The 69,415-nt window shown below is 54.4% G+C and overlaps 2 protein-coding genes across 3 annotated transcripts; both read right to left on the minus strand.

Annotated features, from left to right (window-relative positions):
* Positions 1-15,047: 15,047 nt before the first annotated feature.
* ARRDC2 (arrestin domain containing 2) lies at positions 15,048-23,347 on the minus strand. 2 transcript variants are annotated; one of them, XM_065917448.1, is made up of 8 exons: positions 22,825-23,347; positions 19,057-19,123; positions 18,671-18,818; positions 18,065-18,167; positions 17,720-17,976; positions 17,192-17,354; positions 16,756-16,913; positions 15,048-16,206 (listed from the first exon to the last, which is right to left on the minus strand). In XM_065917448.1, the coding sequence occupies exons 1-8, from the start codon at positions 23,081-23,083 to the stop codon at positions 16,153-16,155; spliced, it is 1,209 nt and encodes a 402-aa protein (XP_065773520.1). In that variant the 5' UTR covers positions 23,084-23,347; the 3' UTR covers positions 15,048-16,152. The 2 variants fall into 2 exon arrangements, with proteins under 2 accessions (XP_065773520.1, XP_065773519.1); XM_065917447.1 differs by lacking the exon at positions 22,825-23,347 and adding an exon at positions 19,217-19,632.
* A 1,497-nt stretch (positions 23,348-24,844) lies between these two features.
* On the minus strand, positions 24,845-53,320 carry KCNN1 (potassium calcium-activated channel subfamily N member 1). The gene is made up of 9 exons (XM_065931575.1): positions 53,125-53,320; positions 46,639-47,121; positions 45,865-45,960; positions 42,379-42,797; positions 39,307-39,448; positions 33,986-34,096; positions 33,034-33,161; positions 28,589-28,658; positions 24,845-25,378 (listed from the first exon to the last, which is right to left on the minus strand). Exons 1-9 carry the CDS (start codon positions 53,296-53,298, stop codon positions 25,124-25,126), a joined length of 1,878 nt encoding a protein of 625 aa, XP_065787647.1. The 5' UTR covers positions 53,299-53,320; the 3' UTR covers positions 24,845-25,123.
* Between the last annotated feature and the right edge of the window lie 16,095 nt (positions 53,321-69,415).

A 69,415-nucleotide genomic window follows, 5' to 3' on the forward strand; every position in this document is an offset into this window, starting at 1 on the left:
AAAGAGAATATTTGCTTGCTTGTGATTCTTACTATAGTAAGAAGTGGAGTACAAATTCAGGATACTGGAAACGCATTTGAAATAAAGAGACCAGAAGTTTAAAACAATCATGGAAACATAGAGACTGCTGTATCACAACCTCATGGTAACCACAAATGAAAAAATCTAGAATAGATATACACACAGAAAAGAAAAAGGAATCCAAGCATAACATGGAAGATAGTCATCAAATCACAAGAGAAAAGAACAAAAGAGGAAAGGAAGAAAAAAGACCTACAGAAACAAATCCAAAATGATTAACAAAATGACAATAAGAACATACACATCAATAATTACCTTAAATGTACAGCAGATTAAATGTGCCAATCAAAAGACACAGACTGTCAGAAGAGATACAAAAACGAGACCCATATGTATGCTGTCTGTTAGAGAGCCTCTTCAGATCTAGAGACACATACAGATTGAAAGTGAGAGAATGGAAAAGGTATTCCATGCAAATGGAAATCAAAAGAAAGTTGAAGTAGCAATACTCATGTCAGACAAAAGAGACTTTAAAATAAAGATTGTTAGGAAATTCCCTGGTGGTCCAGCTCTTGGGACTCCAGTCTTTCACTGCTGAGGGTGCAGGTAACTAGGGACCTGCAAGCCACTCAGTGTGGTCCATAAATAAAATAAAATAAAATAAAAATACTGTTACAAGAGATATAGTAAGATATCACTTTTCTTCCTTACACAGACTTCCAAAACAGGGGACTTTGTATAATGCATTTAGATTTTTGTTCTTATGTTGCCTTATCCCCCCAACCCTGTCCCCCATCCCCAAAGTCTCAAAATAAAATATATACCTATTTTTTAAAATTCTATTAATTCTTGGCCGTGTTGGGCCTTCGTTGCCACATTGGGTTTTTTCCTAGCTGTGGCAAGCAGGGGCTCTTCTTTGTTGCAATGCCTCTCTTGTGGCTCCCGGCTCTAGGGCACAGGCTCAGGAGTCATGGTGCAGGGCTTAGCTGCTCTGCGGCCTGTGGGATCTTCTCAGATCAGGGATCGAACCTGTGTCTCCTGCCTTGGCAGGTGGATTCTTTACCACTGAGCTACCAGGGAAGCCCATCATATACCTACTTTTAAGGTCTGCTTTGTTAGGTTATAATTCACATACCGGAGAGTACAGTTAGATGAGTTTCGACAAATGCATAGTCTTGGAACTGTCGATCTGGATATATTTCCACAACCCCAAAAGTTCCAGTGGGCCCTTTTTATAACCAACTCCTCCCTGACTGCAGGTATACAATAAGTGATGAGTCCTGAGTGAGCTCATTCATCTTTTCCCACTGGATACAGAGAGTCAGAGCTAAAGATTCAACTGCAGGGAGATGGGGACTTCTCATGCCACAATCCCCCTTGGCTAAGCCCAGAGTGAGTCCAGGGCCTGGGGTGAGGGGTCTGCCTGCAGACAGCCACAGTTGGCCAAAGTCCCATTTTACAGCCAGTACTACTGAGGCTAGAGACAACTGCCTCAGTGTGTCCTGTGGCCTCAGTTCTGGCCCTGGATGTTGGGTTTTCATCTCCTCATCTCAAAAGTGAAAATTAAGAGACTTCCTTCGTGGTCCAGGGGTTAAGACACCTTGCTTCCATTGAAGGAGTTACAGGCTTGATCCCTGGACAGGGAACTAAGATCTTGCATGCTGTGTGATGTGACCAAAAGGAAAAAAAGATGATTAAAGGGAAAGGTGGAGGGACTTCTCTGCTGGCCCAGTGGCTAAGACTCCAGGCTCCCAATGCAGGGGGCCTGGGTTCCATCCCAGGTCACGGGACTAAGACCCCAGTGTTGCTACTAAGACCTGGTGCAGCCAAATAAGTTCATAAAAATAAAATTTAAAATAATTTTTAAAAAAGGAAAAGTCGGTGTTGCTATACACTGAATGTTTATATCCCACATACACGTGTGTTAGCCGCTCAGTCATGTCTGACTCTTTGCGACCCCATGAACTGTACCCCACCAAGTTCCTCTGTCCATGGAATTCTCCAGGCAAGAATATTGGAGTCGGTTGTCATTCCCTTCTCCAGGGGATCTTTCCAACCCAGGGATTGAATGCAGGTCTCCCACATTGCAGGCAGATTCTTGACTGCCTGAGCCACCAGGGATATATGCCCCCCAAATCCATAAACTGAAGTCCTGATCCCCAGAGTGTTGCTATAAGGACATGAGCCTCTGGGAGGTAATCGGGCCCTGAGGGTGCAACTCCCACTGATGGGATCAGTGCCCTTCTGAGACCTGAGCGAGCCTGTTTTGTCTGGGCTTTCTGCCATGTGAGGATGCAACAAGAAGGCAGTGGGTTTTCACCAGACTCCAGATCTGCTGGTACCTCGATCTTGGAGTCCCCAGCCTCTCAGACTGAGAAATAAATGTCTATTGTTTAAGCTCCCCAACCTGTGGCATTTTTGTCATAGCAACCCAAACTAAAATCTGCTGCATCCTGGGGTCAACTAGAAGTCCTCAATCAGCTGTTTCTTCCTCTGGATCCTGTTTCCAGCTGATGGGGCTTTTTTAAAAGGTATAGTTGATTTACAATAACGTGTTAGTTTCAGGTGTACCACAAAGTGATGCAGTTATATATGTATATTTCAGACTGTTTTCCATTATATGTTATTAGAAGACATTGAATATACTTCCTTGTGCATGCATGCTCAAGTCATTTGCAGACTCTGTGGCCCCATGGACTGTAGCCCACAAGGCTCCTCTGTCCATGGAATTTTCCTGGCAAGAATACTGGATCAGTTTTCCATCTCCTCCTCCAGGGGATCTTCCCAACCCAGGGATAGAACCCACATCTCCTGCATTGGCAGGTGGATTTTTTCTACTAGCTCCACCTGGGAAGCCCTATAGTTTTTTATACTATACAGTAAATCCTTATTGCTTACCTATTATAGCTTATCTATTTATATCATAAAGTCCTATACTTCTCATATATCACTCCCACCCTCCCTTTCCCTTTTGGTAACTATAAATTTGTTTTCTATGTCTGTGAGTATGTTTCTGATTTGTATGTAGACTCATTTGTATTATTTTTTATATTCTGCATATAAGTGATACCATATAATATTTGCCTTTCTTTGTCTGACTTACTTTACTGAGCACAATATTATCCAGGCCCATCCTTGTTGCTGCAAATGGCAATATTTCATTCTTTTTTATGGTTGAGTCCACTGTGTGTGTATCTTCTTACACCAGTCGTTTCTGGACAGTCACTTGGGATGTTTCCATGTCTTGGCTGTTGTTAACAGCGCTGCTGAGAACATTAGGGTGCATGTGTGTTTTCAAGTTAGCTTTCATCTTTTCCAAATACGTACTCAGGAGTGGGGTTACTGGGTCATATGGTGTGTGAGCGCGCTTGCTAAGTCGCTTCAGTCATGTCTGATTCAGACTCTATGGACTGTACCCCACCAGGCAAGAACACTGGAGTGGGTTTCCACGCCCTCCTCCAGGAGATCTTCTCAACCCAGGGTTCAAATCCGCATCTCTTACCTCTCCTGCATTGGCAGGCGGGTTCTTTACCACTAGCACCACCTGGGAAGCCCGGGCCATATGGTAGCTCTGTGATTTGGGGTTTTTTTTTTGTTTGTTTGTTTTTAAGGAAGCTTCATACTGTTCTCTATGTGGCTACATCAATTTATATTCCTAATCCTGGTGGTTTTGGGGTGGCTGTTGGCACTCACAGGTGCCAACAGCTACTGTTACTGTTATAGGGGTTGCTATTGTCGCCCCCCAGCCCTGGTTCTTGTCTCCGAGACCTCCCAGCTGGACACCCTGAAGCTCTTCTCTCTCCCTCCTGACCCCACTTAGCAGCCTGTGTCCCCATCCCATCCCTCCTGCGTCTTCTGAGGTGGCCAGGACATCACGGGAGAGCAGAGTATGCCCGGAAGGCAGACGACTCTGGAAATCCCAGGGCAGAGGCAGCGCAGGGTGCTTTGGTCTTGGCCTCGCCAGGGCTGAGTTTGTTCTGGGGCTTTCACCCTTTTCCATGTGGGCGATTCAGGACACAATGTCCTGCCCAACTTGCCTCTCAACCTTGGTGATCCTAAAGCTAGCCTTACTGACTCTCTGTGGGAGTCTGCAAATTGTCAAAAGGAACAGCGGGTGGCATGAAAAGAACCCTTGAAATCATCACGTTCCCGCCCACTCCGGGACCTTTGCACACGCTGTGCGCTCTGCCTCCAACTCTTTTCCCTCTGTTTATACCTATATATCTCCCTTTCCAGGTCTCTGTCAGGCCCTCCCGGAAGCCCTTCTGGAGTCTGTGCTGGTGGTCCTAGCACTTGGGGGGGGGGGGTGGTGTATTCCCTTGGCAGTTCCGGTCCAAGTTGTAATTTTGCACTTATCCATCTCTTTGTTTATGAGGAGTCCTGGGCAGGCAAGGATTGGGGTACTTGGCAAATAGTAAGTATCCAATAAAGAGTGATGGGATCAATCATTGAATTTGATAACTACTTATTGAATCCCATCTTCCATTCATTCAGTAACTCTTTCCTGAGCCCTGCAAGGCACCAGGCCAGACTCTGGCTTCTGGGGGACATGGTGAATGAAGAAATTTGGGCTCTGGGAGATGGCGAGGGACAGGGAGGTCTGGCGTGCTGCGGTTCATGCAGCCGCAAAGATTCGGACACAACTTGGACCCCCAACCCTCCTGTGGACGCCTGTGGTCCAGAGCCTCTTGCAGATAATTCTAGTGAGACTCCTGAATAATGGAGCTATTCTTGTCACCCAGGCTCTGGTCCTCAGAGACAGATGATGTATTTATTAGTCAATCATCAAAACAGATCCATTCCCCGAGTGCCTCGCAGAGACAAGGATGGTGAACCATCAGTGGTACTACTTTCCCTGTTTCTGGCCTGGCATCCCCTCAGGATGTTCACAAACTCCAGTGGTTTAGGCTTCATCAAAGGGAGGTCAGGGAGCCCAGCAGTTGGGACTCGGGACTTTCACCGCTGGGTCCCTGGTTCAGTCCCTGGTTGGGCAACTAAGATCCCGCCAGTCACATGGCAAGGCTGAAAAAGGGAGTTAGGGGTCAGATTTAGCAAATAAACATCTAGGCACTCAGTTAACTTCAAATTTCAGATAAACAACTGACACTTTTTTTTTTAAAGTATAACCCCAAATATTGCATTGTCTATATTTATATCAAAATTGATGTTTTTGAACTCTGGTGCTAGAGAAGACTCTTGAGAGCCCCTTGGACACCAAGGAGATCAAATCAGTCAATCTGAAAGGAAATCAACCCTGAATACTCATTGGAAGGACTGATACTGAAGCTGAAGCTCTAATACTTTGGCTACTTGATGCAAACAGCTGACTCATTGGACAACACCCTGATGCTGGGAAAGATTGAAGGCAGGAGGAGAAGGGGACAACAGAGGGTGAGATTGTTGGATGGTATCACTGATTCAATGACATGAACTTGGGCAAACTCCAGGATATGGTGAGGGACAGGGAGGCCAGTGTGTTGCAGTCTGGGGTCACAAAGATTCAGACAAGACTTGGAGACTGAACAACAACAATACTAAAATTAAAAAAAAAATTTATCTGAAATTTAAAGTTAACTGGGTATCTTGTACCTTGATGGAACCCTGATCCATCATTGTGCCCATTTTACAGATAAGTAAATGGAGGTCCAGAGAGGTTAATTGATGGCACAGCCAAGGATGGGCAGAAGGAGAATTCAAGTGGGACAATGAGACCAGTGCCTTAGTACTCACTCAATTCTTCCCTCCAAAGAGCCTAGCCTGAGGACAGGGGCGGGAGTGGGGGAGGAGGTGGGGAGAGGGTGTTTGAATGAGCCAAAGCCCCACCTTGCCTGGGTTGGAGGCACTTTTCTCACTCTGGCTCCTGGCACAGGAGAGGTGTCCCTAGACCAGGACTCTCTGCAAACAGGAGGAGCCTCTCCCACCATCTGGATTCCTGTATCCGGAAGCAGGGCGGCTGGTCTCCTGTAAACAGCCGGTCTCATGTCACTGTAAACAGCTGGTGTCTAGCATTGTTGTCACAGTGCCCGGGTCTCAGTGTGATTGCCCCGTGACTCGATACCCTGCGGCCAGCCCCTGTCACTGGATATTTGGTAAACAGTATTCTGAGAATGGGCAGCAGCGCTCCATCTGGCCAGCACTCCATCAGTACCAAGGCTGGTGGCTGGGTCCAACTTAAAGGCAGATCCTGACGCCTCATTAGCCATCCTTGCTCATTTTGTACTGATACTTTGTAAACATGAAGTCCTGATACCTGTTACTTGTAGATGATCAGACACTGTTAGTCATCAGCCTGCCCTAATGTTTCTTAGCTGGAGACCTGGAAGCACTTTAAACAGAGCTCTGATACTCTGTAAACAATGAATTTTGATACTTCGTTACCCATCTAGGGACACCTCTCCTGTACCTCATCCAGGGGCGGGCAAACTGCAGCACTGACCAGACCTAGAAAGGGCTTCAACACTTTTCCATGATTGAAAACATACCAAAAGAAGACACGTGACCCATGAAAATTACGCGAGGGGACTTCTCTGGTGGTCCAGTGGCTAAGACTCTGAGCTCCCAATGCAGGCGGCCTGGGTTCAATCCCTGGTCAGGGGACTGGATCCCACATGGGCCAGAGCTAAGACCCAGTGCAGCCAAATAAAAAACCAACCAAACAAAAAAAAACTACATGGAATTCAAATTTTAATTTGCATAAATAAAGTTTTACAATCACATTCACTCATTTGAGTGTTGTTTGTGGCTGATTTCAAGAGAGCTGAATTGACTAGTTGCAAGAGATGCTGTATGACTGGCAGAACTGAGAAAATTTATAATCTGGCCATTAATAGAAAAAGCTTGTCAACTTTTGATCTAAGCTCCCAAGCAGTTGCAGTTCCCTATACTATCCTGTTAGGGGTCAGCAGTATATGACGTTCATATACTGAGCCAACAATGAGCTCAACAGTTTCTGATGTTCATATATTGTGCAAAATACAAGTGCAGTGGTCTGTAATGTTCATATACCATTGCAAGTATGAGTAGAATTCAGCCTGATGTGCTGACATGCTGGGTGCAGTGAATATTTGGCCTCTGACATTAGTCAGTGTATCCCGAGACTGTGTGAACAGTCAGTACTGACACGTGGGACTTCTCTGGTGGTCCAGCGTTTAAGAATCTGCCTACCAACCATCCCTGATCTGGGAAGATTTCACATGCCTCTTGGCAACTAAGCCCATGCCCCACAACTACGGAAGCCCCCACGTTCTAGAGACAGTGCTCTGCAGCAAGAGAAGCCACTGCAACGATAAACCCACATGCGCAACTAGAGAGCAGCCTCCTCTTGTTGCAGCTAGAGAAATCTTGTGCAGAGCAATGAAGACCCAGTGCAGCCAAAAATAGATAAAGAAAAATTAAAAAGAAAACACTGGGAAATGCAACCAAGAGGAGATCTAAAGGGTGACTGAGAAATAGGAAGAGGAAAAACAAAGGATCTTGGCACACTCAGGCAGGACCTTGAACCCTGAGCTGAAGAGCTGGATTCCTCTGGAGGGGGATAGGGAGCTATGGCTAGAGTGTGAGTGAGGAGAGGAGGGGCCTGCTCAGCCTCGATGCCGGACCTCTGCTGACCTTGGATTTCCCACTCATGCTATGAGCTGAGGAAGCCAAAATATGGACCTTTCTGGGCCTGGAGTCTGGAAGGAAAGGGGGCTCTGGATCATAATGGGGAGGGTTTTTTAAGAGGCCAGTGTGAGTGACTGCTCCCCCCACCTCCCCTCCCCCCCCCAAACACCAAGCAAGCTCTGGGAGAGGGAGGCAGCAGGGATGTAGAGGCTAGGGGGGAGACTCTCCCTTAAGCAGACATCCTCTGGGTTCTTGCATTCTCCTTTGTTACCGCATGTTCACTGGACACTTGCCGCATAATACAGCCCTGCCCTCTCAGAGGTCCCAGTACAGAGGGAGGTGGAGGACAACCACGAACCCTCAAATACACTGTAATTGTGAATTGTCAGAAGCACAAAAGAAGGGCTAACAGAGAGAAAGAGGCAGGGCAGGTTTGATCGGGGAGGCCAGGGCTTCTGCGGAAGGGATGTTTGAACTTAGACCTCAAGGAGAAAGGGAAGGTCTTGTGAGGAGTGAGGGAAGGGCTATCCAGGCAGGAGGAACAGCAAGTGCAAAGGCCCTGAGGTGGGACTAACTAAGTCTGTTGTGATGGAGGTTGTGGGGACGGGGCCACCCTGGACCTCAGGGGCTTTGGGGAAGGTGCATAGGGCATGCTACCTGAGCCTTGCTTCTTAGCTCCCAAGGCTGCCCCGGGGACACCACATTGCCTGTGTCTTGGACTGTCTTGGGTTCATCTCTCAAATGAATCAGCCTGGCAGGGAGCGGATGTGAACCAAGGCCAGAGGGGCTAGAGGCCTCTTCCAGGCATCTTCTGGAAGGGGAATTTCCAGAACACAGAGACCTCTTGGTGGAATGGAAAAGTTTTGCCTGCTCTTCTAAACTATTGAGTTTGGCAGGTCCTGAGGGTGATAAGCCAGCAGGAGGCCGGGGAGTCAGGCATGGCTTGGGGACCTGAGCCAGCTCCAGGAAGTCGGCATGCGAGAAACATGGTCCTGCATACCTGTCTGGGTGATGCTCACCTCCTGAGAGGCCTCAGCCCTGACCTGTCTGGGGGGATAGACATGGTCAGAGACAAATGCCCTTAGTCCATGAGGTCAGAACTAGGTCAGAGCCAAGGGATATTGGAGATGGGGTTTTAAAGGATGAGTAGAAGTTTGTCAGCAAGAAAAAGACATCCCAGGAATATGACCCACGGAAGGCCCCAGTTTGGCCCCACTTGGCCCCTGTGAGTGAGTGACCTAGACTGTCCCCAACCCTCAGCTGTTTTTCTCACTTAATATGGGCAAGGACAAAGCCTCTGGGATCTGGCCAGTCCAAATTTGAATCCAGGCTTCTTCACTTTCTCAATGAGTGAGTGAGGCCACACCAAGATGGCCCCAAGTTACAGGAGAATAAACTGAGGTTTACAGAGGGAGGCCACTCATCCTAGGATGCAGAGGGAAGTGGTCAAAGTGGGGAATTGGGGGAGGAGAGGGAGATAGTTGAGAATCAGGAGAGGGGGAGTCTTGCCCAAGGCCAGTGTCCTGACATTGGAAAGAAGGGGAGGCAGGGAAGGAAGTAGCTGGCATTAGCATGTGCAAAGGCCCTGAGGCAGCAACATATTTGGTAGCCTATAGGAACAGCAAGGAGGCAGGTAGGCCAGGAGCTGATGTGTGAGTGGGAGATAGAAGGAAAGGAGAGTGAAGGCATCACACGGGCTATGCCGGGCCTTGAGTTTGGAGCAGGGAAGAGATGGTATCTAGGGAGACCACTGACAGCTGAATCAGGACTTGCCTGGGGACTCAGAGGCCTGGACTAAATAGGCTCCTATCTGCCTGGCTATATTGACACAAGCCTGCACAAGCCAGTACCCTCCAGTACAAATTAGCGCTTTCCAGGGCACACCAGTACCCACTGCTGATAGACACCCACGCCTGACACCTGGACCCAGACTCACAAATGCAGCCATCAGCCCACATCTGCTTCCCACATTGGCTGAGGTGCAGATCGCATTCGAGTACACACAGCTTGGCACACGTGTGGGACACGCCTCCGAGCGATGCCACAGACGAGACAGGCACACAAGCACACGCACCTGCTGCACACGCTGTGGCTCCACCCATCTCCCCGCCGCCTGTGTACACACATGTGCGTGTGCACACCCCCAGCCTGCGTCACTAGGAGGCTCAGGAAACACTGCTGGGGGCTCCCTTGAGAGCTGGCTTCCTGTTTTCAAAGTGGCTGGGAACTGCTGATGGAATGTTCTGGACAGGCCCAGCCCCTCCCCCACTGCTTCAGCAACCCTCCCCCATCCAGCCCCGCAGATCCTGCACCCGCTCTGTACCCCAGTACTGACCCTGACCTCCAGTGAGATCAGACGCCAGGTGAGGAAACAGGTTCAGAGAGGTGCTGTCACTAGCCCAGGGTCACACAGGAAGGAAGAGAGTGCCTGCAGCCCAGACCCAGAGCTCTAACCTGCCGCCCACTAGAGCACCATCCCTGGAGGTCCAGGATTCACAGACAGGGAATTGCCCCTTCCTGTCTGGAGCCTCCTGGCTTCTAGGGCCACCCCCACGCAATCCCAGGCTCTCCTGCCCCATGAATCCAATCCTCCCATTCACCACTCACTCTCCCCATCCCATCCCTCTGTGCCCCCCAAGGAGTGCCCTCCCCATCACAAACATTAATGAGGCTTCAGCAGCTGATAAAGCAGACCTGGTCTCACCTTCTGGGGGTTGGGGAAAGACCCAGCCCAGGAGCAAATAAACAAATACAACTACAGCTGTCCCTAAGCCACCATAATGGCTAAGGACATGCTTGGCTCTCTCTTGTCTGCTAGGGCTGCACAGGCTGTGCCCTCTGCCTGGGATGTTCTTCTCGAGCGCCCTGGCAAACTCCTCTTCACCCATCAAAGCCCCGACTCCAATGTCCTCCCCTGCTTCTAGCCCTCCCAAGACGCTCCAGCCCTTATCCTTCCTATCTGGCCCCACCCTGACTTCACAGGGTGGGAGGGAGTTTGTGGTCCTCCAGACTGTTCTGCTGTCCTTGTCATGATTGGTAAAGAGGGCCCCTGCCGTCACTTCCAGGGAGACTCCAAAGCCCCACAGTGATTGGCCCAGCCACATTCACACACCCATCCCTGAACCAATCTGAGTCCGTGGTGACAAAAACCTCTAATTGGCCAGACCTGGTCACCTGTCTGCATCTGGAAGCGGGAAGTGGACCTGGCTCCTTCTGCCCACCAGAATGTATGCAGGGAGAGTAGATGCCCTCAGGAACATGCTGCCAAGGACTCAGGGGTCCCCTGAGTCCCAGGATGCCTGCTGCATCCTGCCTGGGGAGCCTTGGGCCAAGTCACCCGTTCTCTTTTCCTCAGTTTTTCTACCTGTGAATTGGACTCAGCACGGCTGAGATGCAGAGCGCCGAGGGGCCATCCAGGCACCGCCCTCCCACCGCACACACCATTAGAGGCCCTGTTTACCATGCGCCCCCTGCCCCCATCCTTTCTTGTTCTCTGATTCCCTTGAGATGGGGCAGCACAGCGCGGCGGGCGCTGATGGCCGCCAGCTGAGTCACCACTTCCTCCTGGGCCCCTTGCCCGGCCCGATGCTTTCTGGGGACTTTCCTGGCCTTCCCCGAACATCAAAACAAGGTGTGTGGGGGGGTGACTCCTGGGCCAGGGAGGCAAGGGCAGAGGTGTGTGTGGACAAGATGGAGTGTACCCTGGCGTGGACTCAAATCCCACATCCTGTCCCCCCTGCAAAGAAGCCATAGCCTCCTCAGAGTTGAGGGACTCCACACGTGAACACCCCACACACCCTCAAGCAGGACCGTGGGTGCCCAGCGCTGGGGTGAGTGTGGTCACTGCTGGCAGACCTGTTTGCACAGGTGTTAGCGGGCACGTGTTGGAGGGTCCGTGTTAGTGGTTTCCCAGATGCGTGTGCTCGAGTTCGCGGGCCTGTTTGTGTGTCTCTGCTTGTGTGTGTGTGTGTGTGTGTGTGCCTCGTGACTGCCCCCGTGTGCAAAGCCCAGTGGGCCTAAAGGACAGACAGACCTACCCCCTCGTTGCAAACAGTTGTCTCTGGCAGTATGGGAATTCCCTGGGCAACAGCCGGAGAACTGGGAGATTCCTGGTGTGTGAGGGGTGGGGTGGGAAAGAGCAGGGGCGGGAGGAGGCAGGGGCCGGGGTGGGTCAGGCAGGCTGAGATGAGGAGTCCTGTGTATGAGCCAGAATTCAGGCTGACGACATCAACTCTAAAATAGTCACCAAGCCGTAATTTGTGTGCCTGGCACTGCGGATATAGTGGGGTCCTGGGGTAACAGACAGGTAAATCAACAGATATGGGACTTCCCTGGTGGTCCCGTGGTTAAGAGTCCGTGCTTTCAATGAAGAGGGTGTGGGTTTGATCCCCGATCAGGGAATTAAGATCCCACATGCCATATGGCAAAGCCAAAAAACAAAAACCCTAAACATATAAATATATAACTCTGGGAAGGGCAAAGATCGGAAAGCAAATGCATCAGAGCGGGGTAAGGGAACTAAGGAGGTGCTCTGGCCAAGGGACTGGAAGGTCTACAAGGGAGAAGGTCCTGGGGCCATCTGGGGAGAGGGAGCTCCAGATGGAAGCCTTGGCAGGTGCAGAGTTCCTGAGGCGGGGACTAGCTGGAGGGGGGCCCCATTCAAGATCTAAGCCCAGAGCAAGGAGGGGAGGCGTCAGGGGGCAGCGCTGGTGGGGAGCAGGGCCACCAGGACGGGTTGTCCTGTAATTGGAGCTGGGCAGGAACATGGCCCCTGCCCGCCCGCCCCCAGTACTGCCTGCTCGGGACAGAATGTGCCGGAGGAGAGGCTGGTGGTGGCCGGGCCTGGTGGCTGGAGCAGGGCGGCTGGAGGATTCCTGAACGGCAGCCCGGCTGGGCCTGCTGCCAGTGAGGGCGGAAAACAAGCAGCAGGCGCCCTGCCTGCCTGCCACCCCATGCCCCGGGCCTGGCCCGGCCAGGGCAGGAGAGAGATGGTGAAAGGGTCAGAGACAGAGAGAGACAGATGGTGACCAAGAGAGGCAGAGAGACAGTGAGAGAGATAGAGATGCAGAGATGGTAAGTCAGACAGAGACGATAAGAGCCAGTGGGAGAGCAACAGGAAGAGGCGGAGATGGGGGAGGCAAAGATGGTGTGAGAGGCAGAAGCAGAGAGAAAGATAGCAGTGAGAGACAGAGAGAGACCTGGCCTCGACTCTAAACTGGTGACAGTTCTGATTCTCGGGGGTCCTGGGAATAAATGTGAAGCAGTGACCCTCCTACCCCCATGAGAGTCTTTGTTTACACCAGAGTAGATGGGGAATCCCCTCCAGGCACTCATACCTGCTGCGTGCTGGGTCCCCAGACACACCCTTGACTTAGCCCGGCTCTCAAGGTCTCAGCCAAAACAAGTGAGTACCTAAGTACAAATTTCAGAGACTGATGAAGGCAAAGAAAACATAGGTGAGGGAGATGGGGGAGGGAATGATGAGGAGTGGTGACTTTAGGTTGGGCTATCCCTGAAATTTAAGGCTACAGTGTAAAGAGGGGCCAGCTATAGGGAACAGCTTTTTAGCAGAAGGATCAGCATGTGTGAAGCCCCTGAAGTGGGAGTCAGCTTGGGGTGTTTGAGTAGCAGCCAGGGATGGAGGGGGAAACTGGAGGGAGAGGTGGGTAGTGGTCTTAGAGGACCAAGGAGGGGAGGGATTTTATTTCAGAAGAACATTTGGCCACACTCCTCTATACTCTGTGGGCCCCGTTCAACATCCAGGGAGTTCCCTGAATTCTGAACTGCCTGGCCTAGCTCCATGCTGCTTGTCATTTATCCGAATCAGAAAATCCACCTCCTTTAGGGATCAGGTTCCAGAGAGTTGCAGACGTAGGAGTCCTGGGGACATGAGGTAGCTTGTCCTCCCAAGCCCCCTGGGGGAACGTTTCATAGAAGTGTACCCACATCCACTGTTGCAATAAACACCTTAGACTTCTTAGTTTGGGAATGTGAATCTGGAAACTGCGATCTGGCGTCTTCCAAAATCCAGCTGATGGGGAACTCAGCCCCACCTGAGGCTGCCATTTGGGGATCTGGGTAACTGTGCTGTAGGAACATCTCCCCGCTGCCACTGGGCCCCCAGGAACCCCAAGTCTGACAAGTTCCAAGCTTGATGGCCAATCAGCTACCCAGGGCCAATACTGCTGGACTGGGAAGACTGGGTGAACCCCAAGACTAGGAGATGTTGGGAATCAGGGCCTAAATTTAGACCAGGGAGGAGAGTGATTAATGTGAGGAGGAAGTGTCCTAGAGTCTCAGATGGGGAAACTGAGGTTCAGAAGCAAGTGACTTCTGAACCCATCATCACAGAGAGCAAAGCCTGAGCACTGAGCTCCCAGTGTCCTGCTCCAGGGCCCCCCCGGTCCTCAATCCTGCCCCTCAGCCCCACCCGTGGCCACTCTGGGCTGCTAGCTAACCTACAGCTCTATGGGTGCTCAAACGAACCCTGCAAAAGACAACCACAGCTACCTGAGTCCCAATTATCATGGGGTGGGAATGACCCAAACGTCCATCAACAGGGGCTGGGTGGATAAATAAAACTTGGTGCATCTACACAATGGAATATTATTTGGCCATCAAAAGGATGGAAGCATGGATTCCTGTTTTAATAAAAGTGGCTGAACTTCATGCTGAGTGAAAGAAGCCAGACAAAAAAGGCCACATATTCGATGAGCTCATCTACATGAAATGTCCAGAACAGGCAAATTCAGAGACCAAAGAAAGCAGATGAGTGTTTGCCTGGGGCTGAGGGAGGAGGAATGGGGAGTGACAGCTCGCGGGGACAGGGTCTCCTTTGGGACTGATGAGCATAATTGGGAATTACAGGTGATGGTGGCAAAATATTGGAAAGGTCCTAAATGATAAGCACACTTACAAACAGCAAATGAATTGAATCTCAATAAAAGTGGGTTCGATCCCTGGGTCAGGAAGAGGCCCTGGAGAAGGAAATGGCAACCCACTCCAGTATGCTTGCCTGGGAAATCCCATGGACAGAGAGAGGAGCCTGGCGGGCTACAGTCCATGGGGTTGCAAAGAGTCAAACAAGACTGAGTGACTCAACAATGACAACAGAAGCAAAAACGGCCCAGACTCCACAGACAGGCAGGATCCTCCTGCATCTGGCCTCCCTCCCACCTGCTCAGCTCCATTCTGTGGAGACAGATGAGGCCTCCACCAGCTTTGCTCCCAGCTTGCAACTACACTAAGGGGAGAGATGTGGTGTCGGTCTCCCTCTGTGCCCTCAGGCCTCACCTTCACTTTCTGGTCAATGGGCCCCTCAACTCTCCTCGGCCTGGAATTTCATCTGCAATCCAGACCCAAGATGGTAGTCAAGGCCACCCAACTTCCTCAGCACCGGGGGCAATAAACCACTAAGCCCAAGCTCTTCCTCTGTGATTTTTATTTTTTAAAAAAATGTACAAAAGAGAACAACTTAAGGCTTATCAGAAAGGTGGAGTCCCAGGCGGGGGCCCTGCCTCAGCCGGGTCTCTGCACTTGGAGGCTTGTCCAGCTGCCCCATCATATTTCGTCCCTCTGGGACACAGGGGGAATTCAGAAGCATCCTGTGGGCCTTCTCTGCCCCCCAGGCTGACCTCTGTCCCCACTGCCTGGTTTAATGCTCTGCTGTCCCTGTCTTGAAATCCTCAATTCTTGATCAAGTGGCCCCACGTCTTCATTCTGCAAGTTAGGTAGCCGGTCTTGTCTGTCCTTCGAACCTGTGTTTTTCAAGCCATGCAGTACCCAGGCAGTGCTCATGTCCTGGAGCGGGAGGAGGGGCCCAGGCACTCCAGTCTGGGACAGGAGTCTCTGGTTGTCAAAGGTTTTAAGGCTGGAGTCGCTGCACCTGCCACCATCAGCCCCACACAGCCCTGATGACCTGCTTTTCTGAATGCCTCATTCCTGGCCCTCTTGCCTCCCGGACCTTGCAGTATGGCCTCGACTGAGGCATTTGCTCTCTGAGCCCCACTCCAAAGATGAAGGGGATGGTTTCCAAACATCAGTCAGCTCGGACCTTCTTCGACATTTCCTCTCCCTTGCCTGCCTACCAAGCTCTTACCCACACATCAAAGTCTTAGCTAAAATGCCCTTTCCCCAGGAAGCCTTCTCCGCTTCCTCTTTGGACTCTCCCAGCTCTGGGTCCTTTCCTCTGGTCCTGTGGGTCTGGAAGTATTTATGTTTGGTTCTGTCACTCCCAGACTGGAGGCTTCTGAGGGAACACAGGCTGACATAGACAGGTTGAATGGTTTCTCAGACAGATCCTACCGTGGGTATCTGGTACCTTATGAGGACCAGTCCAGATATGTCAAGACTCCAGACTGGCTCTTCCTCTGTGTGATGTTGGAATGGCCCTGTTTTGTTCTGAGACTCAGTTTCCCCAACTTCAATGTAGTCAGCCCAGTCTGTTCTTCATCTAGCCACTCCTTGCTATGTCCATGGCGGCTGGAAGCATGTGTAAACACCTTATTCTTTGACGTTTCCACTTGACACTCAGCAGGTCATGCAGCGGGGCCTCCTGGCCTCAGAGGGTGGGTTTGGATCCTCCTGCCAGAAATGATCCCATCAAGTCTTAGGAGGCCCTGGAGGCTCAGAAACACCTCCCCCCCACCATCCTCCTGATCTCCACTCTCACACTAGGTTAGGGAGCAACACTTAGGAATAGATTGAGATGCAAAGTGGGTTCAGGCCCTGAACAGGATGTAGAAGATGCGCTATCACTTTAAAATAGAAGAAATTTAGTTTTGACTGCATCGGGTCTTAATTGCTGCCCACAGGCTTCTCTCTAGTTGAGATGGTGCAGGCTTCAGAGCGTGTGGGCTCTGCAGTTTGCAGCACTCGGGCTCTCAAGTAGAGGCTCGAGGACTCAGCAGTTGGGGGTGCATAGGCTTGACTGCCTCACAGTATGTGGGATCCTACTGGCCCGACCAGGGATCGAGCCCTCGTCCCATCTTGGAAGGTGGATTCCTCCCTGAACCACCAGGGAAGTCCCTAGGAGTTCTCTCATTACTGTGGATCCACCTGTGGTTCCTTCCCCTCCTCTTGGCTCCCAGGGCCTTGGAGAGGCACAGGGGCTTCTCGAGCCCCCAAGCTCACCTCGGAGTACAGGGGCGGTGGGCGGTAGCGGAACTCCTGGATGTAGGCAAAGAAGGGGCCTTCCATGCTCACGTCAGGGTCCTGCAGTAGTGGCAAGAGGCTCTGCTCCATGGCTGCCACCTCCTCGTCGGGTACCACCTCGGAGTACTCGGGAGGGGCTAGAATTGAGAGACAGGGTGGGTGAGGCTGGGGGAGGAGGAGGGGAGCCCCAGAATTGGGGGCAATGGCCAGGTGGAGCTGGCGTGTGCCAGTTCTGGGGCTACTGGGCTGTGTGCCCTTGGATTGGGATTCTTGGGGGGGACTCCGGTTGCCAACATGATTGTTCCGGAGCACTTCTAGAGATGGGGGCAGCCAGCGAGGCTGGAGAGGAAGAGAGTCAGCCAGGCCCTCGCCTCTCTCCCACCCATGCCCACCCACAGCAGGAGGGAGAGTTCACCTTCAGGCCGCTCTGGCAGGACCCCCAGCCCCCAGTCCATCAGGAAGCTGGCATGGCTGCCCACGCTGGATGAGCGGCTGCCGAAAGGGTGCAGGGGGATGGTGCCGATGACCAGTGGGAGCTCCAAGAGCAGCTTGGATGAGCCCGGGATATCCACGCAGACCTGGAAGGAAGTGCCACGATATAGAAGACCAGCCACCCGGGCAGCCTTGGCCACGCGCTCCTTCTTGCAGGAGGAGGCCCAGCGGTCCCAGCTCTAGCCTCAAGGAGGGAGGGGGACCCCAGGCTGGTTGTTGCTGTCATTCAGTAACTAAGTTGTATCCAACTCTGTGACCCCATGGACTGCAGCATGCCAGGCTTCCCAGTCCTTCACTATCTCCCTGAGTTTGCTCAAACTCATGTCCATTTAGTCAGTGATCTCATCCAACCATCTCATTCTCTGTCTCCCTCTTTTCCTCCTGCCCTCAATCTTTCCCAGCATCAGGGACACAGCAAATGCAACCACTCCAACCTCGGAGGATACTCTACCTTGAGGGCGTAGTCCACGTGTAACACGCGACAGTGCAAGATGGAAGGACCCACGGGAGGGATCCGCAGAGCCCGGCCCTGCCACAGTGCCCGCCGCCCGGGGCCCACAGGCTCCCCCGAGAGACTAGCCACCACGGTTCGCTTCTGTTTGCGGGCACCTCGCGCCATGAAGGTCTGGGTCTGGACCACGGCTGCCCGAGGCAGCACGGGGCGCGTGGAGCCGTTGTCGATCTCAGCGAAGACAGGGATCACTTCACCTGTTAGGTGGAACCACAGGGCCTCAGTTTCCCCACCTGCACCCCTGACGCTGGTCTTCTTCCCAATCCAGGCCCTCCCACCTGTTACCTGGAGTGTAGCCCTTGCGGTCGATCTTGGCTGAGAGGGAGACAAGGCCATGGTTACTGTACCAGGATCGGGCGATCTTTTCCCGAGCTCCGGCTTGAGGGGCCTGGTCGGGGGTCGAGGGGAGGAAAAGGATGTGAAACGGGTCCCATTGTACCAACCACAGACCCTGTGGAGCTTCTAAACCACCCTCAGCTGAAGGAAGAGTTGGGGCAGGGCCTAGCATCCTGGTTTCTAACAGTCTGTTTGCAAAATGGATACAGGAATGTGACCCATCTCATCAAGCTAAGAACAAGTGAACAAGCTGGCACTCAGCGTGTTAATGAGTGTTCGGTAAGCCATTATTATTGTAAGCTCTGACTGCGCCCCCTTTCACAGACGAGGGATGCGTGGGAGGCTCAGAGAGGGTGAGACACTCACACAGAGCCACAGAGCAAACTGGTGCAGCTGGTTCTCGCACCTAGCCCCACTGGCATTCCCTGGCCTGCCTCCCTCCCTGCCCGGGCTCAGCTGTGACCCCCACTTTGTGAACGGAGAAATGAGCAGCAATCACCATGTAGCCAGGACCTTGCCTGCAGCGCCCCCAACCCACCAAGGGCAGCCACTCACCAGGAGAGCCGGTGTGTTGATGTCCACGGGCTCAATGACAGTAAACACCTTCCTCGTCCGACGGGCAGGGACCCAGGGCCGGTGGAGGGTGGCTTTGATGCAGTATCTGACACTGCCGTGTTTGCCTTCAAAGGAAGTCACTAGCGTCCTGGGATGGGGAAGGGGGGGCGGGGAAAGAAGGTAAGACCCAGAGACACCCAGGTGGGAGATCCCCAAAGGCTCTGGGGGATGAGAGACAGGAGACACTCTGGGGGGCCTCCCAGGGAGACAATCTGGGGTCTCAGTGGCCCCCAGATACCGAGCAGTGGAGTCCCAAGCCTGGAAGAGGCTGCGGACTTAGGGACACTTAGAGGCTCCCCCACAATCCTGCACCCCGCTCGACTTACGGTGGCAGCTGGAAGCTGAATGGGAATTCATGACGCCCAGGAGGCAGCGTTGTGGTCTCTCCAGTGCCTGCAGGTGGGAGTAAGAGGGGGAGGCTCAGTGGCTGCGAAGGGGCTCCCGGAGCACAGAGCAAGCGCAGCGCAGGGGTCCCCCGGCTGGTACCTGGCGCGAGCAGCGTGGCACGGTGGCTCACAACCTCCACGCGCTCGCTGTAGCTCTGCGTGTACGCCGTGCTCGAGCCCGCGCTGCGCGACTCGGTCCAGTGCACATGGGCGCGACCCCGCGCGCGCAGCTTCAGGGAGCTCACTCGCGCTGGGCCCGCTAGCTCCAGAAGCACTCGGCCGGCCACCGCCTGGCCGCCGCTGAACACGGGCTCAGAGCCCGCGCCTGCACCATCCAGTAGCACTACGAATGCCTTCACCTTGTCGAACAGCATCGCCGCGGGGATACGAACTCGTGGCGCGCGGCCCCTGGCTTCGAACCCGCGGCGCGGCGGCTCGACGGCAGCAGCCCCGGGCGCGAGCCCACCAGGCGCACGCAGGCGCACTCGAAGGTCGGGCCAAAGACTCCTCACAGCCTGCGCCGGCGCCGCATTTATACGGCGGGAGGGGCGGGGCGAGACGCAGGTCCCGCCCCCGGAAGGGAATACGCCAATGGCGCGGCAAGAGGCGTGGCCTTGCCCAGGCTTGGCGCAAAATAACAAAAGCCTCGGTTTGCGACTGGCGGCCTTCTACCCTTGCTACTCTCTGGGACTCTGGGATGAGACAAGCATCGCGGCACAGAACAAGTATCTCTCAGACTGCAGGGGCGAACAGGAAAAACCGAGGCCAGGTCACCTAGCAAGAGCGTTCTGCCGCCGGCTTAATCATCTACCGGCCGCCACTTGCAGACGTGACTCGGCGCATGTCCAGCCGGAGCTGGAAGGAACGGCCAGGTCCCCGAGAGTCTAGGACTAACTACCTCGGGCCTCAGCTCGGCCCGCCCACTCCACCTCCACCCCGTGCAATGGGGGAGGGAGGAAGAAGTGGTTGGGGCCTTCCAACACTGGGCGCCTGCTGCCCCCACCTAATTTGAAACCCGCTCAGCTGGGTGACCTGGTTTAATGACATCCCGGAGCCTCAGTTTCCGCGTTTGTAGAGCCAGAAGATCAGTCCCGACCTCAGAGAGTTGTGCACGAATCGCGGCGTAGCCCTACTCGATCCCTCCCAGAGCCTCTCTCCCGACTCACCCGCCCGCCTCTGACACCCTGCCTCACTCAGCGGCACCTCTGCGCTTTTGCCCCACGTTCCTTTCCAAACTTTCAGCTTCTGCCCTCTCCACCCCCCATTCCCACCCTCCCTGCCTCCGCAAACTTCTCTTTGCTCTTTTGACCCAGCTCGTCCCCTCACAGACAGAGCCAAGTGCCGGGGAAGCTCATGGAATCCCCGGGTTCAGGGCTGCGGTATGCCTTCGGGACGGTAACCACTCTCTGGACCTCAGTTTCCACAGAGAAGAACTTTAAGTAGGGTTTCCAAGTTGGAAGCTGCTTGTACGCGATGCGCGAAGCGCCTGCGCCCTCTGGTGGTAGGGTCATACATTGCTGCTTGAACCCCCTACCTTATTCAGTCCCCAAGTCGTATCCAACGTTTTGCGACCCCATGAACTGCAGGACACCAGGCTTCCCTGTCCTTCACTATTTCCCAGAGTTTGCTGAAACTCATGTCATGCAATCATCTCATCCTCTGTTGCCCTCTTCTCCTCCTGCCCTCAACCTTCCCCAGCATCAGGGTCTTTTCCAATGAATTGGCTTTTCCCATCAAGTGGCCAAAGTATCAGAGCTTCAGCTTCAGCATCAGTCCTCCCAATGAATATTCAGGGCTGATTTCCTTTAGGAAGTCTTAAAACCCCCTACCTTGGCCATGCCTTCTGAGTCTGGCTCAGCCTGGCTGGAACCCCAGCTGAGGCCAAGACACCCCCAGGGGGAGGCGGCCATAATTGACACACCCAGTCAGTGATAGAGGTCAGGACAAACCGGTGGAGAGGGGTAGAGGCTGTCCACTCAGTGATCAGCCTGGTGAAGGGCTCCGGGGCTGAAATAAGGCACTAGGACCTTCTCCCAGGGCCAAGCGAAGCCTAGAAAGAAGACAGGAAGCCACAGGCCCAGGAGGAGGCAGGGAATAGAGTGACCTTGAGGGGACGGGATGGCTCATGCTTTCTTATTGGTCACACAAGACTTGTGGGATCTTAGTTTCGTGACCAGCTACCAGATATCGAACCCACGCCCCCTGCGATGGAAGCTCAAGAGTTTTAACCACTGGACCGCCAGGGTAATCCTGGGAAGGTTCATTCTGAGCCAGGGTCCTCAGTCCATTTCACAGATGGGTTCCCCCAGAGACGAGCAGGGACTCAGCGGAAGTCACAGCAACTCTGCTTCACTCCTCCGGTATCTTAAGGAGGCTACCAGTGAGTGGGAGCAGGAGGGCTGGAGGGTGAGACCAGCTCCGATGTCCCTGAGTCTCAAGGAAAGGGAAGTGCCTACAGGGCCCCTTCGTGCTTCATTCCATGCCAGCTACACTTTGGTTTCCACAGCGCATCAGGCGAGAGCCTCCCACAGCTGGCGGCTGTTTGGACAAAGCAGTACGTCTGTAGGCAAAGCATCTAGTGTGTGCAGGGCCGGAAGCAAGGGTGCTGTGGCCAGGGAGCCAGATTTGAGCTGCATCCTGTTTCTACCCATCTTGCAGATGGGTATGGTGAGGTCTGCCTTCCCTGAAGAAGTGGCCAGGGCAGCCGAGGGAGGCCAACACCCTCTTCAGTCACTCAGCAGGTGCTAGAGCACAGACTTACTCTTTTTGTCCCTGCCCCCCCACCGCTTTCGCTCTCAACTGGCCGTATGGCCTAAGGGAGGAGGACGGAGGCTCAGAACAAGCAGGGACATGTCCAAGACTCCTAACCTGATCTGACCCTACCCCAAGTCTTCTCCCTGCCTGGGATGTATTCCCACCCCTTACCTGCAACCACCACCAAAATCCCCAATCCAGCAAACAACCCTTCATGTAAACACTGGTAAGGGGCACTAGCCGGGGTTGAGACGTGGGCCTTCTTGGGGAATCAGAGCCCCCAGGCCTGGGGCTAACGAGGCATCCTGGAGTTCAGAGAGGAGGATCTCCTAGCTCCACCAAGGGATCCCCTGAAACCAACGGGGTCCTGTGGGGTCCCAAGCACAGAGGCCTTTCTGACCCCATTTCTTGACTCCAGCCCCATAACCTTTCCTGAGTTTCATAGGGTGGATTTGAACAGTTGCTAGTCAAGGGAGAAGCCAAGAAACCACCCGAAACAAGATAACAGGAAACTGAGAAGCTCACAAAGATTAGGAGACCACCTGAGATGAGATTAAGGGCGTGCAAGCCCTGCTCACACCTTAATGTCATCAAAGACCCCCAGTGTTGAACCACTGTGATAAAACCCCTCATCTAGTTTTCTGGGTGGAGACATCGTTTTTCAAGGTAGAAGCCAGGTGTGTCTCCCTTTGCCTGGCAAAGCAGTAAAACTATACTTTTTGGGTGAACCAAAACTGTGTCCGGCAGATTTGATTCCTCACTGCTGTATCCGGAGGGTAAGCGATTGGTAACATCCCAGACTCCATACGGGGGCGGGGGGGTGGGGTGGGTGGTGGTGGTGGTGGTGCATGTTTGCACCGCATATCCTCTAGGTCAAGGGAGTCCTAGCAGACCTCAGAAGAGGCGTCGCTGACCGGGATTCTGGCTCGGGGGTGGGGGAGATGAGCAGCTCACCTCGGAGCAGCAGCTGCCGCCGTCGCAGGTACGTCTCGGCGGCCGCGTAGTCGCTGGACACGGCGTTGACACCCACGCTTCGGCCCTCGAGCCAGTGCGTGACCGCCCCGCCGCGCGCCGCCACCTCGAGCGCTAGCACCCGCAGCGGCGCCGCCACCTCCAGCAGCACCCGGCCGCACAGGCGCTCCCCGCCGCGGTACGCGTCGTCCGGGCCCCGCGCCAGCTCCAGCGCGAAGCTGCGCACGCCCCCCGGACGCATGGCTGGGGCTAGGGCGCGCGGCGGGGAGGCTGTACCCGCGCGGCTCCGCCCGGCGCGCTGCTGGGCCGCGTCTGCCGACCTCTCTGGTCTCGGTGCTGGTCTTCGCCGCGCCGGACACCCCTCCCGAGCTTTCTCCTGCTTCTGCGAACCTGTGTGGACGCCACCGGGCCCGGGCCGGCGCGTACTTGGCTGACTTCCTGGTCCTCCGTGTCCGCCCTCGTGACGCGCTCGGGCCTCCGGGGACGTGCCGCCCGCGTGTCCGCGCGTTTGACTTTGCTACCCCCCAGGGCGGGGCGGGTTCTGTTTTTGCAGGGTAGGCGCCGTTGAGTCAGAGGCGGGCGGGGGCGGATGTGGCTGGCGCGGAGCGGAGGCAACCACCCGGGGTCTGTCTAGTGGACACATTCGTCCCCTGCCCGGCACCTTTGGACCCGGCGCGGCCCCAGCTCCTCCCCGGCCTTCCTGCCTTCATCTGGTTGTTCCCCAAACACACCAAGCTTGGGTCTCGCTTCTTGGCCTTTGCGCCGGCGGTTGCTGCTAGGAACGCCCTTCTCCAGGTCTCCATGCCCAAATGTCACCTCCTCGGAAACATGCTCTGGACTTAATTCTATGTGGCTCTGGCCGCTGTGTTTGTGACTGCGGTGGGTTCACTGCAGTGCCTCCTCCAGCAGACTGGGTGTCCCCAAGGGTGAGCACTGTGCCCTGTTTTCAGCACCTGGTCTTACAGAAGGGGAAACTGAGGCCCCCCAGAAACGCAGCCGCTGCCCATAGGCACCCAGCGGCGGCTGGCTCAGGACTCGAACCCACGTCTGGCCTCAGCCCACCGACACCTCCCCGGATCCTTCTTGTTCTTGTGTCCCACCTATCACCCCCAGGCAGGTGGCCCACGGCCTTATCAGAGGCTTCCAGAGCCTGGGCTCTCAGCTGGATCCAGAGTAGCCTCTCTCTCCACAGGGCCCAGCATCTGCCAACAGCCTGCCTCCCCACCTGACTCCAGCGCTCTGAGCCCAAGGCCTGGAAGGACCTTTCTGATTCTACTTGTCTGAGACCTTCCCCTCCATTCTGCTCCAGAGAGGCCTCTCTCAGCCCAGGATCACAGCAGTCCCCTCCCCATGGAGTGACCTCCATCGAGTGCATTCTTCCCCTTGGCCTACGGACCTCTGAGTTTAAATCCTGGCTCAGCTCTCTTCACTCTGTAGCCCCAGGCAGGTGGTTTCACTTCTCTGAGTCTCCCCATCCTACCCTGGTCAGGCTCTGGGGAAGAGTCGTCATTATATTGGCTGTATACAGCAGGTGCTCAATCCATGTTCATCAAAAAGGGAATGGCCCTCCTCACTCACGTCACTTCCCCCTCTGGACCATGACCTACAGTCCCACTGGAGCCTGACCCGTACAGGGTCCTCTGGCAAAGCGAGCTGGAGGGGCGTCCTGACTATTCACTTCCCTGCGGGCCAGGGCTGGGCCCTGCTCCCTGCATGATCCCTCTGTGGGTACCAGGTGGGACAGGTGCAGATGTCCGCAGGGAGGTGTGGCGTCCAGGCCCGAGAGACCACTGGGCCAGGATGGGCTGGCTCACCTTGACCCCCACATCCGGTCTGGAATCCCCAGGGCCCGGGTGTCCACTGCCCATGTTGTGATACGAGTCTCCACCAGCCACACACAACAGGCAGCAAGTGGGCGGGCCCTGCTTTATTTGGAACCGGCAAGGACCCCTCTCCTGGTTGCCCCACACCCACCCGGGGCCTGGAGAGAGCCGAGGGTGGGGGAGGGGCGTACCGGGGAATCGGGGGGCCAGAGGAAGCTCCAAGCTCCCCCAGCGCCAAGCAGGGAGGAGGCAGATCTGCCCTCGCCTGCCGTCTGGCCCTACTCTCTGCCCGAACAGTCTGGGTGGGGTGCAGTGGTTCGGGCCCCAGTCCACTCAGCCCAACTCAGCTTCGGCTCCTTGAACTCCAAGAGGCGCCACTGTACAGGGCTTCTTGGATGGCGTGGAAGTGGCGGCCACACGATGGCCAAAATTGAGGGGTCCGGTGGCAGGCAGGGCTGTCACCCGCAGTCTGAAGGGGCCACGGGCGGCCACCAGTGGGGGGGACTCCGAGCCACCTGGTCTAGGGGGCCGGAGCCAGGCCAGGGCGGCAGGGCGGGCGGGGGCGGGCGTATGGCTTGGGCGATGAGGCCAGGCAGGGCCTGCAGGGAGGTGCCCAGCGCATCCAGGCGGCTTTCGAGGGCAGCCAGGCGGGCCTCAAGCTCCTCGTGCTGGGCGTGCAGCTCGGACATGAGGTCATACATGACATTCTGGGTCTGCCGGACAGAGAGGCGGGAGAGAGAGGAGAAAGCAGGTGAGAGAGGGAGGGATGGGCCCAGGGACGGCAGGGCAGCCCCGGTTGGGCGGCGACCCACTAACTGGACCTAAGTGAGGGGCGGCTCTTCCGGCCCAGCCGAAGGTCCCTTGGGTGGACCCCAGGGAGTGGTGGGAGAACAGGTGAGGCGCGACACAGGTCTTGAATGCCAGGCTTGGGGCCAGCAGGGAAGGTCCAGGGGAAGGCCCAGGGCCCAGTGAGTGTGACCAGAGTTGCCCTGAGGGGATGAACTAGCCACATGATGCGTAAAATCAGAGGCTGGTCTTGGGTGATTCTGGACTGACGTTGCTCCAGGTTGGGAACACGGTCGAGGGGGAGGAGGCTAGGTGAACTGTCCCCCACTTCCCACATTAGACTGGGAAGGGGATGGGAGCTCCGGGGAGAGGTGATCGCCCCAAGCATCTGACTCCATCACAGACCAGGGGACACGACCTCCACAACAGTCACTGTTACACCAGGTGGTGGGGCGTCCCTGCCACCTCGGCCGCTTCTCACAACCCAGCAAGCGGGGGTGTCCAGAGAGATGAGCGGGGGAGTCGTGGGGGCGGGAGGCGGGACACACACGGACAGCCCTCGGTGCAGATGTCGCTGTAGCCACCAGGTGGCGCTAGACCGTGGTTCCATTCTCAGCCCAGCTCCCTGCAGACTAGACCCTCCTTCCCCCACCTCCACCCGCCCTCCAGGGGCGGTCCGCAGCTCACCACCCGTTCTGGGGCTCGGGCTTGTGTCACCCCACCCTCCCTGGCCATGCTCTGTGGGAGGGAGATTGCTCATCCACGCCACAACACCTTCTTTCTGCACTGTACCCACAGCCTCTCAGCCCCGAATCTTTACCTGGGCTGTGCCTTCCACTCTTTACTGTTAGTGGTAAGCAAATCCCATCCCAGGGTGAACAAATGCCTTCCTAGGGCCACAGACCCTCATCCCAGCCTGCTTCAAGGGACCACACAGTCCCCAAGGCCAGGGAGTAACATCTGGAGGCATTCAGCCCTCCGAAGGAAGAAGAAAATGGCAACCCCTTCAGGTATTCTTGCCTGGAGAATTCTGTGGACAGAGGCGGCTGGCAGGCTGCAGTCCATGGAGTCACAAAGAGCTGGACATGACTGAGCAACTGAACGAACAGCCGCTGGATGGTTCTTTTTGGCCCTCTCTGAGGTTTAAGCTTTTTTCTTTTTTTTGAGGTTTAAGTTTTTATTAGAATATATATTTTGTTTTTGTGGGAGAGATACAAATTAAATCAGCAACCTTGGAAAGCATTAAAATTTAATACTGGAAAACATTTTAACCTCGTTAAATTTTTAAAAAAAAATTGGAAACCATATCATCCAATCCAGTGAAAGACTCACTTCAAAGAAGCCTTCCTTAAATGTATTTTGAGAAGAGCATACTGCTATAATTATAGGTTTAAATAACTTTTAGCAGTTCACATTTTAATCATCTATACTCATGAAGTAAGTGTGATAATGGATAATCCAGACTATAATATACCCGAGTTTTTCAAAGGCATTTAATATATATATTTGGAACTGTTATCTCATTCTCATCAAATTAGTTGGCCAAGGACTTCTACATGCTCTTAGGATTATGATCTTTCTACTACCAACTGAATCATTTCTTCAGGCTTCTAGAATGCTTTTTCCTCTGTAACATTCCCTTCCAAATTAAGTTTATGTAAGTTAGTATTAAATTAAATTGCATTCTTTTTTTAATTTTGGCCATACTGCATGGCTTGCGTGATCTCAGTTCTCTGACCAAGGATTGAATCTGGGGTCACAGCAGTGAAAGCCTGGAATCCTAACCACTAGGCTACTAGGAAACTCCCTTAAATTGCATTCTCTTGCTAATGATGAAGAGAGTGAGTCCAAAATGTGATGAGTGTGACTAGTAAAATAGAAGAGAACTTCACATTTTCTAAGGATAATATTAAATTAGGCTCAGATCTATTAATTGATTAGGAGATGTAGCCTGTTAGCAAAGTTCATACGTGAACTATTTGTGGAAGGGCAGATGGGAGCTGAGAAGAGCGTGACAAATATTCTAAGAGCTTGCCCACCTGAAGTTGAGGCAGTTGACATATCTTCTAATGGAAGAACAGAAAGCTAGAAATCGGATGGGACCTGAAGTTAGAACTAACAAACAGATCCATTTCTAACACAAACTGATCTTACAGAGCTCTGGCAATTAACTTTAATCTCCTCAAAGATATTTAATTGCTATACAAATAAGCTTTCTCCTGAGGCTCTGCTGTCTTGCTTATTTAGTCGCCAAGTCACGTCTGACTCTTTGCGACTGCATGGCCTATAGTCCGCCAGGCTCCTCTGTCCATGGGATTCTCCAGGCAAGAATGCTAGAGTGGGTATCCATTTCCTTCTTCAGGGGATCTTTCCCACCCAGGGATTAAACCTGTGTCTCCTGAATTTCCAAATGGATTCTTTTTACCACTGAGCCGCTTGGGAAGTCTATAATTTGAACTTATATTCACAGCAAAAGAAATTTGTTTTTCTTTTAAACTTTAGAGCCTGTATGTAGCTGACATTTCTAAATATGAACGTACCACTTCACCAGTTTAGCCCACTAATTACATATTCTTATTAGAGCTATTAATTAAAAGTGTAAAATAGCCACCAACATTCCAAAGTAAAGATTTGACACACAGATATAGATTTCTGGCATCTCTCTAACAACTGGAGCCTCTGGTCACAGTGGACCCTTGCAGACACGGCTCATGTTTACAGTGGATGCTCCCTGCCCCGCATCCCTGGACTGTACCATGGGCACCAGCACTGCTCCTTCCTCCCTGGCAGGAGCTGGGCCTGGTTCTTTACTGAGCACCCCTCCCCTCCTCCCCTCCCCCCTCCTCCCCTCCCCCTCCTCTTCCCCCACTCCAGGCTTCCCTGGTGGCTCAGACGGTAAAGAATCTGCCTGCAATGCAGGAGACCCAGGTTAGATCCCTCGGTTGGGAAGATACCCTGGAGAAGGGAATGGCAACCCACTCCAGTATTCTTGCCTGGAGAATCCCATGGACAGAGGAGCCTGGCAGGCTACAGTCCCTGGGGTCACAAAAGAATCGGACATGACTGAGCCTCCCCTGAAGGCCCAACCAACCCCTTCTGGCCCCCGGGGCTGCCCCACCTTGCCCTGCCCTCCTCACCTTGGCCAGGTCTGCGAGTGTGTTGGTCTGGTCATTCAGCTTCCCTTGCTCAATCTTCACACTTCGGAGCCTGGGGGACAGGTGGGCAGGTGGGGTTGTGCAGAGGCTGCAGTGGGGTCAGGGGTCTTCCATGCAACTCACCCCACCCAGAGCCACCTTGTGGGGTGTGCAGTCGGGGCATGAGGGGCAAGCTGGAGGTCCCCTTGCAGCCCATCCCCTCCTGGCATGCGGGGGCAGCAGGGCCTGGGGGATGGTTCAGCACACATGCACCAGCCCCCAGGGAAGAGACTTACTTCTGCGCTCTGGTGGGACCCGGCGGAGCAGAGAGAAACCACAAGGCAATTTTAATCTCAGCACAGCTGGGCGGCCCGTACCCAACCCGGCCCACCTCCCATGGGCGGCACCCCAGGGCCAGGCTGGGGGCCCTAGACAGCAGAGGGGCAACCGCCCTTGCTCTTGGGAGAGGTCCAGCCTCTGAGGGGGTGGTGCCAGCCCTCAGGGATGCAGCCGCTCTCTGCTTCCTCTCTCCAGCAGCGCCCTCCCACCAAATGCAGCTGCCTTCAGCCCTGCAGCCGCGCTGTATGCCAGCCTGTACCGAGCTCCCGGCCCTGGAGATGGCATTTAGTCCAGAAAACTGTGCCCACACATTTCCTGAGGGGGAAACCGAGGCTCAGAGCGGGCAAAGCCGGCGCCTACTAGCCTCCTACCAGGACTTGAGCCTGCACTGCCTGCCACTCAGCCTCTGAGACCTTGGCCCTGTGGACGGCTCCCTATGCAGGCGTGGGGGTTTGTCATCACCCCTTCTCTCCACCCCTTCTGTAGCTAAGCCAGCCCAAGGAGACCATTTCAGGCAGGACTCTGTTTTTCCTCCTCACTGGTCCAAATTCAAGCCCTGCACATCTTATATGTGACAGATGCTTGGAGAGGACCCTTGGGTCCCACCCATCCTGGGTGTTGTCAGGACCCCTGGGAGGACCCACTTCTCGGTCTGGAGAAGTGGAGGCAGATACAGGCAACCCCAACACTGGAAGTCTGGGGGTGCCTTGGAGAGGAAATGGAGGCTTGCTAAGGAGCCACAGACATGCCGGCCCTGGGGAAGTCATTCTTGGCATCTCTGGAAACTTCCTGTTACAGGTTGAATGGTGTCTCCGCAAAAGACATACTGAAGTCCTAGCCTCCAGCACCTCACAATGTGACTGTTTGGAAATGGAGTCTTTCCAGATTTAATCGGTTAAGATAACTGGTATACTGGTATCCTTATAAAAGGGGGGAAATTTGGACACACATACAGGGAAGGAGAATGATGTGAAGACACAGGGAGAACATATGAAGATGCAGGATCGGAGCAATGCTTCTGTGAGCCAAGGAGCGCCTGGGGCTGCCAACAGCTAGGAGAGACGCCTACGACAGATCTTCCCCTAATGTCCTCAGAGGGAGAATGGTCCTGCCAACACCTTGATTGTGGACTTCTGGCCTCCAGAGTGGTGCGATCACAAATTCTGTTTTGAACCACCCAGCTTGTGGTGTCTGTCCCCTCTGAGACCATGTCTTCCTTTCCACTGGCTGCTCACACCGCACTCCCGTCGTGGGGACTCTCCAGCTCAAGAAGATGCCATGGCTCCCTCACACCTGCTGGTGGCACTTCTCATCTGCTGGGCACTGTGCTCCCACCTCCCACCCTTGTCCAAACTGTGCACACTCCTTAGCATGCATGCCCACCTCTTGGTTTCCTACCCAAATCCCATCCATCTTTCAGGCCCTAGTTCAAATGTGCTTGATTTCATCAGCTGTTCTTATAAGGCCACTATTTGGGGGGCTGCAGGGGGACCTAAAGGTGAGTGAGATAATCCTGCCCCAGAGCAAAAGAACACAGGGAACTCATAGAGCAGGTGCCTTCTCCACTGACCTAGCTGTCCTCAATTCCTACCCTCCCACTTCTCCCAGAGAACTTTCAGGGATATCCCTTAGAGCAAGGTCCGGAGCAGAGACATGTCTGTGCCCCCCATGCCTGGCACACCAGCTGGTGGAGGAAATTCTTGTGGCTTAACCAAATGAACATTTTGAGGATGCCAACAACAACACCAGTTCTCATTTTCAGAAAATACTATGTGGTAGGCAGGCTCAGGCAAGTCATCTGGTCACCTCAATTGTGTTTCATTCACACTCCATTCCTGGAGAAAAGGGATGTCACCACTGCTTCCACTTTACAGATAAGAAAATGAAGCTTGAAGTAGCATAGTCACTTGCTCAGGCCCCGAAGTTAGGTGGCAGAGACCAGACTGGGACCCTGTGGTCAGTAAACAACCTTTGAAGGGTCAACAAGCAGGGCTGTAGGGTCTTGTGAGGACATAGGACAAACACCTGGGCACAGTGATCCGAGTATGTGGGGCACTGATTTCTTCCCCTGCTTCGTAGGTGATTATGGAAGCAGAGGTTGGGGGTACCATGTGTTACTGAATACTTGCTCTGTGCCATGAACTATGCCAGGCATTTTTGCATATCACTCCATTTAGACCTCCCTACAGTCTTGTGAAGTAGAGATTGTTACCATGAGAAATTAATTCAATCATAACAGTAAACACAATGGATTAAACTCTAGCTAAAAAACAAGGATGGTACAGTAAACACAATAAACGTTAACGGACTAAAGTCTCTAGTTAAAAGACAAGGATTATCAGGGCTCAAGAAGACTTCTAGGGCAATAAATCTGTTCATTATTTTGACTGTGGTGACAGTTTCATGGGGGTACACATACGTTAATACTGATCAAACTGTGCACTCTAAACAGCTGCAGTTGACTGTATGTTGATTATACTTTAATAAAGTTGTTCTTTAAAAAGAGGCAAAATGAGTAAACAGGATTTAAGGAGTTAAAGTGAGCTAGCTGGGCCTCCTCGCTCATGGTCTGGTCTTCTACGGACTCGCTCCGCTATGCCATGGTGGCCCAGTCGCTGCCCACACTAGCCATGACCTGGAGTCTCCCCACAGCAAGCTGCCTGGCTCTCCTGCTCACATGGGCGTTGGCAGCGTTGCTTCCCACCTCTGTTCCTTATGGCTGACTTGATTGCCTTCCTGTTGTACTAGCTCAGACCCTACCTAACACTGTTTGCCCCACTCTCTGATTCATCAGCCCCCGAGTCTGGTTGAGGAGTTCTTAGGGCAAGAATCCATCTGATTTTCCCAGGGAAGCCCAATTGTGAATGAGGTTTTCCAGAATGTAAGAGCTGGGGATGCATAGGCTCATTCTGAGAAGTGCCTTAAAATGCTTGACAATTTTAAATCAGGTTCTATGTGACTCAACTCTAATTTATTGTTGAGTGCTGGATCCCACAGAATTTGGACCTGTTTAAATTCTAGACTGTGCACTGTCCCATACCTCCTATATGTAGCTAGTGAAATGTGACTTGTCTGAATAAAAACAGGTCATAGTGTAAAATATCCACCAGACTGCAAAGATTTAGTATCAAAAACTTTCTAAAATGTTAATGATTTCTATATTAATCACATATTAGTAACTGATAATGATTTTCATATATTAGGTTGAATAAATATATTAAAATTAATTTCACTTGTTTCTTTTCACCTTTTTAAAATGTGGGTACTAGAAAATTTTAAACTATGTATGTTACTCACATAATATTTCTTGTGGACAGTGATTGGCATATTATGGTTTATAGGCCAAATTCCAGGCAGCTGTTTGTTTTAGAAAACAAAGTTTTATTGGCGCATAGTCACACCCATTCACCTTGCTGTCTTTGCTACAACAGCAGAGCTGAGTAGTCGCAACAGAGACATTCTGGCTCACAAAGTCTGAGATAATTAATATCTGGTCCTTTACAGAAGAAGTCTGCCAACTCTGGCTGAACATTGAATTCCCCTGAGGAGCTTAAACTTGAGCTCAGGCTGTATCCCAGACTCTACTGTAATTGGCATTCGGTATGGCCTATGGGATTTTAAAAAGCACTCCCTGGGTGACTCCAGTGAGCAGTCAACATGAGAACTAGTTGATTAAATAATTCTCAGGAAAAAGGGACAACAGAGAAAATTAAGTAATCTCTGATTACCCCACATGATCATACAAATCAGGCCGCAAATTTAATTCTGAGCTTCCTGGAAGGCAAAGCAAAAAGGGGAAATTGCTTTAGTGCCCAAGGGGAAAGGCATTTTGGCTATTCCAGAGAAGAAAATATGCTTCCTGCCACTTATGTTGGGTGGTCTGCATGATTTATCAGAGGTGATTGTCCTGGAGAAGTGCTGGTCCCACTATCCCACCCAGCACAGAAGCCATAGGCCCCAACCAACTGACCACCCAGAAGGGGAATGGTCATGATGTATGTGGCCATGGCGAGCTGTCTGGCCTAGTCTGCAGCCTCCTCCCCGCGAGCCAGGGCTGCCTCTGTGCCCGGTGGACACAGAAACGCGAGTGGGAAAGGTGCTGGACTTACTGATGGATGGCTTGGAGGAACTTACGCTGGTGTTTCCGAACCCGGGCCTGGTCTGGCTTTTTCACCAGCCTGGTGTGTTTGTAGATGAGCCACGTCTCCCTGAGAACGTTAGCAGCGGCATTTTTTACCTGAGGCCAGAGAAAGAACATGTCCTTGCTGCTGTTGCTGCTGCTGCTCAGCTACTCAGCTGTGTCCGACTCTCTGTGACCCCATAGACTCTAGCCTGCCAGGCTCCTCTGTCCATGGGATTTTTCAGGCAAGAATATTGGAGTGGGTTGCCATTTCCTCCTCCAGGGGATCTTCCCAGCCCAGGGATCAAACCTACATCTATTGCATGGACAGGTGAATTCTTTACCACTGAGCCACCTGGGAAGCCCCAAGTAGGCACAAAACTAGGGAAGGCTCTGGAAACTTCTGGAAGCTTCCAGAAACTCCCAGAAACTGGGACGGAAGTGTCCCTCTGGGGTCCTGGGGCTGTAAGGCAGGGCCATGTTTAGCCAGCCACAGCTATACTCTGTGTGTGGGCATGCACGCATGCCTGACAAACATCACCACAGGCCAGACCCTTTCTATACATCTTGCTAATATTAACTGGGTGAATCTCCACATGGTGGGATCTCTCTCACTTTATATGTAAGGAAACAGGCTCAGAGAGACCCACCTGCTGAGGTCATACAGCTTATAAGCTGCACCTGGCTGCCTGGTGATGACGGCCCTGCCTCTTGCTGAGCGGCCCGCGGCTGGGCTGTGACCGAGCGTGAAGTGGACAGCTGTGGCCGCAGCCACGACTCTGCACAGCTCAAAGGCGTTCACACGGCGGCGCAGCTCAGGGCTCTCTGGGCACACACAGGCAGCAGGGCGAGACCCAGGGGCGCACGTGCAGAAGTACGGTGGGGAGAGCCCGCCCGGAGGACCAGGAGGAGATATGGCCGTGAGGGGCTGGGGTCCGTACCCGCTTGGTGAGCTGAGTGTCCATCATGAAGTTGTGCACGTGTTTCTCTGCCTTGGTGAGCTCCAGCTTCCGGGCCACCACAGCCACCACGAGTGCCGTGCAGCCAGCCCCCTGCAAGAAGAAGGCGAGGGGGCATGTCAGAGTCCACCTCATACGGGTCGCAAGTAGGACCCCCTCCCTCCTCCAGGACGCCTTCCTGGTTCCCCCCTCACCTTTGCCCTCCAAACCTGCAGCGTTGGCAAATCTCATCTTCTGAGTTCACTGACTCTAAACCCCCCTTGCTTAACACCACTGAATGTCCAGGGAGTCTGTGCCATACATCAGTCCGTTTGATTCCCAACAACCCCAGGAGGCAGGACCACTCTTATCCCTCTTGGGCAGAGGGGAAAAGTGAGGCTCAAAGATAAGAAAGAGGACAAGACGCAGGCAGAATCTACATGCGCATTTGCGGCTGATGCCCATGGAGGTGAGAGGATGGGAAGAATTTCCATCCAGGCTTTGGGGTCTACATGATGGAGACAGAGACCCAGCTGACATGTTGCTGACCGGTAATGCAGCTAACTGGTAGGGTCAGAAGGGTGGTGAGAAAGAAGATCAGGTCAGCCGATCATGGTGGGGCGTTTTCAGGACAGAAGAGGCAAAGTGTAGGTCCCAGGATGCGGGGAAATAAAAGGAGGGGTTGTCTCCCCTGTGATGGGGCTCCTGCTCTTAGCAACCACCCTCCCCAGTATGTCCTGAATGGCAGCCAGTCCCCCAGTGAGGGAAGGAGGCCAGAGGGGACTTGCTTGTCCACTTGGCAGCCACTTGAGAGGCAGAAGGGCAGGAGGGAGGACCCAAGGAGGAGGGCGAGGCTGCCAGGCAGGAGTAGGGGGGACAGTGAAAAGTGATGGAGGAGGGAGAGAAAGGGGGCATTCAGCCGTTGAGAATCGGGATCCTGGGAACACAGGACATCCAGCTGTCGTCAGCCCAGGAGTGGCCAGGGAGGAGGCGGCAGGGGCCGCTGAGGGGGGCCGCTGAGGGGGGCCGCTGAGGGGCTGGAAGGTGGCTCCCTGACTGTACCAAGGCTCTCTCTGGCACCTCACCCGCCCACTGCTTCCTCCTGTGGGTGATGCATACAGGATGAAAGGAAGGAAGAGACCCAAACCCAGCCCCTGGGGACCAGGGGAGTGGCTAGTTTTTCTTACAGATGGAAGCAAACATTTACAGGGAAGGGTGGGCACAAAGTCAGCCCTTGAGGAGATCCCACCATGCATTTCTGGCCAGGATATGGGGCTTGGGAAGACTCAGGAGTCTGTGTTCAAGAAAAGCCCTGTCTAAAACATTCTCTGACATAAATCGTACCAATGTTTTCTTAGGTCAGTCTCCCAAAGCAATAGAAATAAAAATAAACAAATGGGAACTAGTCAAACTTAAAGCTTTTGCAGAGCAAAGGAAACCACACACACACACACACACACACACACACACACACACACAAACACACACACACCAAAAAAAAGAAAGAAAGAAAAGACAACTTACGAAATGGGAGAAAATATTTACAAATGATGTAACAGACAAGGGCTTAGTTTCCAAAATACACTGACAACTCATACAACTCAACAGCAAAAACCAGCCCAGTTGAAAAATGAGAACACATTAATAGATATTTCTCCAGAGAAGACATACAGATGGCCAATAGGCACATGAAAAGATGCCCAACATCAGCAACTGTGAGAGAAATGCAAATCAAAACTATAATGAGGTACCTCCTCACACCTGTCAGAATGACCACCATTAAAAGGTCTATAAACAACAAATACTGGAAAGGGTGTGGAAAAAAAGGAAACCCTCCTACACCATTGATGGGAATGTACATTGGTTCAGTCACTATGGAAGACAGTGTGGAGGCTCCTCAGAAAACAGAAAATGGAATTACCATACAATCCAGCAATTCCACTCCTGGGCATATATACCCAGACAAAACTACAATTCATAAAGGTACATGCACCGCTGTATTCAAAGCAGCACTGTTCACAATAGCTAAGAAGTGGAAACATCTAGATATCCACTGACAGATGAATGGATACAGAGGATGCGGTACATACATACAATGGAATACTACTCAGCTATAAAAAAGAATAAAACAAGGCCTCTTGCAGCAACATGGGTGAAACTAGATATTATCATACTAAGTGAAGTAAGTAAAAAAGAGAAAGACAAAAACCACATGGTATGATTTACATGTGGAATCTAAACCGTGGCACAAATGCACCCATCTGCAGAACAGAAACAGACTCAGACATAGAGAACAAACGTGTGACTGTCAGCTGGGAGAGGGAAGTGGAAGGGAGGGAGTGGAAGTGTGGCGTTAGCAAATATAAACTATTATATATAGAATGGATAAACAACAAGGCCCTACTAATATAGCACAGGAGACTACATTCGGTATCCTGTGATAAACCACAATGGAAAAGAATATGTAATAAAAAGGATGTTTTATGTGTATAACTGGGTCATTTTCTATAAGCAGAGATTGGCACAACACTGTAAATCAACTATACTTCAATAAAAATTTAAAAACAAAAATCCCAGTCAACTGGGGCCCAGAACATATTGGGAACCTCCATGTGGAATACTATGCAGCCAGGAAAAAGATGGGCTGATGGCCAATGTGCCACACAACAGCACAGATGCCACATCCAGCAAAAGACTCTGAGTTTAGAGGAGGCCATGCTGGGATGCCTTGAAGTTCAAGGATGAACAAATGTGTGTTTTATAACATATTAGAAGGGGGTGGGCCATGGAACAGTGACAGGGAGGAGACACACTTGGACAAGGATGGAAGAGGAGACAGTAACAGGAGAATAAGAAACAGAAAGTGGCTTGAAAGACCAAGGTGTTGCTTCATGTGACCCCTGGCTATGTGGTAACAGAAGAGCAAGAAATATCTCTGGGTATAAACACTCCTGCATTTGCTGGAGGCGAGGGCCAGGAGTGAGCTGCAGGCTAAATACCAAACTGATTTTCTGGAAGGAGGCTCATCCCAGTGGAGAGAACATGGCTTTCCTGTTTCACTGTGGGTGTTCTGGGTTTAAAGTCATCTTATCTGAATGCTTTGTTTTTTTTATTTGTAAAGTTCATTTGAGTTCTTCCCTGGTGGCTCAGTAGTAAAGAACTTGCCTGCCAATGCAGGAGATGCGGGTTTGATCCCTGCATCAGGAAGATCCCCTAGAGAAGGGAATGGCTACCCACTCCAGTATTCTTGTCTGGAGAACTCTATGGACAGAGGAGCCTGGCAGGCTACAGTCCAGGGGGTCACACAGAGTTGGACACGACGGAGAGACTGACATTCTCACTTTTCTTCATAGCAGTGGTTCCAGGGGGGAGCTGCTGATAAGGCTCAAGAGTGTGTGCATTCCTTTAACCTGGCCTCAGGTGGTCTCTGGACAAGCTTCTGTGGTTCTTGTGGTTATCAAACTGACCTTCTCTCTGGAATGAAGACTGTTTCACCAAGTATTTCATCATCTTCCATTGGTTGAAGGTTTTAGTTCTGTAGAAGAGCTCAAAGCTACTATGATGTGTATCCTGAGGCAGAGCTGGGACCCTGGCCCAAGGCGGCACTGTGGTTTCCGGGCTGCTCCTCTCCTGAGGGCCGTATCCCCTCCCCTGATCAGCAACTGTCTGAAAGGTTTCTGTGCCCACAGGGTCCTGCTCAATTTCAATTTGTGAAAAAATTAACACAAACAAGCCAAAGGAAGCCAACCTAATTCCCCCCATGGTCTCCCCAGGCCACTTATTTTCCTTTGTAGAGAAATGCATTTGTCCGTACAAAAGTCCGTCATCATCCCCACCATGGTTTTCTTTCCTCCCGCAGGAGGAGGGGCTGTGTTTCCACTGGGTCCACGTTGACTGTCTCATGCTGCACCATCTCCCCAGGCCCACGGCTCTCTCCCCTCTTTGCCCCTTGTCTCTTTCTTTTTGGACACAAGCTGGGGGTACACATCCTCCTCTGGCCCCCACTGGGTTCTTGCTTCTACAGGCTAGGCTGACCCAGCCCTCTCTTAGTTAAAAGGCATTATGCATGTTTCTTTGTTATTTCACAATCTACTCCAGCACTCCACCCCCAGCAAATTAAATTTGTTGTTGTTCAGTTGCTAAGTTATGTCCGACTCATTGCGACCCCGTGGACTGTAGCCCACCAGGCTCCTCTGTCCATGGAGTTCTCCAGGCAAGAATACTGGAGTGGGTAGCCATTCCCTTCTCCAGGGGACCTTCCTGATCCAGAGATCGAACCCGGGTCTCCCGCATTGCAGGCAGATTCTTCATCGCCTGAACCACCAGGGAAAACTCCACCCTGGAGCCACTGCCATGAAACCCTTCACCAAATCGTCCCGGCTTGGGACACACAGTTTTGAGGGGCACAAGCCTGCTGGGTCCCCTTTTGTCTGGCAAAGCAATAAAGCTATTCTTTTGTATTTCACCCCAAACTCTATCGTCAAGATTTGACTTGAAATCAGTACACAGAGGCCAAGTTCTGGCATCAAAATGAACATGTCAACTGGGGGCTAGGGATAGGTGTGCCCGACCATATATCAAATAAGTCATAATTCAAAACATGGAAAAGCACTGATGGAGATCAAAGGAGCTTGGAGAGAAAGAAGGTTCCAGAAGGAAGGGATGGGCAGGGAACCTAATGATCGAATCATGGTAAAGACAAGGCGCCAGATGTCAAAGGTTACCCACACAAGCAGACAGACTTAGGAAGACTTTAGGGAAGACAGGGTGCTGCCTGGGCCCACAGAGTCACATGAGATAAACTTCACACCCGAGGGGCTCAGAGGGATGCTCAGCACACCCTGAGTGTTAGGCAAGGATGGGGAACTGGGTTGTGATGGCAGGGTCAGGGGGTATTGACTGGGTATATGAGGCATTCATGGCTTTAGGCATTTCACAAAAATGAAGGGACTGAGTCCTTGCAAGAAGCAGAGGGAGTGGGCACTGGTTACAGCCAGGGAAACCAAGGCACAGAAGCATCAAGTCCCTCGCCCTGGATCCAAGGACCGTGAGTTAGGTGGGCTGTGGGGCATAAAGGGGTAATGGTGACTCTTGGTTCAGAGTGGACCACAGCATCTGGCCTGGCGGGCACAGAAGACGCTGTATGACTCAGGCTGGAAGGAGCCAGAAGAGATGTCCCCTGGAAACCTAAAGGGGTGGATTTCATGTCGCATCAGATGGAAGGGGGCAATGGAGGGCTGACACAGGGAGGAACTCAGAGCAGGCCCAGCTCGAAATGGGGTGAGCTCCCATTAGTGGGGACATGCAGGGGCCCTCGCCCTTACCATGATGCCGGTGAGCAGGCACACGCCCTTCCCGCAGTAGGTGTGGGGCACCATGTCGCCATAGCCGATGGAGAGGAAGGTGATGGAGATGAGCCACATGGCCCCCAGGAAGTTGCTGGTCACTTCCTGCTTATCATGGTACCTGAAGGGGAGCCAGGGAGATTCAGTCAGTCCACACTGGTCCCTCTGCCTTCATCACAGCCCCAGGGGCAGTGCCAGGAAGGCAGGGCCCTGGGTCCACCTGGCTGCACGGGGGCCTTGACTGCAGGAAGCTGACCACGCTGGAGGCTCAAAGTGTCCAAAGCATTGCTGTAGGGCAGTGTGGGGCGATGGTTAGTACCCCGGACAGCCCCATGGTCCTCCTGAGGCTACCACAGGGCAGAGGGCACCCATACCTTCCTCCCAGCATCCCTTCCAACACCCTCCATTCCCCTGACCACCAAGCTGCTCATTATGGGGCAGTAAGGGGTCCAGGTGAGGGAGCGTCCACATGTGTCCACGCATAAGCACACGATTCCCCTCCCAAAGACAGACACACAGACAGATGCAAACACGGGTGGCCATGGGCACCAGAAGCGGCAGGAAGTAGAGGCAAGGGTTCAAGTCATACACCAGGAAGAACTTCCCTAATCAGCAAGGCCCTGAGGAGGGAGGAGGACTCCACAGGGGGACAGAAGCCTGGAGGAGCAAGCCCTGGGGATGGGAGTCCTAGGACAGTCAACACGTGGAGGGCAATTGCTCCAGCTTCAGGCCTGAGAATCTTCTGGTGTTAGGACGGAAAGGCAGCAGCATGTTTAGCTCTGGAGAGAGACCTGGGACTCAACTTTTATTCAAGAGGACAGATTCCAAGGCCTTGCAAAGGGACATGATTTTTCCCAGGCAAAGCCAAGACTGAGACCCTGGCCGCACAAGATATGAACTGGTGCTATCTATGGTCAGCCTGACCACAGAGGCTGAGGGACTGGTGCTCTGGATCTGGGGGTGGTTCAAAGCTTTGCTCCAGCCCAGTCCCCTGCCTGCAAAACCCCTGCAGCTCAGGGAGGTCAGGAAGCCCTTCCCAGATGACCCCTCTCCTTTTGGGCCACAGAGGCTGGGCAGGGGGAGCTGCTGGGGAGGGCTGTTCCAGGCAGAGGGGGCTGGGGTCAGGGGCTCAAGATAAGGAGGAGATGGAGGCCTCCCTGAAGGTCCAGTGGTTAGGACTCCGAGCTTCCAAAGCATGGCACACAGGTTCAATCCCTGTTCAGGGGACTAAGATCCCACATGCCAAGGGGCATGACCAAAAAAAATTTAAAAAGACAAGGAGGAGATGGAAACCCAAAAGGTGGGAAGGAGGGATGGAGGCCTTTCCGTTCAGCCTGGGCTTCCAGGCTGCCTGCTGGGTGAGGGGTACCAGGTACAGAGCCTCGTCTTTCACTGTGGCACCTGAGCCTGAAGCTGCACCAGCTTCCACTTCTCCAGAGACCAGCACCCCACACCCAGGAGGCAGGAGGAGCCGGGAACCTATCAGCCGTCGGCCGTGGGCACGGAGGCTCCAGGCCCAGCTGCAGCTCTGGTGGGGGCTACCGGGTCACCCTGGACCAGGGAGTCGGGGGCATGCGGGAGGTGGGGTGGGACAGAGCCACGGGGGTGAGCGAGGCGGGCAAGGGGGCGTCAAGCGGGGTCTCAGGGCTCAGAATTTAGGATTGGCTGCCCCTGGCCTTGCCCCGTGCCCTGCCCTCACCAGGCGCCCCTGCAGTGACCCAGCCTGGACCTCAGCCATGCCTGCACCCTCTCCCACTCCCCAGCGCCCAGCCCTCGGGTCTGTGGGAGCTGGCACGCAGGCACATCAGGGGAATAAGGAGCCCTCATGTGACCCTCAGCCTTGGGGACGGGAAGAGCTGGGCCCTCTTGGCCCGGAGCCCCTCATCAGGCGGAGGCGGGGTGGGGGAGGGGACAACTGAAGGGGTGAGGATTGGGGTTCTGGGGACAGGTCTGGCCCAGGGACCTTCCAGGAAGCCCAGTGCCAGCACCACCCATTACAGCCCCTACCCAGCTCATCAAGAGGCAAGAGAGACCCCCTCCCAGACAAGGCATTTCCCTGCCCTGAGAGATCCAGGGGGACCGTTCCCTCTCCACGAAGCCCCGGGGGAGGGAAGCAGGCATTGGGCCCTCAGGGTGTCCCTTTAGCTCCTCAGAGCCTCATTGTTCTCATCTGTAAGTTGGCTGGATGGCCCTGCACCGTCCAAGGCCATTCAGAACAAACCCCTGTTTGGGGGTCTGAAAAGCTGGGACTGTGCTTGTTCATCCCAGACCCACTGAAGGAGCTGTCCCTGCCCCCTGGGGCCAGCTGCCTCAACCAGGCACCAGAGCTAAACTCTTCTTCCCTCTGCTCCCTTCTGCTGCCCCCTTCTTGGTGGCAAGGACCCTAGGGATGCCCAGGGCACCAGGCCCGAGAGTGACCCAGACCCACCTGGCTGGTGGCACTGGGACAAGCTCTCCCCATGGCCCGTGGGCTCTGGGCGGGTCCCAGACACCCGCCTCCCCTTTCCGCCCCCTCCCCCGGTGGCAGCTGATCTTAAATTCCTGGCGGGCAGGACAGCTGGCAGCTTTGCACACAGAGCTCGGCTGAGGGTAGGACTCACATGTTTTCCCTACAGTCCGGCAGGGTGGGCAGAGGGGAGAAGGAGAGCAGGTTAAATTGTGGGAGATGCAGGTGGATGGAGGGGGCCCTTGTTCCTGCTGCCTCCACCACCCTGGGCCAGAGACGGGGCCAGTGGAGGGGCCCCTGGAGGGAGGGGAAGCGGGAAGAGGGATGGGGTCCTGGAGGGATGGGGGTCAGGGTAGGAGCTGGGGGTGGCTGGGGACACGGGGCTGGAGTCCCAGGGATGAGGAAGCTGCATGTGAGACAGTCGCTGAGGCCAGGAACTGGGGGGAGGGGTCAGCAGGATCAGGGGTCACGGGGATGGAGCCATGGGTGGGTATGGGGTTCAGCAGGGTCAGAGTGGCGGCTGGGGGAGCCCTGGGGTCACTAAGATCGTGGGTGGGCCTGAGGGTTGGGGGGGGGGGGTCAGGGCCCAGGGGTCAGGGGCGCACCTCTCGCAGACCCGAACGGTCCAGGCAGCGATGATCCAGGAGGAGATGCTGAAGACCAGGAGCACAGTGCCCGGGCAGATGGTCATCAGCGTCTTCATGACGAAGCGGGTGTTGAAGGTGATCTTGTTGAGGGCTCCGATGCTGCGGCTGGAGGCGTCCGTGAAGATCTTACTGTGCAGTAGCATGACGCGGCCCAGCAGGTAGAGGCGCAGGAACATAGGCACCGACAGCAGCACATCCACGTCGGCCTCGGCCGCCGACGGCGCGTACGTGAAGGCCAGCCGTGCCGTCCACGTGAAGCGGTAGTGGCCGGGCACTGGGTGGATGGCGCACACCGCCAGCTCCAGGGAGATGAGGAACACGCGCTCGCACGTCATGGCGATGCGCCAGTCATCCGCCCCGTTGTCCACCATGAACAGCTGCGGAGATCAGGCGGGCAGGACGCAGTGGATGCTGGACACGTGCCCAGGCCACGGAGGGAGATCCCAGCCCCAAACCGCATCCACTCTTACAACAAACATGGCCTCACAGGCGAAACCCCCTAGTGCTCAGGGTCGGCCACAAGTCAAGCTAAACAGGGCACAGGTGTTCCCCCAAAAGCCAAACACAGAGTTACCAATGACCCAGCCCTCCCATTCCTAGGTAAATGGGCGAGAGAGATGAGAACAGTTGCTCAAACACATCCTGTGTACGTGCAATGACAGTAGCACTGTTCACAGGCGCCCAACGTAGAAACTACCCAATGTCCATCCAGGGATGCAGAGAGAAACAGAATGTGGTCCTTCCACACGTGGAACGTGTCCCAGCCATGAAGAGGAGTGCAGCACGGGCATGCTACTCCGTGAAGACATCATGCTGAGTAAAAGAAGGCAGTCACAAAAGGCCACCGACTAGGGTGAAGGAGGCAATGCTGCCGCCTCAGGAGGCCTGGAAGGTGGGGCGCTGAGCCAATGAGCATCATTCTCCAAGCTTCACACCCCGTGGAATTTGCCTGGGCAGGTCTGAGACAAGTTTAGGACCTGTCACTCCTCCCCTTGCACATTTTTCGGCTTCGGGGATGGGAACGTCTATCCTATGCAAGGCCCACCACGGTACTTTGGAAGCACACAACTTATCTGATTCACAGCTGGAGGAACACTTTGTCTCCAGAGGAATTGTACCTCAAGTCTCACCCATGTCTGTTTTAGATGATACTTAGCCTGCCAATCTAGGAGATGCAAGAGACGCGAGTTTGATCCCTGGGTCGGGAAGATCCCCTGGAGTAGGAAACTGCAACCCACTCCAGTATTCTTGCTGGGATAATCCCATGGACAGAGGATCCTGGCGGGCTATATAGTCCATGGGGTTGCAAAGAGTCAGACACAGCCGAGTAACACAACACACACATGTAAATATAATCTTTCTTTCTTTTTTCCTTTGGCCGTATGGCACAGTATATGGGATCTTACTTCCCTGACCTGGGATCAAACCTGGGCCCCTGAAGTACAAGTGTGGATTCTTAACCACTGGACCACTGGGGAAGCCCCTAGATGATATTTAAAGGAGATTTTGGACTTTGAGTTGATGCTGGAATGAGTTAAGACTTTGGGGGCTGCTGGGATTGATGCATTTTGCATGGGAGAAGGACATGGATTTGGGAGGTGGGCCAGAGGATGGAGAGTTATGGACTGAACTTTGTCCACTCAATATTCAACTGCTAAGGGCCTAGCCCTCAATATGACTGTATTTGGAAATAGGGCCTTTAAAAATATAAAGATTAAATGAGGTCATAGGGGTTGGGCCCCCATCCTACAGGACTGGTGTCCTTATAAGAAGGGTATATACAGGGGTGTATGTGCATAGAGGGGTATATGCACATAGAGGAAAGGCCATGTAGGGTCACAATGAGGAGGTAGCTTCCTGCAAGTCAAGGAGAGAGCCTCAGGAGAAACCAACCCTGCCAGCACCTGACCTTGGCCTTCCAACCTCCAGAGATGTGACAGAATACATGTGTGTGTCAGTCACTCAGTGATGTCTGACTCTTTATGACCCCGTGGACTGTAGCCCGCCAGACTCCTCTGTCCATGGGATTTCCCAGGCAAGCATACTGGAGTGGGCTGCCATTTCCTTCTCCAGGGGATCTTCCCAACCCAGGGATTGAACCCAGGTCTCCTGCATTGCAGGCGGATTCTTTACTGTCTAAGCCATCAGGGAAGCCCCACGAGAAAATATACTTCTGCTGTGTAAGACACTCGGCTGTGGTGTGCAAACATACAGCACTTCCTTCTTTTCTGTTTCGCTGAATAGTATGGCATTGTATGGCTGGACCACCGTTTGTTTATCCATACATCAGTCAACGGACATTTGGGGGGTTTCCACCTTTAGGCAATTGTGAATAATGCTGCTCTGAACATGTGGGTACACGTTTTTATGTGGATGTAGTTGTTTCTCCAAGTGTGTAACTTGGGGTGGAATTGCTGGGTCATATGGTAACTCCATGTTTAACTGTTTGAGGAACTGCCAGGCTGCTGTTCCCAGCTGTCCCTTTAGAATTGCTTCCTTTACTTCAAGGGTCACCATCCTCCTACCCCAACCCCTAGCCAGACTGAGGACCCCTCCCGTGTACCAGACTCTGGGTGTCCTTTGACAGGTCTGCATACAGTACAACCTAGGTAGGATTTTCCTACACCCACCTCCTGCCAGGCTGTGGCTCCTTGAGGTCAGGGGTCATCAAAGGCCAGAGTCAGAAGCCAGATCTGACCCCCTTTGGTGTCCCCAGGCCCTGATGCTGGCCTGTTGTGGTAACACCTGCCTTTCAAGCCCTGAACTTGGTTCTCCAGGGACCTGACCAGCTTTTGATCAACCCCTGAAATAGGAGAATCCCTGGCACATGAGAAATCTTTCAAACACAGGTCCAGTGGACCAGGAGAAGGAGCCTGGTGCCACAGACACTGGACTCCGTGGCTGCAAAACCTCAGAAGACCCCAGGGCTGCAAAAGCAATCCACGTGCACCTCAGATCCCCAGCCCACTGCCTGCTCTCTCACTGTTTCGTCTTCTTTACCAAATTATCGATGAAAATTAAAATGATGATAGGCATTCCAAGAAATTAAGAGTGATCTAAACAGTGTGTTTCCATGGAGATCTTCCTCCCCCCCCCCCCCTCCGCTTTTATAAAGCGGCTATTGATCCTTCTATGTTTTAGAGGGTTCCCAGGTCCTGGGGGCTTCCCAGCTGGCGCTAGTGGTAAAGAACCTGCATGCCAATGCAGGAGATGCCAAAAGACACGGTTTAATCCCTGGGTTGGGAAGATCCCCTGGAGGAGGAAATGGCAACCCACTCCAGTATTCTTGCCTGGAGAATCCCATGGACAGAGGAGCCTGGCAGGCTACAGCCCAAAGGGTCACAAAGAGTTGGACACAACTGAACATGCACGCATGAAGGTGGCTGGTGTGGGGGGCTCTGGGGTGCAGAGCGGGGAGCTGTCCTAAGCCCCCTGAGCACTGACCTGGATCTCTCGGGCATGGTAGAGGATGACTAGGCCCAGCAGGATGACCGTGGAGAGGCTGATGAGGCATTTGAGTGCAAATGAGTACAGGGATTCCTGGGCAAAGAGAGAGCAGAGGGCAGGACAGACACTGTGGAGTGGGCAGCCCTCCTGACCCCCCGACCTGGTCACTTCGCTCGGGAAATGAAGCTCCGGTCCTTACTCCTTAGGCTTGGCGCACAGCAAGGTGGCACTTCGGTTTATAAGGCCAGGTCTCACATGGGCACAGCACTTCATAGTTTATAAAACCAGGCCTGGAGCAGACGCAGCACACCACAGTTTACAGGCTGACTTGGCTCTCATCTCCCTCCGTATCCACTTGGGGACCCACAACCAGGCTCATAACCTGGCCCAGCTGGCCCTCGAAAGGAGCAAAGTTCCTTCCCTGCTCCTCAAAGCAGCTCTTCTCTGGTGCACCCCTGACTCCTCCGGGCCTGACCCGGAAGCAGCCCCCTTCCCACCTGCAGCGAAAGCGCAGCCCCATGGTGCAAGATGCAGGGAAGGGGCTGGAGACTTCAGGCCCCACCTGAGGCCTTCCTGCTGCCCTCAGGGGGTGGAAACAACAGGAGGCCCTGGGTGCCCCCCACCTTCCCACCTCCAGGGTCCCCTCAGCATCCCCCGCCCCCCTCTCCTAGGGCCGATGTGGTCCCAGACCCCAGGCCCAAGGGGGTCTCGGGGAGCCAAGTGGGACCAGCAGGGCCTCCCTGGGGTGCCAGGGGGAAGGGCCATGCCTACCTTGGTGTAGACCCCCCAGGACAGCTCCGTCTCTGTCACCATGACAACGATGCCGAACATGCCAAAGATTAGGGCATAGTCACTGAGGCGCTTCCGCTTCTCAAAGAGCGCCCGCCGGTGGCCCAGGCGGTGGCCAACGCTGGGGGGCTTCCTTGAGCCCCTTTGTCTGACCGCCTCATCTTCTTCCTCATCTTCCTCCTCTTCCTGGTCCTGGGGCTGCCCCCGGGGGCTGCCAGGCGAGGGCTGCGCCGGCTCGCTCTTGGCCACCACCACCTGGATGCCTGGGCCATTTGGAGGCTGCGGGGGGTGGCCGGCCTCGGGGTCCAGAGGATCTCGGCCCGGGGCACCCAGCCCGCCACCTAGCGGCCGTCCCTCGCAGCCACTGTGTCTGTGGCTGTTCATGACTATGTGGGTGCTGGCGTTGGGCTTGCTGCCGGCCGCCTGGGGCCTGGCATGGCTCAGCCACCGGGCTCCCGCGCTGACCTGCAAGGCACAGGGAACACGGTCATGTCAGGCCCTGGCCAACTGACCCTCACCCCAGAAACCGAGCCAGCCTATGCCCCTCCTTGGCTCAAAACCTCCACACAGGACGTCCTGGGGGTCCAGTGGTTAAGAATCGGCTTCCCAATGCAGGGGATGTGGGTTCGATCCCTGGTTGGGGAAACAAAGATCCCATACGTTGCAGGGCAACTAAGCCTGCACACTGCGACTACAGAGCCTACAGAGCCCACATGTCACAACTACAAAGAAGTCTGTGGCCCACAACGAAGAGCCCAAACGCCGCAACTAAGACCCAATGCAGCTAAAAATAAGTAAATAGATATAAAACAAAAACAAACCTCCCCGTGGCTCGCCAGCACGATTGGATAAAAACTCCTCACTGTGGCCAGGAGGCCTCTATCGTCTGGCTCCTACCCACCTTATCCTTCTCACTTTCCCAGAGCCACTCCCTTTCAGCCACACTGACCTCCCCATCACCAGGTTCCAACAAGCTTGGTCCTGCTTCAGGGCCCTTGCACACTCTGAGGCGCCTGCTGCACCCTCTGCCTGGGACACCTCCCTACCAGATCTTTGCCCAATGACTTTTCTGTGTTTCCAAGTACCTAAAGCAATGGATGCTAAAGCAATAAACACAGGCGACACTCAGTAAACACCTCTGAAAGCCTCAAGATGGGATTCTGCCGGCTGGTTTGCCTGGGAGGATTAGAGGCCACCTAAATGAGCCGTCTGGAACCACCTTAAGGTGGTCTTAAGATAAGACCACTTTACTGTAGCATCCCTGTCTTCTGAGAAACCTGTATGCAGGTCAAGAAGCAACAGTTAGAACCAGACATGGACTGGTTTGAAATTGCGAGAGGAGTCCGTCAAGGCTGTATATTGTCACCGGGCTTATTTAACTTATATGCAGAGCACATCATGAGAAATGCTGGACTGGATGACTCGCAAGCTGGAATCAAGACTGCCAGGAGAAATAATGACAACCTCAGATATGCAGATGATACCACTCTAATGGCAGAAAGTGAAGAGGAACTGAAAAGCCTCTTGATGAAGGTGAAAAAGGAGAGTGAAAAAGCTGACTTGAAACTCAACATTCAAAAAACTAAGACCAAAAGAAAAAAAAAAACCTAAGATCATGGCATCTGGTCCCATCACTTCATGGTAAAAAGAAGGGGGGAACGTGGAAACAGTGATAGATTTTATTAATATTTTCTTGGGCCCCAAAAGCACTGTGAATGGTGACTAAAGCCATGAAATTAAAAGACACTTCTCCTTGGAAGGAAAGCTGTGACAAACCAAGACAGTGTATTAAAAAGCAGAGACATTACTTTGCTGACAAAGGTTCATATAGTCAAAGCTATGGTTTTTCCAGTAGTCATGTAGGGATATGAGAGTTGAACCATAACGAAGGCTGAGCATTGAAGAACTGATGCTTTTGAATTATGGTGTTAGAGAAGACTCTTGAGAGTCCCTTTGACAGCAAGGAGATCAAACCAGTCAATCCTAAAGGAAATCAGTTCTGAATATTCATTGGAAGGACTGATGCTGAAGCTGAAGGTCCAATACCTTGGCCACCTGATGCGAAGAACCAACTCATTGGAAAAGACTCTGATGCTAGGAAAGACTGAAGGCAGGAGGAGAAGGGGGGGCAACAGAGGATGTAATGGTTGGATGGCATCACTGACTCAATGGACATACTTTTAGAAAAACTCTAGGGGATAGTGGAGGACAGGGAAGCCTGGCGTGCTGCAGTCCATGCAGTTGCAGAGAGTCGGGTACGACTTAGCGACTGAACAAGTCAGCCGTCAGGAGATGGTTCCAACCCAGGCTTGTCTGCTGACTTCTGGAACCTTGGACAAATTAATATCACTCTACTGAGCCTCCAATTCCCTACCACTACCACGTAGAGTTGTCCAAAGGCCTGAACATACTTACACAGTCAAAGGGTATGGCCAGGGAGATATTAGGGACTGTGACTATGGCTATGAGACCCTCAGCTCCCTCCTGCCTGGATTCCAGGACCAAAGGAACAATCCAGGATTTAATTCTAAGATCCCAGAATTGAGGAATGCCCTGGCAGTCCAGTGGTTAGGACTCTGTGCTTTCACTGCTGAGGGCCCGGGTTCAATCCCTGGTCAAGGAACTAAGACCCCACAAGCCAAGGTGTGGCTAAAAATAAAGACATAAAATTTAAAAAAGAAAAAGATCCCAGGGAATTCCCTGGAGGTCCAGGCATTAGGACTCTGTGCTCTCACTGCTGAGGAATGGGTTCAATCCCTGGTTAGGGAACTAAAAACCCTGTAAGCCATGTGATGCAGTCAAAAAAACAAAAAGATCCCAGCATCTTGGTCTGGTCCTGCGGCCTTGGGCCAGCCTCAGTTTCCCCACAAAGGAAACTGGCTACCGAGAAGCAGACAGGCTGATATGCTCTGACACCCTCAGATTCTGCGCCTGCCTGGGGCCAGGCCCCGTGTGCCACATGCAGGAGCAAGGACCTTGAAGACGGTGACATGCACAGGATGGTCCTGCCTGGAGTCCAACCTTGCCAGATCATCCACCGCTCCACCCTAGCCCACTCCCTCACTCCTCACCCCCACGGGCACCCCTAGCTGCCACCACAGCCTGTGTTTACGAACACCCACTACATGCCAGGCTCTGTCCTTCACACAGAGTTTTTTCCTTAATTCTCACAACATCCCCCAAAAAGGGGTCCTAGGATTTGGCCTGTTGTACAGATGGGGAAACTGAGGCACCAGTTTCCCTTCACTGTGCGGTGAAGGGTCTGTCTCCTTACAAGGCAGATTCCGCATCAGGCTGCCTTGTGGGATTCTCCCAAGAAGCCAGGCGGCAGTGGGCTGTGGGTCCAGTGCTGTCCTCTTGGGAAAGGCTAAGCTAGCATGTGCCGGGGGCTTGGGAGAGGGGGCTGCGTACAGAGACAAGACACCTCCCTGGCCCTGAAACCACACTCCTGGGGGTGAGAGACTCAGACAATGTCACACCAGGACACACCACGATGAGCAAGGTTGCCAGGCGAGACACGGATGACCTTGGCCAGGGCACCAAGCACCGCATGCCCTGCAGGACTACCTGTGTCCACGTCCACCCCGCCCCCAGGCAGTACATGTCCCCAGACGAGGGTGCCAGCATACAGGAAGAACCCGAGAATCATGAGGCTTAGGGCATGTCCCGCTTCCATCCATCCTCCCCACCAGGCTGTGGCCACCTGTGACCTGACACTTCACAGTTTATAGGAGCTGGCCCCCCGTGGGCCCAGGACATTACAGTTTGTACGGGCTGATCGCCTGCAGGCCCAGCACTTCACAGTTTATAAGGCTGATCTTGGCCCTGATCTCTGTCCTCACAAGCACTCAGCTGCCACTATCTTCTGGGGTGTCTTCTACTGTCTTCTGCGGTCCCTGCTTGCCACCTGAAGGGCGTGAGCTGCTAGGTGGGGCTAAGAGCCTGCCCCCAGGACACACGCCGCAGCCCCAGACCTGCTCTTCCCCAAGAGACAAAGAGACCTCAGACAGCCCTCCTACCTCCCCTCCTGAAGGTGCAGAAGGGCCCCTGCCCAGGGCTTGAGGAAAGCAGGCAGGAGAGGGGATGGCCTGGCAGACAGGACTGGGAGGGGGTGGGGGCGCTGCAAACGACCTTCTGAAATGCACCGATGAAGATGCAATTTGGGGATGTGACTCAGCCACCTAACACACAGGCCAAATTCAGCCACGCGGCGGCCATGCTCCTCCTCGCCTGGCAGTCGCGTCCTGACATGCCCTGGGCAGAAACGGAGTGGGGTGGGGCATGCGGATAGGCAGCAGGTGACTTCCAGGAGGGCGGAGGCCTGGAGGGCCTTCCTGGGGCCCATCACGCTCATGCGGTTATTTGCGACTTGGTCGCTCGGTCGTGTCTCTTTTGCGACCCCGTGGACTGTGGCCCGCCAAGCTCCGTTCGTGGGATTTTCCTGGCGGACCAAGACCTTGATCAGAATTACTGCATTTAATCCCTACGGCTACTCAGCGAGGCAGGTGGCATTCTTACTCACATTTTACAGATGGGAGACAAGACTCAGAGAGGTTCAGCATGTTGCCCGAGGTCACACAGCCAGGAGGGGCAGGGGCTAAGTTAGTGTAGTCTGGGGGTGGCAGGACCTGCCTGGATCCCTCTTGACCAGCGACTACTCAGAAAGGGAGCCAGTCTGGCGCAGCCCTTGAGGGACCACAAAGCTCGGGGCACAGGAGTGGTGGCCATCTGACACCTCCCACGACCTCACAGGAAATGGAAGGACAGAGAGGCCTGCCAGAGATCTCACGGAGGAAGGGGCCGGCCCATAATCTAAAGACTGGGTGGGACCAGAGGGTCTTGGGGACAAGAGACCCCACTCCTCCCCAGGTTCACCTTCCCCTCCCTCATTGCAACCTGGGCCTAAAAGTGGGGTCCCCAGGATCCTCAGAGTTTTCCCAAAGAACCAGAAACTCCTATAAAACCCCACCCAAGGTTTCGATGTCCATGAAAGGGTGTGTTTTTCTGGGTGAAGGCCCCGAGTTCTTCAAGGACTTCTTCTAAAAAGGGAGAAACACCCTGTGGGCTGTATTTGGTTTTGAAGGTTCTTGGAATTTCTAAAATTGTCTCACATGTCTGGGGCACAAGACCTCTGTTCCCTGAATGCTGGGGTAAGGAGATGAGCAGACCTGCCTTCTGCACCATTTCAAGAGATACTGTGCGAAACCTGTAGGCCAAGCGGGGCAGGGGGAACCCCGGAAGGCTCTTGAAGCAGAGAAGAAAGTGTGCAAGCAGCAGGGACCAAGGAGGCCAGCTCCTCTGAACTTTCCCACCCAACAGGAAGAGAAAGAAAATGACCAGACAGCAAAGGCCCTTGAGTGAGCCCTTTTACAAATGATGGGTTGATTACAGAGGGACCTTTGGGTGTTCCAGCCAGGACGAGGTCACTGCCACTTTCTCAGCTACTTCTTTAGTAACGGGGCATCTTAGTGCCAACCCAGCAGGGTCGGTGACCAGAAAGAAATGAGATCTCACATGGAAAATGCCTAGCACACAGTCATGGGTACGTTGTGGTGCCACTGCCCAACACCGCAACCTGTCCCTCAGAGCTGGATCAGGAGAAAGTACCCCCTGCCCATTACTCTCAAAGGCAGAGCCTCCTTGGGGCAAAATGCCCACCTCACTGCTCCCAGGAACTGTGGACAGAGCAGCACATGGCAGAATCTTGTAGGTTTTGTGGGCAAGTTGTGGGCTGTGTGTCCCTGTGGAGGGTAGGGAAGGACCCCAAAACACTCCTCCACCATCACTCTTCAGGCCCCAGCTCTGCTGGGCGGACAGGATCCATTTGTCCTCCCACCCTATGGGCTGTTGGAGAGTGGGTGCAGCAAGTCGTTGGCTGACTGCCCCATCCCTTACGCATTCTCCCCTTCACCACCCATCCGGGTGCAATTAGCCTGCCCTAGCCTGCTCTCCCCAGTGCCCTCCACTCTGATGCGTCTCTATCAGCATCTCTGGCTCACCCCCAGCCTCCAGCACTCACATCTGAGGCCCCACCCTCCAGGACAGCCAGAACGGTGCGCTGTGCTGGGTACCCGACCTCTGTCCTGGGAGAGCTAGGGGGCCAGTTTTACGAACCCTGCCATGCTGCCCCTAACGGCTGGACACAAGGGCCAGTGGTGAGGGTCTCGTTCCTCGCATTCCCAAGCCAGTCCTGGGTCACTGCCTCCACCCCGAGAGCTCCCCCACCGTATCTATGGAGTTGGGAGACTCAGTGCTCTGCCCCCGCCAAAGTGAACCCAGTACCCTCCCCCTCCAGGATGGGGATCCGTGAATCGACTCACTCGGGCAGTGCACATACACACAGTCCCCCACTGCCATGTCCTCTCTGTTGCGGACCCCACGGACATCCTCCCTCCTGGCCCCTGCCCCAAACGGCATCACACTCCGGGACATGTCTCCCTGGGTACCCCTGTCCATACCGCTCAGTACCTGCGGGACGCGGCTCGGGCGGCCGGACGAGGCTGGAAGGGAGAGGGACCCACGCGGCCACGGACCTCCAGGTCGGGGCCGGAGCCGGGGCCGGGGCTGCGGACGGGGCGGGCAGCAGCGGGCAGGCGCGAGGCCCCGGGGCGGTGGGGCCGGGGGCAGCGGCAGCGCTCGCATCCCCCGCCGCCCTGTACACGGGCCCGGCCGGGGGGGCGAGCTCCCGCCCGGGCCGGGAGAGGAGGGGGCGGTGCGACGCCAGCGGCGCGGCCGATTGGCCGAGCCCGGGTTGGCACCGCCCCCGGCGACCCCGCAAGCCCCGCCTTCATTTAAAGATCCCTCATTCCCAGGCGCCCCCTTCGCCCCTCAGCGCGCGGCTGGTCCTCAAACTCACCCTCCTGCCCCGCGCGATGGAGAGGACTATGGCGAAGCGAAAACTCCCGTCCTCGAGAACTCCTAACCACCCGTTTTCCAAAATCAGGTCCCCAAACTCCAGCCACCTTTCAGCATTTGCGCACCTGGGGGCTGATCACAGCACGCACTTGCGGGGGTGACAACTTTGCACAGTGACTGGCCACCTCCCTCCTGAAACGACCTCGTCAAACGTCCACTCTGTGTGTGTGGGGTGGGGTGGGGGGGGTGGGGGGGGTGGGCGGTCTTGGAGTGGGGAAACAAGATGATAGCAAGTAGAAAGTGCCTTGGAGCTGGGCGTGGGGGCTTTCAGGGCTGGGGGTGGAGGGTGCTTGCTGGGGCAAAGGCCATCTTCTTTGACAGGAGAGAATCCACTCGGATTTAGCCCCCTCCCCCAGTCCTAGACTCCCCAAGCCAATGCCAGGATGGCAGGCCAACAAGAGATTATTTTTTGGGTCCCCTAAATGCTGCCCCTTTCCCCTGGTACTGAGGATGACCTTGGGCAACACTCATTCAATGTTCACGGAAGCTCAGAGGAGCCTTGGGGACTGGAAGGTGGAGAGCCCTTACCTCCTCCTTTCTCAGGCAGCCTCACCACCTCAGCCTCACCCTATCCCCACCCTGTCACCTGGGTGACTGAACCTGACTCTGTCCTCCCCGGCCTGAGGGCTCCTGGAGGCAGCAGTGCCCCCTTCTCTCTCCCAGTCCCCCATCTATTTTCCTCTTGGTCCTGAACTTTGGGCCAGATCAGAAACATCTGGCTGCTCATCACTGCCTCGGGCAGCTGTCTGTTCTTTCTGCGGTGCCCAGAAAATAGCTGGGCTGAATGAATGAATGAGTGGACAGTGGCTTGGGCAGGGCTATTCCCAGGGGTCAGTGATGGAGGTGAGGGTGAGTGGAACCAGGTGATGGGTGGGGGGGTCAACAGATGAGACTCCTAGTCCCTCATCACCAGAGCCTGTCCTTGATCCCAGCCTGCTGGGAGCACTCTGAGGAAGGCCTAGCCATGGTCTATGCTAGTTGGGAAGCAGAGGCCTGGGGACCCCAGGCCCTGTTGTGTCCACAGGGGCTCCACGACTGAGGTTTGGGAACCGTAAAGGGATGCATTCTCAAACATGCTTCATCCTGCCTCCCTCCATCCACTTACCAGCCCCACTTCCCAGGCCTCCTCAGACTCCTCAGCTCACTCCAGGCCTTTGCACTTGCTGTTCCCTTGCCTGAGCCACTGGGGCCTCTTTCTGAAGCACAACAGTGATGGAGCCACCCACAGCTCCCTCGGGGTCTGGCACACATCCCTGTGTCGCAGTCAATGCCCTGGCCCCTGACGCCTGTGCCTGCCCCCATATGGGTCCCTGCCCCACACAGAGCATTCTCGCCGTGACTGCGGATTGCCCCAGGCTTGCACAGGCTGCTGTCATGCCCCGGCAGCACCAGGCGTGTGTGCTCAGTCGTGTCCGGCTCTTTTGCCATGCCCCAGACTGCAGCACACCAGGATCCTCTGTCCCTGGGCTTCTCCAGGCAAGAATACTGGAGCAGGTTGCTATTTCCTACTCCAGGGGATCTTCCCCACCCAGGGATTGAACCCGTGTCTCCTGCACTGGCAGGTGGATTCTTATCACTGCGCCATCTGGGAAGCTGCTGCAGTATCGGAATGCTTTCTGAATTCAAGTCCACTGTGTAAACATCCAGTAATTCACAAGAGCATCGACCACAGACTGCAGAGGCCCCTCCAGTCCTCCCATCCTACCAGACCCTGCAGACTCCGTATTTACTTTGGGCTCACATGCCCCAAGGGATCAGGAAATTCCTTCACGGAGCTGCATCTAGGACAGTCAATCTGGTGACCGATCACCTCCTGCCAAGTTGGCCCAGTTGTCTGCTTTAATCTCACACCTCTGAGACAAGGCTGGCATGGGTGGACAGAGGTCAGGGGTGAATAAAGGTAGTGCTCTGGGCTTCCCAGGTGACACAAGTCGTAAAGAACCTGCCTGTCAATGCAGGAGATGTAAGACGCATGTTCAACCCCTGGGTCAGGAAGATCCCCTGGAGGAGGGCATAGCAACCCACTCCAGTGTTCTTGCCTGGAGAATCCCATGGACAGAGGAGCCTGTCAGGCTACAGCCCGGGGTGGGGGTGGGGGTCACAAAGAGTCAGACACAACTGAAGCAACTCAGCAGACACTGAGTGGGATATAGCTGAGTTTCCATTCCAGAGCATCTCAGCAGCCCACAGTTAGCTGGAGGAGACTCAAGGAGCATGAACTTCAGCTGGGAGACCCTCAGGACTCAGGCCCCAGGAAATGACCTACAGACTGGTGAGGAGGTAGAGGCTAAACTCGAAGCCCCTCCTCCAGGGCCCTGAGGTGTGGACCACAAGTTCAGGACGGTGGCTGTGGGTCTGGGAGCAGGAGACCTGGGAGAACCTCACAGAAACTGAAGCACCCAGAGGCAGAGGCAGTGGCCTGAGCTGAGGCAGACAGGCCACCTCTCCATCCTGCCCCCAAGCTGCATATTCGCAGAAGTCTCAGACCCATCCTGGGTCTAACCAATGACTGCCTCAAAGGAGGCGAGACCCTGAATCCCCTGTGAGTGTGGGAATGGCAGAGTGGGGAAGATATTCACTCACTCTCTCATTCATTCATTTATCCACACATTCATTCATTCATTCACACATCCACTGAGTTTCTTCTCCAAGTGTGGTGCGGAGGATGCAGAGCCTGAGACCGGTATAAATCTTCCCCTCTTGGAGTTCATCTTCTCGAGGAAGGGAACAACCTTTACAAGTAAAGGACTAGTAAGGCTTCCACCCAAAAGCATGGAAGGGACTTCCCTGGTGGTACAGTGGTTAAGACTTCAAGCTCCCAGTGCAGGGGACCAGGGTTTGATCCCTAGTCAGGGAACTAGATTCACATGCCACAAGTAAAAGACCCTGCATGCCCCAATTAAACATTCCGCATGCTGCAACGAACATCCCATGTGCCACACCTAAGACACAGCACAGCCAAATAAATTAACTTAAAAAAAATAGGCAAGCTTAAAAAAAAAAAAAAAAAGCATTGGAAAAGAATCCAGTGAAGTTGAGAAAAACGAGAACAGAGGTGGGAGCCTTTAACTAGGGTGTTCTGGGGTGGCCTCTTGAAAGAAAGAACATTTGAAAGTGGGCCAAGAAGCCAGCCCTAGAAAAGCTGAAGAAGGGTACACCCAGAGGAAGGCACTGCAAGGGCAAAGGCACTGAGGTGAGACTACTGAGAAGGATGTGATGGAGGAAGAGAAGGGAGAACGGTGGGGCTACAGTGAAGGAGTAAGCGGGGTGGGGGGAGTCACAGAGGCAAGCAGGGGTCCCACTCTCGGGACTGTGTGCAGGACTCTGAGCAGAAAGGAAGTCATGAAGGGTCTAGCCCCCCAGTGTCCTGGCAACTGTGGAGGTGGGGAGGCATTCCAGAGGGCTTGTTCCTGGGCTCTTCAGTATTCAGGGAGACCCCACCCCCAGAAGTTTCATTCATTCTATCAGTATTTACTGAGCACCTCCTGTCTTCAGGGCTACTGTGATGACGAAGACACACAATATCCCCCAAACGCAGGGTTTCAGGCCAGTGGGCAAGATAAGATATTGAATCAATCAATAAATAAAACTGGCGCTTGCAGATGGCTCACAGGGGAGATGATGGCAGGGAGGGATGGGAAGGGACTGTGCCTGGCCTCCTCTGTTACTTACCACAGGCAGCCCACCGAGGAGCCCTCGGTCCCTACTCTGGAGGAGGAGATGGGAGCCTGGGGGTGGCACACAGGCAGAGAAGGCTCTGTCATTAGCACAGAGTTCCCGTGAGCAGCAGGGAGACCCTCCATACCCACCAGGGGACCTGCCCTGGGGCTGTCTTGCTTATTCAGCTGGTAGCTGCATCCTTGCTCCAGACTCTAGCCTGCCCTCCCGCCCTTGCCACTCTCAAGTTCGAAGGCTCCAGACTAACTCTTCCTCCCCAGAGTCCCCCACATCTGACAGACCAGTCCATGATTTCCTCTGAATTCATTCTAGCCCACCCTTCTGTCCCCATCCCTACAGCCCCTGCCTCGACACAAGGCTTGATTCTGAAGCATGATGCCCCGCTGTATGGTTGTTTTGATTTGACCAGTATCCTTCCCCCTAATTCCAGCTCGTCCAGGATGTCAGAACAGGATCTTATTTGATCACATTATTGGTCTTTGCAGATGTAGTTAAATTAAGATGAGGTCTTCCTGGTGGCTCAGACAATAAAGAATCTGACTGCAATGGGGGAGCCCTGGGTTCAATTCCTGGGTCGGGAATGGCTACCCACTCCAGTATTCTTGCCTGGAGAATTCCATGAACAGAGGAGCCTGATGGGCTACATTAGTCCATGGGGTTGCAAAGACTTGGACATGACTGAGCGACTAACACTTTTCACTTTCACATACTGCATTAGGGTGGGTGCTAATCCCATGACTGGAGTTCTTATAAGACCACGTGAAGATACAGACATGCACACAGGGCAGAGGCTATGTGAAGACAGAGACTGGAGTGAGACAGCCACGATCGATGGAATATCTGGAGCCACCAGAGGCTGGAAGAGACCTCTCTGGGAGCCTCCAGAGGGAATGTGGCCCTACCATGTCTGGATTTCAGGCCGTTGGCCTCCAAAATGCGACAGAACACATTTCTGTTGTTTTAAGCCAACCACGGTTGTAGACATTTGTTATGACTGCCCCCCAAAACTCTTAGCATGGTCATGGACAAGGGGCTGTCCCTCTCTGAGCCTCAGTTTCCTGAACAGGCCAACGAGGACCCTCCAAGGGCAAGGGGAGGAGTTAGGGAGCTAATCCCAAATAAATGTGCCACAAATACTGTGATGGCTGACTGGATGTTCCCCATTGCTACTGGCCTGATCATGACCTGGTCTTTTTTTTGGTGGCGGGCACACCTCACAGCATGCAGGATCTTAGTTCTCAACCATGGCTCAAACCTGTGCCCCCTGCAGTGGAAGCTCGGAGTCTTAACCACTGGATGACCAGGGAAGTCCTGATCTGAACCATTTCAAAAGCTCCTTCCTGGCCTCTTGGGCTCCAGCCCAGTCTCTGCCAGGTCCCAGAAGGGATCTTTCCTTGCTAAAATATGATTATGCTGCTGCTAATTCTGAGCGCTCATCGGCTCCATGTGGCCCTCACAGCATCTGTATGATTAGATCCCCAGCATGGCTCCAGCTGGCCATTGGCAAACTCCCTTCAAGACCCAACTCAGGGATTTCCCTGGTAGTCCAGTGCTGGGACAGACTGAGGGCAGGAGGAGAAGGCGCAATGGAGGATGAGCTGGTTGGACGGCACCATCGACTCAAAGGACATGAGTTTGAGCAAACTCCGGGAGATAGCGAAGGACAGGCAAGCCTGGCATGCTGCAGTCCACTGGGTCGCAGAGAATCAGACGTGACTGAGCAACTGAACAACAACAGGGACTTCCCTGGTGGTCCAGGGGCTGAGATTCCTCGATCCTACTGCAGGGGGCCCGAGTTTGATCTCTGGTCAGGGAACTAGATCCCACATGCTACAACTAAGAGTTTGCATGCCACAACAAAGAACAACAACCCCAAGTGCCACAACTAAGACCTGGCACAGCCAAATAAATAATTAAAAAAAAAAAAAAAAGAGCAGCTCAAAGAGCAAGCACACCTCCTCCAGGATGCCTTCCTAGATTCCCCCCAGGCACAATGAACCCCTTTTTCTCTCCCCGTGGTCCCTCAGCATCAGGCAGAAAACTGGCCCCAAAGAGTTAATCTTCCATGCCCAGCTCAGTCCAGAATCTGCCCACTTTTCTGCATCTCTGCAGCCCTGACCTGGTCCCAGCCAAACTGACTACTCAGATGTCCGTTTGGCCTCCCCTCTGGCCTTCTATCACTTCCACTCCTGCCCCAGTAGTCCTTGTTCTCCACGGCAGCCACAGGGGCTTTTGAAAATCATAAATCATAATATACCTCTCCCCAGCTCACACACCATCCACAGCTCCCCACTGTTCTGCAGTCCACTCCTTCACCACAGCCCCTGCCTGCAGAAACCCCCACCCTCCTCCTCCTCCTCTCTCCCGCTTGCTTATTCTGTTCCAGCCACACCAGTCTCTTCACTGTTCCTCAAACACGCCAAGCTCGTTTCTGCCTCAGGACCTTTGCACATGCTGTTCCCTCTGCCTGGTATGCTGCTCTCCTGGCTCTTGCCTGACTGGCTACACCTCCTCTCTTGTGTCTCAGCTCAGGGTCAGCTCCCTGGAGAGGTCCAACTATGGAAGCCTCTCCGACCTCTCAGTCATTCTCTAACACATCTCTGTGTTCTGTTTTCCTCACTGTGTTCCCAGTGCCCAGCCCTGGGCCTGGCATATCATAACTGCTTAGTCTTTGCTGACTGATGAAATGACCCCACACATTTGACAATGGCACCTGGTCCCCGCCACACAGGCAGCTCACTGCCAAGCCCAGAATGTCAGTCAATATTCATAGGAGAAAAACGGATCAGAGGAGCTGCTCCCTGAGGGTTGTCTCTAGGGAGTGATGTCACAGGATCTGGATGGTGGAAACTACAGGGGTTTTAGAGCTACCTCAACTCAGTTCAACTCCCTCCTTCTGGCTTCGTGACTCTGGGTGGATCACTCAAGACTCTCTGAGCAGGTTCCCCACCACCAGTGACCTGAGAAAATGGACAGTGACTCTCCAGAGGGGACACTAGAACACACAGTCATGACAATAATTATTATTATCATTATATTAGCAGTATTATTTCAAAGGTTGGCACTTTGAAGTCACCAGTTTTTCTATCCAACTCCTGACCCACCCCCCTACTCCTAAAGGTGACCTGAACTTGTGACTCACTCACCCTGGAGTGCAGGGGTCTTCCTGATGAGACGCGATGAAAGGGGCTGTCTGCTTTAGTCCCACTGGACGACCACTTGGCTGGCAGGGGGCTGTGGCCACTTTTCTTGCCCCCCAGCCCCACGCCCAACCCGTCAACCTGTAAAGACCAGACACGGGTTGTGGGGTGGAGCCAGGGTCCCAGGAGGGCAGGGTGCAGACAGCTCCCAGATACAATGGTCTTTAGAACAGATCTGTGCTCTGACAAGCTGAGTTTTACCGTGTAAGTTTCAGGGTAACCTGTGACCAGTGGTGGCACTGTCTGTCCAGGTGGGGGCCTGTTTCCTTCTGTGGACCCCTCTTTGAACCCCTGTAGATACACCCCCCCACACACTAGACCCCCTCCCTGGAGGCCCCCCTCCTTCCCCTGACACCCTCTGTCTCCCTTTCTTTGTGCTGGTCCCTGTCTTCCTCTCCCATGCCCCCCCACCACACCCCCACCAATTCCTCCACCACAGGAAGAGTTGGGTGGGTGAGGCTGGCATGGGCTGGTGTGAGGATAAAGGAGTCAAGGAATCACCAGCTTGACCAGCTCTATTCTTGGCTGCCCCTTAATTCTCCCGGGTCTGCAGCTGCCCTGGGGACTGGGGCTCCCTCACGGAATTCGCTGTCTCCAGAAGCCCCATGTGAGCATAGTACCCTCATCCCGCCCTGGAGGAGAGGGCAGAAGGGGACACATGATGGTCCCATGGTGCCGCAGGGTTGGGGAGACCTCAGAACGGGACTGAAGGGAAAACTCGGCCGGCCGTGAACATCACAGCCGCCCTTTCTTTTGCCAGAGGTCTGGGGTGGGGGCTCATGGCCAGGTTCATGGCTCTGGTGCAGCCTGTTCTAGCCAGGGGACCTTTTGAAGTTGACCCTGGCCCTTGGGAGGGCAGAGAATTGTAGAAGGTCAATAGCAGGTGAGTGATCAGAGTGGAAATTGTTCTATAGGCTCACAATGCTTGGCTTGCCCATCTGGAATTCCCCCCACCCCCAAGGGTTTCCTTCCAGTTCTTGGGCTGGCTTGGGGAGGGGGGTTAGGAGGCAGGAGAGACCTGGAAGCCAAAAGGAAGGAGCCAGGTCGGGGGTGTGGGGTGGGGAGGTGGGGGGTTCTCCATTCAGTCCCATCGGGGCCTCTGGCAGGGCAGAGAGAACTGGGGAGAGTGACAGAAACCCTCCTTCCTTTCCAGGGCCCCCAGAGAGGGCCCTCACACCTGTGGTTAAACGCAGGCAGCGGAGGACCTTAGAGCTGACACCACCCGCTGGCTTCTAAGGTTAGTGAGCCACAAACCCCCCGCTCTGCTCCTGCCCAGCTGCGTGACCTTGGCTAAGTGCTAACCCTCTCTCGGCCTCGCTCCCTGTCCGCGGGGGTGGGGGTCAGAGAAGAAGAGAGAAGAGCCGCGAGCTCCAAAGAGCAGGCGCTCAAACGCACAGTAGGCTGGCAGGTGGGGTTTCCTTCTACTCCGCAGCAAGGCCGGCCGGGGGAATCCCTGCCACAGACTGGGAGAGAAAGACCGGGGGGAGGGGGGAGGAGGTGGGGAGGGGGCAGTGGGGCCAGTCCTCCCGCTTCCCAGCACGCTGAGGGCCGCGCGGGAGGGTCCGCACGTCTCCACCCTCACCTCCGTGGGAGGCTGTCTCCGCATCCCAAATCCCGGGAGCGGAAGCCCCCTTCTCCAGGGTTGGGGGCCCTGGAGCTGACTCGGGGCTTGCTGTTGAGTGGGGAGAGGGATGGAAGGGGGTTTCCTTCCCTTCCGCAGCTCCCGCTTTGAATTCTCCGAGTCGGGCAAACCCTGGCCGATACTCCCACCGAGGAGACGGCGAGCGCCGCGGAGACCTCCACCCTGTAACCCACCCCTCTACTGCCTACTCACCGGCCGGAGTCGGCCGCGGCAGCTGGAGCCCCAGCGCCTGGCCCGAGCGCGAAGACAAGTGCCCGGCCGGGCAAGGGCGTGTGAGCCGGGAGGGAGTGTGCGCGCCGCCGCAGAGCTGACCCCCTCCCCGCCGTTCCGGGCCCCGCCCCGCCGCCCGGGGAGGGGGCGCCGACCGCGCCGAGGGAGAGGCAACCGGCGGCTGCCACCGCGCGCCCCCTCCCCCGCCACGCTGCTCTAGAAGTGGGGGGCGGGAATCCCCGTCTCGCGCAAGCCCCCTCCCCGCAGGGGCGTGCCAGCAAATCTCCGACCAGGTTCCAAGAGCTGAGAGGACCCTCTGCCGCCGCTGGCCCGCGGCGCTCATTTTTTAGGTGGGGAAACTGAGACCCAGGGCGGGGGGAGCCCCTGGCCCGGGCCCAGCGACCCAGCAGCACAGAAGACAGCTGTCCGCGCCCCCCCACCCCACCCCCGGGGACCGCTCCCGGGATCGGGGGAAGGAGCAGAGGCCAGGGCAACAGAGGAAGGCTATTAAGCGCCCCCGTCCACGAACCCTGAGTGGGACCCGGGGGCTCCAGGGGGAATAGGGGGCTTGGGGCAGCTGGTGATGCTGCCCGGGCTGGAAGGTCCCAGCGAGGGAGGGGAGACCCGGGATGTCCAGAAAACTAACCACAGTAAACTTCTTCATATTACTGTTGCGTCGTGATACCCTGAGACCAGCCCTCTTAAATGCATGATGCCGGGACCCCGCCGAACGTGAAAGAGGCCTGGATGGCAGGGTTTGTGAAGGTCACTGCCAAATGAGAACAATGCGGCTACCGGGTCTGGGTCACTAGGGGATGGGGTATTGAGCCTAGGGCTCAATCCTCCGATGACCTTGGCGCTGCCCAAGCCCCTCTCCGAGTCTGTTTCTCGGAGTATCTGGACTGGACAGGGCCCGCCTCTGGGGTCCCTCCAGCTCTCGGGAATCTGTAGGGCTGCCGGCTACGTTTTGCTGGTCTCCAACTTTCCCCTTACCTCCCGGAAGCGTGGCGCCCTCCCAAAGACCACTACCTTCGTCCGCTGCCCCCGCAGCTCCGCCCGCCCCGTCTCTGAACCCGCACCCACCTTCCACCTGGGCCGGGGGTGTGGGCAATTTCCTCTTGGGAGCCAGAAGGTTCCTACGAGCCTACATCCCTTTTTTCGTCCCCCCCCTCTTTTCTTCCATTCATTCTAAAAATAGCCCTCCCCCTCCACCCCCCCCTCCGTCTCCAACCCTCCCCCCACCTCCCGGGCCGGGAGCGACTCGTGAAAGGTACTGTGCTCCCGGGAGAGGTCCTGAGGCGGGGATCCCGCGGTGCGGGAGGGGCTGGGGGAGGCGGCCCGCGGAGGCGAATGGGGAGGGGGAGGCGACAGCGAACGCTTTCCTCCCCCTTCCCATTATGTGTGTGTAAGCCGCGCTCAGAGGGAGCCGCCAGCGTGACCGTGGCCATGTATGGAGTGAAAGAGAACAAAGCGGCGGGGGGCCTCCGGGGTCTGCATTGTGTGGGCAGAGAGGGGGAGGGCTGCGGGAACCGCGGGGACTCCACAAAGGAGGGGCCTCCCCCAGCACCTCTCAGGGAGTGACTTCCAGCCCGTGGGGGGATGCTGAGGCCCCTGTGAGGGACAGTCCGGAGCCGCTGGTGACAGGACACGCATCTTCTGGGGTGTCCCCCGCCCTTGAACCCCACAATTGCCCTGCAGAAGCCCCGGAATGCCCCCTCAGTCCCGCAGCTCATGTGTCCCTGGTGTCACCCCACTGTCCCTTCTCTGATGCAGTCACAGAATCCCATCGTCAACCATGTGACTGGTCACATCCTGCCCCACATTACTGGCCACCTCCTTGAACCGAAAGGATGATCCTCATTCCTCCCCCCTTGCAAGGCCCACATGGTCTGGTCTAACCTCAGCTTTTCAGCTGTCACCCTGTCCAGCCTTGGGGCCTTTGCATTGCTGCTCCTTCTGCCAGGATCACCCTTTCCCAGCTCGCCTCACTCCCTATTGTCTTTCAGAAGCCCGGTCCAATGTCACCTCCTGCCTAGAGGCCTTCCTTATCTGGGCACATCAGCCTAGTTTGCTGTCCTCGATCCCTAGTGGAAGCGGTCGTCGGTTCACTTACTCACCTTTGGCTTCCCCAGAAATGGGGATCGGGAGAATGGGGACCCAGTTCCACTTGGGCCTGGCTGATGAGTGGAGAGGTCCAACTCTGACTTAAGACCACCCCAGGAGTTAACCAGCTCCAAATAAAGGAATGGCATCACCCTCTGCCCAGTGACCCACCCCCAGAAAGCACCCCTAGGACATGGCACAAAAGATCCAGGATCTGATTCTGCAGGGGCGTTGCCTAGGACACTGAAACTATAAACACAGTCAGGGGCTCAAATGTTTCCCTTCTGAGGACTGCGGGTTTCCAGAATAACATGCCCCTGGGAAAAATGATCCATGGGGCCGAGTTTTTGGCCTGTTGGGCAGAAGCCAGGCAGGAGGTTCGACTGAGTGTTCGGATGGCAAATAAATACGAAGGGCAAAGATGAGAAGTGGGGATAGGGGGAGGCATCGAGGGGCAGCCTAGGGCCAGGGACTGACCTTTTCTGTTATTAGCTTTCCTATAATGTTTTATTATCTTACTTGTTTTCAAAACCAAGGAGGAGGATAAAAGGCAAATTACTTTGTTGGAGGGTACAAAAGCTCGGACACGGAGTGTGTGCCTCTAACGTAGGAAAAATGCAGCTCTCTGTGTTGAAGAATCAAATACTACCCCCAGGATTTGCCTCCATAAAATTACCCTCCAAAATTTTTCTGCGTATCTACTATATGCTTGTGTGCCCAGAGATTGAGGGGAAGCCTGGTGTAGGAGGTTCCTGGGTCTCAGGCTTGAGAGTAACGAGTCCTAGAGGTTCCGGGAGAAGGAGGTGATGGCAGCTGGGATAGGGAGAGACATTATATCATCTCAGCAGGGTCAGGACCATGGCAGACAGTTTGGAGGGGCTTTAGGGGTTGAGAAAGACAGAGACAGCCACACAGAGAGACAAAGAGAGAAGGCGGTGGAGGTGCCAAGCCTTTGCGCATTGTATTGCCTGGCTAGGACTCTACCTCAGGGTGGTGTTCAAAGCCAGGATGGGAGATGGCAGGGGAGGGCACCCGTGTGCAGGGCTGTGGGGCACCCAGGGAGATAAGAAACAAAGGAATCATCTGATCTGAGAGGTCCCAGTGGCTTTCAGAAAGACTCAAGGGACAGGCAGGGGATGGGGTTGGCCGGGAGGAGAAGGGAGTGGTCCGACCAAAATTAGAGCTGCCAGTAAAAACGGTGCACGGAATGGGACACACTTAGAATAAAAATTATTCCATTGCTTAACTGGAAGTTTAACTGGTGTGTCCTATACCTTTTCTTCTTCTTCTTCTAAATCTGGAAATCTTAGATCCAGATTTCCTTGCTCAGCAAACCTAGGGTTTGCAGGTTGGCGGGGCGGGGGGCGGTGGTGTCCTGAAGGTGTTCGTATCCTCCCCCTAGCCACCCCTATACCCTTCCGTGTTCCCATCATAAGCTTCTCTTTGTTTCCCTCATACTGCCCGTGTCCTTTAGCTGCTCCCCATTCCTCCTCCCTTCTCTGTTGTTCCCTTTCCTCTACTATCTTCCTCATTAATCCCTCCTCCGACCTCACCCAGTACCCCTCTCCCCACCACCTCTACCCTTTCCCGCGCCCCCTACCTTCTCGGGCACCCACTCCGCCTCCTCTTTCCACCACCATCCTCCCCCGTCCCCCAGGCCCTCTCCGCGTTCATTCTCTTCCCTGGCACCCACCTTCTCCAATCAGCCCCACACACCGACCCCCCCCAATCGATCTCCCCCAGGAGCACGAAGGGGAACCCCGGCCGCAGGCGCGGAGCCCCACGCAGGCGCAGAACCACTCGGTTTCCCCGAGGCTGCCGCCGCCCCCGCACTGCGGCCCGCGCGCCCGGTTGCCAAGACGACGGCGAGAGCGGGAACCTGGGGAAGACCCCACGCTCGCTCCCTCCCCCGCCCACGCCTCAGCAAACCCCACTCCAGTTTGAGCCGGTTTCCCCGCCCCGCCCCCAGTGCGCAGTGCGGCAGGTGAGGATTCCCTGGCCCACAGGGCGGGGGTCGGGCGGGGGTCGACGCATGCGCGCCGTGCGCGGCTTTTCCCTCTCCGACTCGCGCGCGACGGGAAAGCCCTGGCCCTGTTGAGACAACCCCCGCGCAAGCGCAGTGAGTGTCCGGCGTCCCCGCGGCCCCGCCCGGTCGTCCTGGCAACGCGCGGAGAGGGCTGGGAGCGCACGGAACTCCCGTCTCACGCCCCCTCCCGCGCACTGCGGCGAAGCCGGGGATTCCCTGTTGCCTGCGCGCATGCGCGAGCCTGGGATTCCGCGGGGGTGGGACCAGAAGATGGAAGTTTTCTTTGAAACAGTCGTTGTTACCGTCGTCTTTGTGTCTTAGGAATGAAGGCAGTCCTCCTAGCTTCTGTCCTGAGTTTTACCTTCACTCTCTGACCTACCAGCCATTCCCCTCCAAGTCCCCAGCAGGGCTTGCCACGCACAGCTCTGGTACTTTCTACTCTGCTCACACATCCACTGTGGCTCTCCGTCGCCCTGGGGTAAAGCCCCACTCATCCCACCCTTGGCATCCAAGGCCCTGCAGGCTCAGCTTGCTTCTTCCCTCCGATTACTCATCACTGGTTCCAGACCTTCCCTAATCCCTGGCCACAACAAATACCCCAAACCTGGCCGCGCAGGAGGCTCCTTTCAGGATCTGCCCTTCCTAGGCACCATCTCCTTGATTCTCGAGATGGCCTAGGCTTAGATACTGTTTTCAGTCCTATTTTATAAAGGAGGAAACAAGCTTAGACCCATTAATTCCTTGGTCTAAGGCCCCCAGAGGTAAGAGGCAGAGGCCTCCCTTTGTGGGGAGCCATCTGGGCTTCTCTGTTACTCAGCTGATACCCGGAGCCCCAATTCTGGGCCCCACCTCCACACTGCTGACTGAGTGCTTTGAGTATGTGACACAGGCAGGCGCCTTAGTTTTTCCATCTAGAAAGAGGATCAATGTAACAGGGGACTGGCCCCAGGGCTCAGTAAAATGACATTTATTGTTCAATCGCTCAGTCATGTCTGAGTCTTTGCAACCCAATGGACTGCAGCATGCCAGGCTTCCCTGTCCATCACCATCTCCCAGACCTTGCTCAAACTCTTGTCCATTGAGTTGGTGATGCCATCCAACCATCTCATCCTCTGTTGTCCCCGTCTCCTCCTGCCTTCAGTCTTTCCCACCATCAGGGTCTTTTCCAATGAGTCAGTTCTTTGCATCGTCATCGTGTGGCCAAAGTATTGGAGCTTCAGCTTCAGTGTCAGTCCTTCCAATGACTTTACAGGATTTATTTCCTTTAGGATGAACTGGTTTCATCTCCCTGCTGTCCAAGGGACTCAAGCGCCTTATCCAACACCACAGTTCAAAAGCATCAGGTTTTTGGTGCTGAGCCTTCTTTATGGTCCAAATCTCACTTCCACACATGACTATTGAAAAAACCATAGCTTTGGCTATATGGACCTTTGTAGGCAAAGTAATATCTCTGCTTTTTTAATATGCTAAGTTTGTCATAGCTTTTCTTCCAAGGAGTAAGCGTCTTTTAATTTCATGGCTGCAGTCAATATTTGCAGTGATTTTTGGAGCCCAAGAAAATAAACTCTCTCATAGTTTCCATTGTATCCCCATCTATTTGCCATGAAGTGATGGGGCCGCATGCCATGATCTTAGTTTTTTGAATGCTGATTTTTTGTTTTTTTTTTTTTGAATGCTGAGTTTTAAGCCAGGTTTTTCACTCTTTTTCACTTTCATGAAGAGGCTCTTTAGTTCCTTTTGGCTTTCTGCCATAAGGGTGGTGTCATCTTCGTATCTGAGGTTATTGATATTTCTCCCAGCAATCTTACCATGTGCTAGGCCAGGGTCTAGCATCCAGAGGATGTTTCTCACAGCTGGTCCAGTCCCTGACACCCCCCACCCCCAACGCTCCCCTCCAGATTCTTCTCCGAATGGCTCCTTCCCTCAAACCCTATGAGATCTTCCCAAGGTCCTTCCTGGACCCCTCACATGCCTCTAGTCCTATCTCAGCGTTGGCTCCTGGGGAAATCCCCAAACTAAGCCAATGCTCAATATGTATGTTGGTTAGTTTTTATGTAGTTATAAATAATAGTAGTTGATAATAGTAGTATATCAGTAGTTGATAATAGTAGTTATCAGCTACTATTGTTTCAGGTACCTGCTATACTGCACTTCAGCTGTACTTGATTATTAAAGGCAGCCCCCCCCCCCCCCAACCCCGTTGAACTAGGAAGCCCTGTGTCTCAATTTTCCCCTCTGGAAATGGGTATCACAGGGACTTCCCTTGTGGCTCAGTTGGTAAAGAACCTGCCTACCAATGCAGAAGACCCAGGTTCGACCCTTGGGTCAGGAAAATCCCGTGGAGAAGGAAATGGCAACCCATTACAGTATTCTTGCCTGAGAAATCCCATGGACAGAGGAGCCTGGTGGGTTATAGTCCAGGGAGTTGCAAAGAATCAGACACGACTGAGTGACTAACCAATAACAACTCTGTAGAATAGGAGTTGTGACTCCAGGCCTTTGCATGTGTGTTTTCTTCACCCTTTTCTGTCCCTTATCAGCGTGGAGAACTCCCATCCTTCAAGACCCTCCCCCGACGAAGCCGTTTACCCCTCTACTTCCGGGCAGAGCCTGGCTCCCTTTGGCTCAGCCATGACCCCACACAGTTGGGGCCATCTGTAAAAATCTGCATCTGAGACTTGATGTCTGGGAGACAAAGCATTCTTGGCAGGAAGAACTAAGCATGTAGGCCATGAAGGACAACAAACCTGCTGTGCTGGAGAAGTTGAGAACAAGCAGATGATGGGGCTGGAGCTGGAGGGTGGCAGAGGGTGAGGGGATGGGGGCCAGAGGTGCAGAGGCAGGCTTGTGAGTGCAGAGAGGTAGTCACTTGGGTGGGAGCCCACAGCAGTGACATGATAAATGCTTGGACCCTGCCCCACACACTTGGGCCCATCTCCCAGCTGCCCTTCCTCTCCACTGGCTCCCTGAGGTCAACTAAGCTTT

The sequence above is a fragment of the Muntiacus reevesi genome, chromosome 1 (genome assembly GCF_963930625.1).
Source record: "Muntiacus reevesi chromosome 1, mMunRee1.1, whole genome shotgun sequence".
Lineage (NCBI taxonomy): Eukaryota > Metazoa > Chordata > Mammalia > Artiodactyla > Cervidae > Muntiacus > Muntiacus reevesi.

Excerpts from the sequence above, each read along its gene's own strand:
- ARRDC2 (XM_065917447.1), bottom strand. The coding sequence starts at position 19,490 with ATGCTGTTCGACAAGGTGAAGGCATTCGTAGTGCTACTGGATGGTGCA. Across the intron at positions 18,168-18,670 it reads TCAACACACCGGCTCTCCTG|GCCCCTCAAGCCGGAGCTCG; the intron begins GTGAGTGGCTGC and ends ACCCCCGACCAG. Across the intron at positions 16,914-17,191 it reads CCTGCCAGAGCGGCCTGAAG|CCCCTCCCGAGTACTCCGAG; the intron begins GTGAACTCTCCC and ends TCTCAATTCTAG.
- KCNN1 (XM_065931575.1), bottom strand. The coding sequence starts at position 53,298 with ATGCGAGCGCTGCCGCTGCCCCCGGCCCCACCGCCCCGGGGCCTCGCG. Across the intron at positions 45,961-46,638 it reads CCTGGGGGGTCTACACCAAG|GAATCCCTGTACTCATTTGC; the intron begins GTAGGCATGGCC and ends CTCTTTGCCCAG. Across the intron at positions 33,162-33,985 it reads ACACTCAGCTCACCAAGCGG|GTAAAAAATGCCGCTGCTAA; the intron begins GTACGGACCCCA and ends CTCTGGCCTCAG.